Source organism: Cibotium barometz, chromosome 38 (assembly GCF_041138505.1).
Source record: "Cibotium barometz isolate CiBa-2024 chromosome 38, ASM4113850v1, whole genome shotgun sequence".
Taxonomy (NCBI): Eukaryota; Viridiplantae; Streptophyta; class Polypodiopsida; order Cyatheales; family Cibotiaceae; genus Cibotium; species Cibotium barometz.
The window spans coordinates 24,631,827-24,703,915 of record NC_141083.1 but is presented as its reverse complement, the minus strand read 5'-3'; the positions used below and the strand labels follow the sequence as shown (position 1 = coordinate 24,703,915).

At 40.5% G+C, this 72,089-nt stretch overlaps 1 protein-coding gene and 1 long non-coding RNA gene across 3 annotated transcripts; both read right to left on the bottom strand.

Moving 5' to 3' along the window:
- Nucleotides 1-25,023: 25,023 nt before the first annotated feature.
- On the bottom strand, nt 25,024-55,911 carry LOC147616511 (uncharacterized). 2 transcript variants are annotated; one of them, XR_015262432.1, is made up of 3 exons: nt 55,601-55,911; nt 54,865-54,899; nt 25,024-25,436 (listed from the first exon to the last, which is right to left on the bottom strand). It is a non-coding gene; the product is annotated as an uncharacterized LOC147616511 (long non-coding RNA). The 2 variants fall into 2 exon arrangements; XR_015262433.1 differs by lacking the exon at nt 25,024-25,436 and adding an exon at nt 28,199-28,396.
- A 3,438-nt stretch (nt 55,912-59,349) lies between these two features.
- LOC147616510 (protein EXORDIUM-like 2) lies at nt 59,350-60,691 on the bottom strand. Its single transcript, XM_086777097.1, has one exon. The coding sequence runs from the start codon at nt 60,564-60,566 to the stop codon at nt 59,559-59,561; it is 1,008 nt and encodes a 335-aa protein (XP_086633223.1). The 5' UTR covers nt 60,567-60,691; the 3' UTR covers nt 59,350-59,558.
- Between the last annotated feature and the right edge of the window lie 11,398 nt (nt 60,692-72,089).

The window sequence follows — 72,089 nt, the reverse complement described above, 5'->3', positions numbered from 1 at the left end:
AAGCAAGCTTGAACTCCTCCCAATTTCTGCCACCATGTGCTGCCTGTAATCCTCTTATGCGCTCTCTTATTTTGGGAACACATACCAGCTCAAAGCTTCAAACCATATCCTCCTCAGTCACCCTGTTTAGCTCCATTTCCTTTGTGTAATTGCGCAGGTACTTTGTGATGTCTTTACCATCAAATTGATCCACCTTTTTCACGATTGACTGCAGTGCTTTAGTCGTGGAAATTTGCTCCCTCTCAGTCGCTTGCTGCTGTTGCATATACATAGTAAACATCTGAAACATTTGCATAACCCCAGGGTCAAAACAAACCCCCTGTCCCTCAGGATTCTCAGCCATAGCTTGCACTGTGTATTTCACCACTAACTCTCACCCCAGCAGTTTCACATCGGGTTCACCAATGTTGTCGTGACGTGGGCGGTATTGCTGGGCAAGTGCGAGACTTCTGGCTATGAGAGTCGTTGCAAGGAAACAGAATATATATCTCTTCAAGGGGCACCACCTGCAGAAGCTGGAACCATAATATTTACATACCAAATCTCAGCAAGACATATGAGTTGTACCAAAAACCATCTTAAGCATCATGGTTCAAACCAAAATCCAAGGTTGATAACATTATAACTTCTTCGCCTGTCTGCAGAACCCGGGGCTTCACTCTCTCTCGCCTCTGCAGACTCATGAGCCTCTTCTCCAGTCACAGCCTCAAGCCTGTTCTTTAACGAGGCCGCCACCTTTTGAAACCATTGCGTGTGTGCAGACCAGAGGCCCCCCCTTTTCAAAGCGGCCACCTCTTCTTCGCTTGTTACACCTGAACCAGAGCCATCTTCTAGGCCTGCAAAACAGCAGCTGCACGAGAGCGGCTCCTTGCACGTGTTGGCGTCTGTCTCTGCAGACTCACCTAGACGACGACTTCCTCTTGCTCAACTCTCCCGCCCGACCGCTTCACCAAGCTTCAGCACCTGCAGCTTCTTCTTACCCAAGGCTCCCACCCTTCTTCACGGCGATGCGTGTCCGCTCACTGTAGCTCCCGGCTGCGCCTCTTCACACAGCCTCTTCTAAGGCTCTCTCCTGTCTCTTTCACTACACACGCCCAGCTACTCTCTGCAAGGCCGCTACTTGCACAGACAGCTGCTCTGCTAACCCCCAGGGCGACTCACCCGTCTCTTTTTTTTCTGCCTCCCACTGTCGAGGCAACCTTTTTTCCCCACCAGGCGGCTCTCACTTCGCCGTTTTTTCTTCAGCATGACCAGACCCCCGACTTCACACCGCGAACCTCTTTTCACCCGCCGGCCCACCGACTGGACTTCTTCGCCAACCTTCTCTTCATGTGCTTCTTCATGTGCTGGCGAAGCAGCGCTGGCATCCAAACAAGTAGCCATGTGGCTATTGTTTTATTGGCACATTAATCATTATTTTTTATTTAAAAAGCCTAAGAGACCGCTACCCTTATTCCTTCTATTTCACACCATGTTTTTGGCAACACTGGCCCTTTCTTTCCTAATTGCCCATACCTCCATACACCTTCAAATACAGCTTCGAGTGCCCATGGATACTTGGACACGCACACATTTCCAGAGCTGCCAAACAGCTGATGCCACCTGTAGCTGACCTTACTCCGAACAGGCCTGTACAAAACCTACAGCCAAACCATTCTCTCTGTACATCTGCCAAGGCGTTCCCGAGCAAAACTCTCACACAAGCCATGCATCCCATATGTACACAAGCACAGCGACTTCTGCTAGCCCTCAGAATATCATGTACACTGTGGCACTTAATCCCATGCATCTGGATTTACATTTAATGGCCTCACATGCATGGTTTCACACCATAGACGTGCCATGGCACGACAACGCTTGGGGCATTTTTTTCCCTATTTTTCAACATATTACTTTTTACGTCCTGAAAAGAAATAACACTGCTATTTTGCTAACGTTCGTTTTTATATCAAGGCTTCTTTGCCTCATATATTCTTCACATCTCGAAAAGCATTAACATTGATATTTTGTTGATGTTTGGTCTATTCAATTAGTGCTTCTCATGGAGAAATTTTCTATTCACACAAATCAAACTCTAGGCTTGTGAAGCTAGAGGTTTAAGAAAATGGTTTTTATACTTATATGCTTATAAAATATGGTAATATTATGACATAAATCCATAAATTGAATTTAAGAGTAAAAGATAGTTATACTATCATAATCACATTACTATGTCTTATTCTTTTCATACAAATTAAAAATTGCTAGTAATAGCAAAACGGAGCTATGGTAAAATTTTTAAGAAAATTCATTCTTCTATATAACGTAAAAAAAGAGGACTTCCGAACATATTCTAGGATTGAGTATCCTAGGAAAAAAGAATGATTTTTGTCACATTCAATGGAACACTAATTTTTAAGTTTATGTGTAATTAAATAATAAAGAAAAGAGAAAATTATGGTAATTATATTTAAGAGAGAAAAGAGGAATTCCTATGATATTTGGAATTCAATCATTTAGATGGGAAAAGAGAAATTCCTAGCATATTAGAAATTCCTAACCGATCTTCAGCTCTTTTAGGGTTTCTTGTGTAAACTTATGCCCAATTTTCTTCGGATCTCTGAGATTCGGTTGCATAGAGGTTTCATCTATCTTCTCCTTGCTTTCTGGTGGCAGGGGCAAGGCAACTGGTTTCACCTTCTTTGCAACCATTTTATACTTTGTATCAACATGAGCATCCATCTCACAATACATGTTTTTACATTCCATTCCCTCAAATTCCCGGATTATATCATACATCCCCACAGATGACACTTTTACCATCTCATTCCCACCCTGTAAGCATGCGCTTTCCATGGCAAAAAGCTCACCCATAGTATCCACAAATGACACCTCGTCAAGCACACCTAAAATAAACTCATTTTTCTCCAAAAGACCACACTGCTCAAGACTTTTTTGTACATTTTGTACATATCGACGTATACCACGCTTCAAATCCTTGCTTTTTACAACAAAGACTATTGACCCATAGCTAGAGAATCTCTGAAAGTTTGCTGAAAAGTTATTTACATTGATTGAGTCCTACGAGAACTCATTGCCCCTTGTACCATTGCGATCCCGCTTTGCAATGGCACCTGGCCAAAATCCCTCATCTCCCTGTAGTTCATGAATTCTCTGTTTATCTTTGGGAGTGACTGTTCTCGAAGATACAAAGTGTCGCATCGAAAAGGATGGCACCACTATTGCGGTTGCTCCTCGACATGGTAATCTCTTTGAACTTTCATTGAATGAGGATGTTGCAAATGTCGAGGAGCAACCACTATTGCAGTTGCTCCTCGACATGGTAATCTCTTTGAACTTGCATTGAATGAGGATGTTGCAAATGTTGTTATAGCTCTAGGAGATCTGGATTGTAAGCTATGGTTTCATCGGTTTGCTCACTCAAATCTCTCAAAGCTTCTTGATATTCATCGTCATGATCTTGTGAGAGGTATGGACCTCAAATCTCACCCGCATATGGGGATATGCGAATATTGTGCTCTAGGAAAACATCATCGTAAGCCATTTCCAATGTCTACAAATATTCATTCAGATAATCTTTTGGATCTCATTCATACTGATATTTGTGGACCCTTTCCTCCATCCAAGTCTTGCTACTATTACTTCATTACTTTTATTGATGACTATTCATGGTATACAAATGTCTTTTTGCTATGACATAAATTAGAAGCATTGGACACATTTAAGAGGTACCAAATATCTGTGGAGAATCACATTGGTCGAAGAGTCAAAATTCTTCAAAGTGATAATGATGGTGAATATATTTCTAACTTATTTCATGATCATTGCATCAACCACTCGGCAAACACTCCTTGTCCTGCAAGCTCTACTAGGAGAACTTCTGTAAATAATGAGGTTGAATCATTAACTCTAAATCAACCCTATGCTAATCTTGTTGGTTGTCTTCAATTTGTGGGCATGAGTACTCATCCTGATATTCTGTTTGTTGTAGCAAATCTGTTAAGACAATACTTGTCCTCTCCATCTACAAGACATTGGTCTCAAGCTAAACGTGTTTTTAAGTACATGAAGGGCACTACAGATTTCTGCCTTGTATATCGCCGTCAAGAAGACATATCTTCATCAACTTCTCTTAATCTTTTGGGTTATTCAGATGCTGATTGGGCAAGATCTAACTTGTCCATGTGATCCACCAGTGGTAATTGCTTCTTTATCAATGCCTGTTTGGTATTGTGACATGAAAATTTGATATCTTTCATTTTCAATTTTGTGCATATTTTGATGGTTTCTCAATGGTAATAAGGTGGAAGCTTGTCTAAGAAGATTGCGGCGCCCACAATGGAATAACGGCATGGTGATGCTGCGGCTTGGCCACTACCCTGATAACAGCATTCTATCTTCAAATATAATGGTTTTACTTGATTTAGGATGCAAACATTGTAAATGCCACAAGTATGCTTGATAAATACTTTGGTATGGTAGATAGGCTAATGATGTGGAAAATAAAAGTGGGCCTTCATGCTCACATGGATTTTAATTGTATTATTAATATGGTATTCACCATGAGGCTACAAGTTGGGGAGTGTAGAAGGCATGTGGAGGAGTGTGTGTAGGTGCATAATTGGGAAAGATTCTACTAGAATGCCTACATGGAAGATGAGAATTCTGCCATGTGTAAGTGGGATCTCCACCTACATGCCACTTAGACTTGGTTATTATCTCATCACACTTTCAAACTCAAAAAGTCTTCAATTTAATAATCAATAGAAGACTTAGCCTAAGAGGACAATTGATTTGACATCTACCCTTATGTCACAGAAGGGTTAAAGATTTTTATGTTGTAATTTGTAACAATGGAAGAGAGGGTGATTCTCCACCTATAAAAGGAGCCCTCCTTGCCCTTTCAAATCAAGGAATGAGCCTCCTCAATTTAGCATTTTGTGTCATTGCCATTCTCTTATCTATGTTGTAATTTGTAACAATGGAAGAGAGGGTGATTCTCCACCTATAAAAGGAGCCCTCCTTGCCCTTTCAAATCAAGGAATGAGCCTCCTCAATTTAGCATTTTGTGTCATTGCCATTCTCTTATCTTCAAACCCTTATTCAAACACTCTCTTTACATGTGAATGTCTCATTTAGCATTAGCTCCTCATGCTCAACCCAATTTTGGACCTCTTTGATGATTCATGATAAGTGGGATAAGGAGTTATTATCTTGGTGGGCTTGTGGCTTCTCTCAAGGTAGCTCTTGCCTTATTGCTGTCCTCCTTTGGAGGTACCAATGGTTTTAGCGACGGTAATGAGCATGTGGAAAGACTTTTGGAACCATAGATAAATCTTTACAATTGTCCGCTGAGCAATGTTAACCCTTACCCTCTAGCTTGAATCATGAAGGAGATGAGAGGCAAGAGGCTATGTGAAAATTGAGATTTCATGCAAAATATAAACATATTCTAGAAGATATTTTCCAACCCATAGAAAATATACATGTAGGTCTATTATGGAGCCATGATCCCCAACTTTTACGTGCATATCTCAGAAAACTAAATTGGCATAAAATCATTAAACTTGAAAGAGGCATTTACTCATGTGAAAGTTATGTTCATAAAACAATATAGTACCATTGTTGCAATTAAACAATTCCATGGATGAAGATAACATTGAAGTCACAAAAAACTTTTAAGATAGCATGGGCATTTAATAGAAGGGATTTTATTTTACTGAAAAATTACAAAATAATTTGAATGGTTTTTCAATTTAAAAGGGAAAAAATCCATATGTGAAGGGTAATTTCACCATCTTAAAATTTAGAAAAGGAGTGTATCTATATTATAGAAATCATAGATAGAGTTTTTCTAATTACCTTTTGAATTTATAAGGTGTAAGGGGTAGTTTCACAAGATTTCTATTTACAAAAGGAGCATATCTACATTATAAGGGATACATTCACTATCCTCAAATTCACAAAAAGGAGCATATCTACACTATAAAAATTATAACTAGAATGTTTCTAATTACCTTTTGAATTGACGTGATAGTTGGTTTTAAACATAGAGACCCCTCCTACGTTCTTTTGTGTGTGTGTGTGTGTGTGTGCGCATGCGCGTACACATGCCCACGTGAGTGCACATATGTGTGTGTGTGTGTGTGCAAGTGTTTGTGTGTGCACATGCCCACATGAGTGCACATATGTGTGTGTGTGTGTGTGTGTGTGTGTGCACATTGCCACGTGAGTGCACACATGTGTGCGTTGATGTTTTATGCATATGGGTGTGCATGCCAATATGTGTGAATATGGGCATACATGTTTGCATGTGTATGCATAGATGTACATGTTCACATAAGTGTGCATGTTTGGTGTGCTATAGGTATGCCCATGGGTATAGATGTATGCTTGCATGCATGAACTCACATGATCTTCATGTGTGGTTTTCTTTTCTTTTGTCTTATAAATTTGAGTGGTGTTTTTTGGAGGGGAGGGGGTCCCTTTGACTGAGTGGTGTTTTTTGGAGGGGAGGGGGTCCCTTTGACTGAGTGGGACATGCCAAGGGTTGGAGGAATCTGAAACATGTCTTGCTATCTAGCTCTGTGCATGTGTGTACACACATGTGCCTGGAGGTCTTGCACATGGCTGGCTTGCACATGTATGTAAACATACACACATGCCTGCAAGGCTTGCATGTGTAATTGTTTGTGTGTGCATGCACATGAGCACATATGCCTGTGTGTGTGTGTGAGAGAGTCTTACAAATGTGTGATTGAGGTGATGTGATTGGTGATGAGGGAGACAATTCAAGGGCGTGAAAAGGGAGGCAGCCCAATAGAGATCATGTAGCCAGTAGGCCGATTCTTGCATGACGACCCACATGAGGACGGGGCCACGTGGAGATGGTGGAGGGAGTACGCATGCAAAAGTCCACCAACTTCTTATCAAACCCACCAATCATTCTTATGCTCTCGTCTTTCCTCTTCAGGCAGATTGCTTCTCTTCCATTATCAAAAGCTGTTGGCTTTAACTAAAGCTGCCTTGTTTTGCAAATACTAGTATTATTTTATGGAATCTAGGCTTATATAGCCTCTAAGATCACAGGCAATAAAACTTCCCAGGGGAATCGTTTAGGAAGCTTTTTTGACTCCGTGCACGTTCAATATAATGGCACCCATTGAGCCGCATTTATCATGCTTTTACCCGATTTGGTGTGCATGCTTGATGATATATCTATATATACTAACTATTTTGTGTAGGAAAACAGCACTCTTGTGTTGATTATGGCATAATTTACTTCAATAGCTTGTGCCAGAAGCAGAAGAGGGAGAGCACAGCCTTCCTTGCATTCACTTTAAATACTCTTGAATTAAAGCTTCCAGAGCACCGGGGTGCTAGAAAGGCTGTGGTTTCTCTCTTCTGGTTCTGTCGCTGGCTTACATGCAATTTTCTCTTGTGCTAGATGTTAGAATAGCAGAGGTACCGGAGTACACTGGTTAGGGTGCAACCGTGGTGTCCATGGCGCACAGATATGAAACAGAATCCCTTCAACACTAGAGACGTGCTGTAATCCCTTCAAAATGAGAAGGTTTACTCCCTTATGATAATAATCTTCCAACCTTTTTTTTGCGTGTGCGCCCATGCTTCCGTGAGCATTAACGGCCCTGCGCGGCCGCTTGGGCTGTTTTGCAGGGCTTTCGAAGTTGTGAGCCTTCCTGCATGAGATCAAATTGTCATTAGCTCTCATTTTCACGTAGAGTAACGATGGAATGCCATCCCTATATTATCCATGGATTGTCTTTCTTTTCTTCATTAAGAGAATAAGACACGGTTGGCTGGGAAAATCACACGGTTTCGGCCCGCTGGGAACATCGGTTTGGTCCCTGCTGGGAACATCGGGTCCGTCCCTGCTGGAGTTTCTGTTTCGGTTCCGGTCCGTCCCTGCGGCGGGTCCAGCGAGCAGAGCGAGCGGGCAAGGAGAGTTATGTTTAGTACGTGCACTTCTCGTGGTCACGAGCATTGACAAAAGTTACATTACTCTTTTAATTAAGTACTTTCCTCTTCGATTACATATTAACCATGGACAACCAAGGAAAAAAAAAAGACAACCAAGAAAGAAAAAAAAAGGAGAGAAAAAAGAAATCCTAGATTTCTAAAAAATAAGATGAAAAATCCTTTCGATTAACCTTTTGCATTTCGCTTACTTTCATTCTTGCATTTCGCATCTTAATGTATTTCACTTACTTTCATTCCCGCATTTCGTTTCTTAATGTCTTTTACATACCACAGCAACGTGCGGGTTGAGTACTAGTAAGAAACTAGTGTGATATCTCGTGTAAATGCACGAGCGTTCGTAGATAATACTCGTTAATAAATTATTTAGAATGACATTCATAATAGAATATTTAAAATTTATATAAATAATTGATCCATTGCTATTTGAAATGCCATGATTCAAAAAAACCTTATATATATATATATATATATGTATGTATGTATGTATGTATATATATGAGTGTGTGTAATCATAGTATGTTTGTTTATAAATTCACCCTAATTTTTATCTTGATATTCAATCTCTTTACCATTATAATCTCTCTCTCTCACACACAATTTTTCATCTTAATATACAATCTCTACACCATCATAATCCCTCTCTCTCTCTCTCTCTCTCTCTCTCTCTCTCTCTCTCTTACAAAGAGAGAGAATAGAGATTGTATATCTAGATTAAAAAATGAGTAAGTTTATAGATAAACATAAATAAATATATATAATCTCAAATTTTTAACTTGACATACAATCTCTATACTATTATAATCTCTCTCTTTCGTTCTCTCTCTCTCTCTAAACATATACACATACACATATCCACACATACATATATATGAATATATACATGTGTGTGTGTGTGTGTGTGTTTATGTATGTATGTGTGCATATAATATAATATATATATATGTATGTGTGTGTATAATATATATGTGTGTGTGTGTGTGTATGTACGTACATGTGTGTGCATGTGTATGTATATTTATATGTATATGTGTTTATATACGACGTATGTACACGCTCACATGCATATACACATGCACCCGTCTAACATATGTGATTATTCTTCAACCACCCTAAATATATTAAATGTGTTTTCTCATAGGTAGTACAAATGCATGGCCTTTCACTTTTATCATTTACCATTTTATATTGTATAGGTACAAACATATAGCATTTCAAGTAGATTAAGTTACTTACATTTATGGATTCTACTCTTTCTATTTAGATATAGTTCAAGAGAACAACTTGAGACGATTTCATAACTTAACCCTAACTTAACTTGACACGATCACATTTTCTCCTTAAGGTAGATACACTTTGCAAGCCTTCAAGTCATCTGTTATACATGAAGAGATTCAATGTCATAACATGCCTCATTAATCTTTGTGTATTTTAACATGCCAATTTGGGATGAGATTTTCTCACATGTTAAAATGTGTCTTACAAGATTTCAAAACCTTTTACGCATCTTCCTCAAAAATAGAAAATATAGCATCCACTAACTTTTGCAAACTACTCACTTCTAAATTAAAATTTATGGTTTCAAATTATAGAATGCCATTATTCTTCATTTTAAGACAAAAAAGTGACCTAAAGATGAAATTAATTTTTTAGAAGAACTTCATCATAAAGAGTAACAAACTACTTTGTAATATGTGACTATCATACACATTTACGTATAGCTATCACTATAAGGAAAAGCAACCGTAGGCATATTTATAGACTCAATTTGACAACATGGTTTAAAATTTTACGAGCGTGTTTATAAGAGCGTCTAAAAACACATCTACTACTGAGATAGGCGTCTATATAGACGCGTCTATAAGCGTATCTATAAGCGCATCTCATTATAGACGTGTTTATAGACGCACTTATAGACGTGTTTATAGACACGTACATAGATGCGCCTATAGATGCGCATATAGACCCACCTATAGATGCACCTATAGATGTGCTTTGGAATTTAAAAAAAAATCCAAAGAGCTGCATGTGCAGATATACAACTGCATTTTTTGTATATGCAGCTGCATTTTCTGTACATGCAGCTACATTTTCTGCACATGTAGCTCTCTGATTCTGTGACTTATGTGGCCACGAATTAAAGCTAACGGTAAGCTGCTACTACCTAGAGCTCCTCTAGTATTCCTGAAAGAAGAGAAAGCTCGACAAGTTAATTTTAGAGTTTCGTACTCCATGCACTGCCTAAAGGGGGCATTTACAAAGCATGTTGAGTTGTCTGGCTTGAAATCACAGGGTTGGTACGCAAGTTTGCAATTTGTCTTGCTTGTGGCCATAAAGGGTTGCCTAACCTTGACACCATGAGGGATACAATATACAAGATTGGCACCGTGGTCCACTGGATTTAATTAAAGGAGATAAGAGAAGACACTTTGGAAGTAGCCCTCTTGAATTCCATATAAGCAGTTATATTGGTGGAGAAGTTTCTTGCAACCAGCATATTAACCATACAGATGCATCTCCTAGTTCATGTTGTGGATGAGGCAATAGTGGTAGGGGTCATACGTTCACATTGGATGTTCTTTTTGGAGAGGTTCATGAAGATGCTAAAAGGGATTGTCCCATCAAAGAGCTTTCCTAGAGGGAAGTATGGCAATGGGATGACTTGTACAAGAATCCCTAGTATACATCACAAAGTTTCTTAGTACCTGAGATCCTGAAATGCCTAAACTAAGGGTAGTTGGAGAAGAGCCATAGGAAAAGGGATTAAGAGAACAATGGATGTGGCCTTACGAGATAAGATCAATAAATTTTACATCTTAACTCAGGGAGTATGCAAAAGTGGATGGAGCAGTATGGAGAGGCCAAGAAAGAAAGGAATCAAGATCATCAAGCTTTTCAAAGGAGTTGGACTATGACTCACCAACCATACCCTCCATCTCTTTCTATACCTCTGGACTTTCTATCAAGTAGATGGCTGCAACAAAACCATACAAGAAGCAAAATGTCATCGTTATGTTATTATAATGAGGAAGAGGAGCTTGCATACGGTTGTGACTATCGTGTAGGTGATTTTGTTCATTAAAAGCCTCGATATGTCCAAATGTTCTCTAGATGTTGTTTACAAATTCTCCATAAAATAATGGACAATGTCCTATTTTATTTTAGTACCAAACATTTGTAGCATCCTGGTCACATGGATGCCATTTTTGAGTGGAATGGATTGATAAGAAGAGAACAATGTTCTATTTTGGTGTTAAAGCAAATTTTATGCAAGAAAGTAAGGCTAGTGCAAGTGATCTAAATACAGATGTGAATATGGTTGATTACTTTGGAACCATCCAAGATATCATCAAGGTTGACTTTAGAAAGTTTAATATGTTTACCTTTGATGCTAAGGGGTTCAAGGTAGTTACAATAGGAGAGCATGTAGCCATACAAAGAGAAACATCTAGATTAGTTCAAGTGGACTCCACAAAGATATGGACATATTAAAATGACACATTTGTACTACACTGGTGCATTGTGAGCACAAGTGATCTTTAAGAAGGACCCAAGAGATCATTGATGGCTTCAGGAAACACTACCTCTATAACTCCATCTGAAGCATACCACCATTAGAGGAGTCTTTCACTAGCACTAAACCCAAGCAAAAACAACACCAGAGCAGACACTAGAGCACCCAACCTCTATCCTTTGGTCCTTAGCTTCCCCAAAGGGATACTTCACTACCCTCCCAGCAATCCTATAATGACTTTATCTGCTAAACTGAATTTTCCTCTATGGTCAGCATTAACCTCGAATGTCTGTGACCTATCACCTAACACCCTCTCTTGACTACAACTGACTGTTAGCTGACCATACACACCCTAGCGGACACATAAATGCTTAGATCCTGCCTCCAAAGCCTTCTCTTTATATCATGTCCGTAATTTGTTCTTCAGAATCCCAAGGTATCCTCCCCCGTCTTATAGCCTCAAAAACATATCCTAAAACCTTTTAAATGTAGGCAGCTGATCTCTGTCTCACAATATACTCTCTTGGCTTCCCTAGACCAGTTAGAACACTTATTGTTTCTTGTCTCTGAATTTGGATGGCTCTCCTAGTCTATATTTGATTCTCCAATGTCCTCTATCACTCTCAAGTGTCCGTTGACTTAATATCCACATTCCCAAGGCCTTTGTCATGGTCTTGGGGGTGACCGTCTTCTGACCTTTCTCCTTGAGCTTCTGCTTTCGAGTTCTACTACAAAGCTATTCTGCCTCTGAAGTCAACAACAATTCTAACACTTCCCAAAGTTTCCTCTGACAGCTATAACCTCTCAAATACTTGCCAACTAGGCAAGATATCACCTCCCAGGTTCTCAGCTGACTGCTACCAGCTCACAACTACCTCCAAATGGGTAGAATCTAACCAATTAACCAAGTTGACCTAGCTGACATAGATTCTAACTCCCTTGAGTCAATTGACTCCATAGGGACCTCAAAGCACTTAAAAAAAAACATCTTTGAGCCTCAAAATCAATCAGTTGACCCGCTATGTCAAACTGCTTCCTTAAAAACATTGTATAGAATCACTTCCCCTCAAATAATAGTAGTTAGAACCTAGTGATCATTTTGATGCCTGGATGACTTAGAATCAACCCTGACTTAGGCTAACTGTCCCAAGCCCCTGTCCCAAGCCCACCAACTCAACAAAAGTTAGATCTCACACCTGGAGCCTTATCACCAAAAGAACTCCTTCTATACAACATAGAATTGAACTAAAACACAAAAGAAAACCTTGATATCACACAATTTGATCCTTAGAATGTTCAAAGAAGACTGTGTAACACATAATAAGCCTCAATCCTCAGTAGATGAAGGAAACAAATAGTAGATCAAAATAAACTCTCTCAAATGACCACAAGGAAATCCAAACATGGACTCTCAAATATTCACAAGATCATCATCAATCCTTGAATTGGAGAAACTGTTTGTAGGCTTCATTGGCTGTTGGTACAACAAGGATAGCTTGAGCAATCCTCAAGACTAGTCCAAGTTCTAACAGTAGTGCTCCCTCTAAGGTTCTAGGACACCATCCACCACAAAGAACCCTCTCCCACTCCTGTAACTCCCTGCTCTAGACACACCTTAGTCTTCTCTCACAAGCCCACGTCGCTTTTAACACACAAGAATCCCTCAGATAACCAACTTCAAAACAAACTCACAAGACCAGAGTAAGCTCTCTTAGCATAATACCAAGGCCCTCACATAGCTCTCTCATACCAAAGCTCTCACTAAAAAATCTCCCTCCACTTTTTTTCTTCGTGCACAACAATACTCCTATCTTCATGCATGCTTTCACCTACTTTATCTAATTCTATTGGGTAGACACCATGCAAAAAATATAATAGTAGCTGATTACATCTAGTTGTGAATATGCAACTGCCCGTGCAATATGCTAAGCTTCCTTAGGTTTTTAATCATACCCAATACATTATTTTATTTATCTTAGGGTTTGGATGAGCATCCTCATGTGGCATATCCCCTTGGCCATAAAAAAATCCATCATCTTCTGCCAAATCCCCCCATGGTTGAAGCATTTATGCCACTTGATATGGATTCTTTGAAATAATCGTTAGTAAACAATACCTTCAGCTCCCAACAATCTTCTTCATTCTCTTGCAAAACAGCTTCCTCATTAAGCAAGTCTTCATCCTCTGTCTCTGTATCCTTCTCGATTGCCATGACTCTGCACTAGTATGGCTGCAATATGTAGCCATTTACTCTCCTTGAATGAAGTTGATCATCCAGGTCTGCAAGCTAGTAGCTTCCATTTTCATACCTGTGTACAACTTTAAAAGGGCCTTCCCATTTAAATTGGAAAATTTTCTAGAAAGTGTTATCCAACTTGCTGTTATACCTAAGCACAAGATCCCTTCCTTATTAATGCCTTTATCCTTCACTATCTGATTGAACAACTCTTCTCTTTTGTTGCTCAGCTAGATATTGTAATGATCCAAAGCTTCTTCCCTTGCTATATATAACTCCTTAAGATCCAATAACGTCTCTTGATAGTGATCTATATTTCCCTTTATGCTTTAATAGAAACTATAAACTGGGGATTTCCACTTCAATGGGAATTAGGGCTTCCTTCCCAAAAACCAGATGGTATGGTGAAAACTCTGTAGCTATTCTCATAGTTTTCCTATAGGCCCACAGACCTAAAGCCATATGTAAGTCCCATTTCTTGGGACATATGTAAGTCCCATTTCTTGGGATGTTCTTCTAGACTTTTGGTTAACATGGTACATAACTCCCCATTGAACCTCTAAACCAACCTATTACATTGTGGATAATAGGGGGTTGAAAACCTGTGAGTAATGTGTAATTTTTGCATAAGCTCCTCAATAGTTTGGCCTCTGAAAACCAGGTCCTTGATCTGTCAATAGCTCCAAGGGCATACCAAATTCTGGCACAAATATCCTCAGAGACAAACTTAGCTACTTCCTTACCAGTAATGCTTCTTACACATCTAGCCTCAGCCCACCTGGTAAGATAATCCACTCCAGTTAAGATGTAGGTCCTATCCCTGGTAGTTGTGCATCGAGGGCCAATGACATCTAAACCCCCTTTTCTCAAAATATCCTTATAAAATAATGGTTTTCCTCAACTCATGGTGCAATACTCTCCTTCCTTGCTTCTGACATGGAATCCTAAGCATGTCTAAAGCCCAAGTGCATGAGATGACCATAGCACACAATATGGCATCCACACTAAAAGCATTAAAGGAGGCATCATACCACCAAGCATTAAAGTGGCAACAAGAAGAATGACATCCACACCAAAGAAGCTGTTAAAGAACCAAGAGTCAAGCTAAAGAGCAAAGACTAAGAGCCAAGAAGCAATCAACAATGTGAAGAAGGACATGACATCGACATGAAGAACAAAGGAAGCAACAAGGGATCTTCATCAAGCAAAAGCAAGGAGATCTCAAGATAGCAACAATAGTACTAAGCAACATCAAGCTACCATCATAGCTTCTACATCAATGGTAGACATCCTTTCTCAGACTAGGCCACACATAATCTGTAGTAAGAATTTTCCTCAAAGTCAACTTTAGGGAAAAGTTCCCTCCACAAACCCTCTCATGACATGTAACCATTATGGCAAATATGTCTTCTCTGGTTGGTACCCTTATCAGAACCATATCCTTGCCTTTCATGTACAAGTGATCATTAACAATACTGTACTGCAGAGCCCTTCTGATGAAACCATACTTCTATTTTCTGGAAAAACTTGAAGATACCATACCTGTATGAAAAACCTCTTCCACTTCATGTAAACTCTCCCTTCCACTATAATTAGGGTGGGTTATAGCAATATCATATGTATCCAAATCTTTGCCTACCCCCCCTTGCTAATGTCTCTACAGCTTGGTTCCGTTCCCTTTTCACATGTTGAACCTGAACTTCTTGAAACCTCTATAGAATCTTTCTTATTTTAAAGCAACACTCCTTCAATTTGGGATTCTTAGCCTTCCACACATTTTGAAGTTGTCTAATCACCCGGTAAACTGTCTCTAGTCTGCTAATCTCTCTCTTCAGACACTGTTGGAGTGCATATTCTAAGGTGGCATAATCAACTTCATTACTGGTCTACACCTGTAACTTGATAACTTCTTGATATATTATAATACCTTATGGATTCAAAAAAATAAGCCCACCACTGGCTACCCCTCAAATTCTCTTTAAATCTCATTAAAAAAAAGCGTAAATCATTGGATAGATTTGTTTTAGGTTATTGCCACTGGGTACCTTCTTCTTCTTCATGGTTTCTTTCCTCAACACACCAAAGGGTGTTTTGTCTGTAACTCAAAATATCTACCAAAGTAGCCCTTGTACTAGCCTCCACTATGCAAGTGAATTGGAACTCTTGCAGCTCAACTAGCCATTTATGCACTCTCTTTGAAGGAAGATCACATTGAATCAAATGAATGTGTGAATATGGTGAAAGGCTTAGGAAGTAAGTAAGACCTAAACTTTTTTAGGGAAAACACCACAACTACCATTATAAGCTCTACCTCAGAATAAGTCCTTTCTCCACCTGTCTTTATCCTATTTTAAAAAAAATATTGGCCTCATGTAAGAATTCTCTCTTGCTTGTTGCGTTGCACTCCACTTACCTATATGTTCTTGTTGTGAATCATGGGTCTATTGTTGCTGACCATAATTCTAATTACCTATTCTGCCACCACCTTGGCCATGTCCACGACCTCTACCTCGTCCTCTAATTGAACTTGTGTAAAAGGCCTGCTACTCTGAACTATTTTTGTTTTGTGAAGAGTGTTGGTCTTCACCCAAGTTCTTCTCTTCAATGATTAACATTGATACCAAATCTATGAAGTTAGTAATGTTCTTCCGAGTTTGAATACACATCTTAAATGCCTTGTATTGTGGCTCGAGACCATGCAGACACACTTCCACCTTATCATCATCATCAAACAGAAACACCAATTGATGCAAGGGATTCCACAATGCCCATAATCTTCAAAACATAATCATTCATAAACATATTCTTCTTTTCCACATCTTCTTTTCCACAGTATGAAGCTCATTCTTCAACTGAATCTTTCGTGCCTTGGTGTTGGTTTCATACATCTTCACCAAGGTGTCCCATGCCTCCTTAGGTGACTTGGCATCCTATATATGCCCAATCATAGTGTCATGTATGATAATAGAAAGCCAATACATGATTTTCCTTGCTTCTTGATTCCAATCTTTGAACTCTTTTATATCTGCAACTGTTGGATTAATCTCTGGTATCTCCAATGCCTCCTCATGTTCACCTTTAATGTAGTCCCAATAACCTTTTCCCATCAAGAAATTTGTCAATCTAAACCTCCAAGCATAGAAGTCCTTCTTGTCAATCTTCTCTCCAACAATCTACTTTATTCCATCATTTGATATCTTTTCTGCAACACAAATTTACCCAGCAACAACAACACTCTTGCTTGACTTGCATAAACTACTGTATTCTGTGCAGTGGTACTATACTGCACCCAAATTGTCACAACCAGTGACCTTACTTTGCATACATACACCCAATGGCAACTTTGAGACCTTTTTGTAGCACACACAGTGTCTGCACAACCAATCGCCCTTCCTGCAGTTCCAAAAATAGAGTTCCGAAGAGAATCAAAACTTACCCGCACAGCAGTGCTTTTTGTGAATGCTTGTGAACTGAAAAACAGAGTTTCAGACGCATTCGAAACGCATTTCTGACCTGAAAAATGTTGTCCAATAGAACAAGTCAGTTTTCCTATAGCTTTCCTCCCACAAAGAAAGCTCCTCAATCGGAGTTCGTTTTCCGGTGTCTCTCGAAGAGCTCCCGACAAGGGTGTAGTAGCCAACAACACAAGGGGAAAGAGTAGATGAAGCTCTTACCCTTGTACCGCTTCCTATGATTCTCTTGATTGCTGCTCAGCCCTTAGCATGAACCACACTCTGATACCATGAAAAGATGCAGGGGGGAGAAGAGAGCTTGAGCTCTTGCAAGCACACACACACTCACACAAACCCTAGAAGAGAACACACAAGGTGAGAGGCTAAAAATTCTTCTTCTTTTTCACACAAAAAAAGAGGTCTACAAAGAAGATAAAGTTACTAACACACATAATACAGTATATACAAGTGATCCATAATGTGAACACACTAAGAGGAGTGGGTAGATATGGACTAGTCAGTGTAGTCCACCTGTAGAATCTCTGGTGAGGATATGTCGGTGTGCTAGCTACCAAACCCGCCAGTGATATTAATGTCGAACAGTCATGCAAGCACCTCGTGAGTGTGAGCTCTCATGTTGATCTTGACATCTCAACACATGTCTCTACAGTTGTGTATAGAAGAAGGGGAGAAGGGAGAAGCTGAGGTTGAAGAGAAGTCATCCAAAGAGGAAGTTTTACAGAAGATGCTTGCTAAAGATCTGACAGTGGTTAAGAAGAAACAATACCTGGCAATGCTATAGCAGTTTCTAGATCTCTTTATCTCTTCTTATACTCAAGTTAGGGGGGTGTCAACTATACAACATGAAATACAATTGAAACCTAAAGAAAAGCTAATGGTTCAAAGACTAATAAGATTGAGGGTAGTGCACCAGCAAATATTAAGAGAAGAGGTGAGTAGTTTGTTGAAGGCATGCTTCATTTTTCTAGTTAATAACTTAGAGTGGGCTTCTCTACTTCCAAGAAGAATGGGAAGTGGAGAGTCTATGCCCTTGAATGATGTGACCAAGATTACCTTTTCAAGATGAAATCTTAGATAGTGTAGGTAGGCATGTAAGGTAGAATATTTGTGATGGATATTCTAGTTATTTTTAAATCTCTATAACCCTAGACGATCTGAAGAAAACTACTTTTATTACACCATGGGGGTGCTTTGCATACATGACCTAATGCCCTTTGGGCTCACTAATGCACCTTCTACTTTCCAAAGATGTATGAACCTTGTGTTTGAGCCTTATTTAGGATCCTTCATTGGAGTATTCATTGATGATTTCTGTATATACATAGTGGCTGACCCATGAGAAGTTGAAGATGGCATTAAAGAGGCTACATAAACTGGGTGGACAATTAAACCCTCATAAGTGTCACTTAGCACAGGCCAAGGTCACCTTACTGGGAAATGTAGTTCTTCTGAGAATGGAATTGAGGCAGAGCCTACAAAGGTAGAAGCTTTGCTTTTGCTAGAGGCACCTTAGAATCTGAAACAACTGATGACATTCACACATAAGGTCAGATATCTAGCTAGATTTATTCATAAGGTAAGATATCTGGCTAGATTCACACATAAGGTCAGATATCTGGCTAGATTCACACATAAGGTCAGATATCTGGCTAGATTTATTTATCTTCTTTCTCAAGATTTGTACCCCTTACAAACAACAAGCATCCCAAAAGGATCCTTTTGTGTAGCAAGCCAATGAAGAGGAATCCTTTCTATAGGTTAAAGAAATTTTGAGCACTCTGCCAGTTGTAATGCCCCCAGATTATTGGAGTGAGGAATTCTTTGTAAACCCTAGTGTGGGAGAAGATGCAGTTTAGAGTTAGGGGGAGTCAACGAGGTCGTGGTAATTGGCAAAGGTAGAATAATGATACATGAGGCTATTTTTACTGTGTGGTAAGCCTGGGCATGTGCAGGCAGATTGCTATAAGAAGCAGAGTGACATACGAAATGGAAAAGTGCAACAAAACAACAATGCATCCTCTAGCAAAAATAATGAGGATAATGAGAGGTTGTTTGTTATGTAACAAGTGGTTAATGTTGTCTAGAAATGATGTAGCAGTATGTAAAGATGATGTATGGTATGTTGATTCAGGTGCTTCAAACCACATGAAAAGTCATGGTGAGTGGTTCAAGGAAATGAAGAGTCTTGAGAGACCAAGTTTTGTTGAAACAGGGGATGACACTGCTCATCCGATTGCCCATGTTGGAGATGTGCCATTATCTATGCAGGATGGTAAAGTGAAGTACCTTGCAGATGTACTTCATGTTCCGAACATTACAAAGAATCTGGTTTTTGTTGGCACATGATTGAGCAGGGTTTGTAGGTTCGGTTTAACCTTGATGGGCAGTTATGTGTATAAGACTTCAAAGATAAGTGTAGGTTGGTTGCAAAAGGCAACAGAGTGGGTAGAATGTTTACATTGAATGTGAATATGCTTGAAGTGAGTGCTGCAATGTTTGCAAATGGTTCAGGAGTTATTGCAAATATACAAACATTTGGCATAAGAGAGTTGGGCATATAAATGTGCAAAGAATGAAGTCTATGCAAACTAAAGAAATTGTGACAGGGTTGCCTAAGTTTAAAGTTGAAGGTATACATAATGTTTGTGAAGCATGTCAATTTGGAAAGCAAACAGAACATGTATTTCCACATGACATAACTGTGCTAGATGTTGTGCATTCAGATGTATGGGGTCCTACGAAGACTATGTCTATAGGTGGCTACAGGTACTACGTAACATTCATTGACCAAACGAGGGAAGTGTGGGTGTACTTCATGAAGAAGAAGAGTGAAGTGTTCACTCATTTTCAGAATTTCAGAGTTATGGCTGAAAAACAGAAAGGAAAGCATGTGAAGTACCTAAGGTTAGAGGGAGGGGGAGAATACTTCTCCAATGAGTTCTCTGAATTCTTGCAAAAGAATGGGATTGAGAGACAATTTACATGTAGATACACTCCACAATAAAATGGAGTTGCTGTGAGTGGAAAAACAGGAACACTGTAGAGATAGCACGAGCATTGATGGCTAAGAAGAGTATGCCATATATCTATCAGGCTGAAGTGGTGTCTAGAGGAGTTTATATTATAAACAGGACTCCCACTACAGCCATACATGATGTAACACCAGAGGAGAAGTTTACTGGCAAGAAACCTGATTCGTCTCTCTTGAAAGTTTTTGGATGTATTGCATATGTGCATGTGCTAGATGAGTTTTGTACTAAGATGGATTCAAAAGCAAAAAAAATGTGTGTTTATTGGGTACTCGCTTGAGCAAAAGGGATATAGATGTTATAATTCTACTACATGTGAATTGAGGGTAGGCAGGGATGTTGTATTTGATGAGATGACTAGCTGGTATGCTACTGAAAAGGATGCTCTTGGGGTTGATGTAAGTGGAAATGTGGTTTCATAGAATGCATGTTAGCAATCAGAGTCTCATTGAGTGGACCAGGAGAGTCCTCATCTAGTGGTTCTGTTGATAGACCATGGAGTGGCAGGCTCTACCATAATACCAGTCCTAAAAATGTAATTGGTACATCACATAAAGGCAAAGAGAAAGTGGTTGAGCCCCTTGGTATGCCTGACATTTTTGTAGGGCATTCTCTTGTTAATGGAGATTCTAGTGGCTTAGAGATGAGCCCTAATGAGGAGCTTGGGATTCCAGCAATGAGGACACCTGGTGTGAAGAAGGCTATGGAAGCCATGATGCAAAGTTACAAAGATTTGGAATACAAAGATTTGGAAGAGTCAAAAATCCTATGCAAAGGTTGACTTATGATGGCTATCTGGCACATCACTATGCATATATAGCAAAAGTTGTGTAGGTTGTAGAACCCACATGTTTTGATGAGGCTATTGGAAATGTGTGTTGGGAGAAAGCTATGGATGAGGAGATGGATGCATTGTATGGAAATGAGACTTGGGATTTCGTGCCATTGCCTAAAGGCAAGAAATCTATTAGTTGTTGTAAGTTCGTGTATAAGGTGAAACATAATAGTGATGGTAGCATAAGTAGGTACAAGGCTAGATTGGTAGCCAACTGATATGTGCAGACACATGGGATTGATTATGAGGAGACATTTGCCCTAGTTACAAAAATGGCAATCGTGAGAGTTGTTATTGTGGTGGCTACAACTAAGGGCTGGTTTTTACATCAGATGGATGTAAAAAATGCTTTCTTGCGTGGTGACTTGCAAGAAGAGGTGTATATGGATTAGCCACCAGGTTTTGAGGATACAGGTCACCCAGAGTATGTGTGGTGTAAACTTCATAAGGCCTTGTATGGGCTGAAGCAAGCTCCATGAGCATGGCACAACAGGATTGCTGAGTATCTTGCCACTATTGGTTTTCATATGGTAGATGTAGATCACTCTTTATATGTACACAAGAGTGATAAGGGTATTGTGATCATCACCATATCTGTAGATGATCTTATTGTTGGGGGTGACAACTTGAAAAATATTGAGCATGTGAAAAGTCTTCTCAAAAGGAAGTTTGAGGTGAAGGATTTGGGAGATCTGCGCTACTTTTTGGGAATTGAGGTCATTCAACACCTAAGGGTATTTGGCTGTCATAGAGACAGTATGCATTATTGGACATGTTGTCCAAATATGGGATGGCTGATTGTAAGCCAATCTCAGTGCCATTAGATCAAAATGGCAAGCTTAGTGCTGATGCAGGTTATGTGTTGGAAGATCCCACTATGTACAGGAAGATTGTGGGGAGTCTGATCTATGTCACGATCATGCCAGATTTGAGCTACATTGTTGGCTTAGAGATCCAATTTATGCAGGTTCCACCCAAACCAAATCTTGACAGTGTGCGATGCACACTTCGATACTTGAGGGCCATTATTGATTATACATTGTTTTATGCAGTAGATGTACCATTGGAGCTATATGGGTACACAGATGAAAATTGGGTAGGTAGCATTTCAGACATGAGATCTACGAGTGGATTTATGTTTTCATTAGGGAGTGCTATTATGACATGGAGCAACAAGAAGTAGCCCACACTTACCTTGTCAAGTACAGAGGTAGAGTACAGAGGAAGGTTGCATGTGGAGAGAAAGGTTGTCATATATTGTGACAATTTTACAGTATATAGTTGGCCAGGAACCCAGTTTTCCATGTGTGGATGAAACACATTGAGGTGCATTACCACTTCATCAGGGAGAGAGTCTTCGCAGGCAACATTGACTTGGCCTACATCAGGGAGAGAGTCTTCGCAGGCAACATTGACTTGGCCTACATCAGCACATAGGGTCAGGTTGCTGATATCTTCATGAAGGCCTTGGGAGCTGAGAAGCTCCACAGATTTCGAGATATTCTTAGATTTCATGAGCTAGATTTGAGATTGAGGGGGAGTGTTGAGATGTCAAGCTTAACATCAGCTGACACTCACGAGGCACCTGCATGACTGTTCGACATTTATATCACTGGCGAGTTTGGTAGCTGGCACCCCCACGGACATATCTTCACCAAAGATTCTACAAGTGGGGACTACACTGACTAGTCCACATCTGCCCACTCCTCTTAGTGTGTTCACATTATGGACCGCTTGTATATACTCTATTATGTGTGTTCACATTATGGACCACTTGTATATACTCTATTATGTGTGTTAGTCACTTTATCTTCTTTGTAGACCTCTTTTGTTATGTGAAGAAGAAGAAGAATTTTCAGCCTCTCACCTTGTGTGTTCTCTTCTAGGGTTTGTGTGAGTGTGTGTGTTCTTGCAAGAGCTTAAGCTCTCTTCTCCCGTGCATCTTTTGAACATGCACATGAGATATATTTCTAGTTCTAGCAATGGAACTTCCCCCTCATCATCCTCTGAACTTTTCTCTTATATGTCTGAGAATCCTTTGTTTCAGAAACATCTATGGAATTAAGACCGTATTAGGTAAAGTGGGAAAAATCCCATTCCCACATTGAAAAATTGTATGCATTTAATCTAGAATCTACCTTCTTCAACCTAGTATAAAAAATTTAAAAATGGTTTGCTTTATGAAGTGATGCTAGATCGAACCTAACTTGATCTTAGAAATAGAAAGGTTTCAAGATTTTTCAGATCCACCACTTGAAGGTATCCTTATATACACAACCACTACAAATTAACATTATTAAGGATAGAAAGAGTCTCCTTGGAGTAGGATGCACTTTGTGAAAATTACGATTATAAATTTTCATTTTGATGAAGCTAATTCTACTAAAGAAATAATAAAACTTTTGCATTAACAACCAAAAGATAGCTGGATAAAAGGAGTCCCCTTAAAGTAGGATGCACATTGTGGATGCATAAGAGGAGTCTCCTTAGACTAGGATGCACTCCATCTACGACTCCATTATAATAAAACATTGTAAATGAAACTGAATTTATTTTTGTGTGTTAAAATATGTTTAATGCCTTGCAAAAGGCACACAATTGAACAGCACGCTCGCGAAGATGGCCAGATTACAAAGACCCTTTATATTTTATTATAATAGAGACCATTTACAAAGACCATTTACATTCAATTACAAAAGGGAGTAACAAAATGTACTAGTGTCATGGGGGTGTATTGGTTGAATGAGGTATTGAGCTTCTTTTTAAGCATGTTCATTTTGTGTACTCACAAGATTACACTTAGATTATTCTCTCAATTATTATCTTGATTGTTGAACACATTGTAGTATCTATCATCGAGTTTCAATGTATTCTTGTTGTTGTACAAAACATGGAGACCCCAAAAGAAATGAACTTTTTTGAAGAAAACTCGTGTAGTTATTTATCTGAAATGGACAATGTAGCGAGATATTTGCCTTGTTGCTCATATTGAGGTGTCTAGCTAGCATGGGCTAGCAGTCCAATGTCAATCACTTTATCTCTTCACTTTAGATCTAGCACTTGTCTGTTGTAGAGCTGAAAAGGATTTCTTGATCCATGACTTATCCGTTCTAGATCTTGTTCCACCACTTGGACATTATAGAGCTAGACTTCAATGGATGCAAGCTCCACCAAACGGTAGATCTAGACTCAAAATTCTAGTCATATTTTATGACTTCCAAAGGTTTAGGTCTACTACACATGGATACTAGCTCCACCATGTGGTAAGGCCAAAATTCCATGAAGAGACCATGGCTGCTACCTCCACCACATGGTGGAGCTAGAGCTCAATAAGATACCACATGGTGGAGCTAGCTAGCTCTATGAAATTATACAGCTAGACTTCATTGGATGGTAGCTCCACCACATGGTAGATATAGACATAGAATGCTAGCTCTACCACGTGGAGCAAGAACGCATTGAAAGAACCAAGATCTACCATTTGTTCAATCTAGACCCCCAAGTAAAAACATTGATACAAGAGATTGTATATTGAGAGTCCCCTTAGAGTAGGATGCACTCTCCAATTTTAAGACTGCATTGTAATGAACAAAGACTAAATAATTTGAAACAAGAATTTATAATTTGACATGGTGAAAGTTTCCTTATATACACAACTACTACAAATTAACATTACTAAAGATAGAAAGAGTCTCCTTGCAGTAGGATGACCTTTGTCAAAATGATAGTTAAAAGTCTTCACCTACTCTTACTAAAAAAATTATAATTTGCAAAGTTTGACCAAAAGATAAAAGGATAAAAGGAGTCCCCTTAGAGAAGGATGCACTCCATTTATGACTCAATTATAATAAGACATTGTAAATGAACATGAATTTATTACTTGTGCTAGAGTTTGTTCAATGCTTTGCAAAGGCAAACATTTGAATAGTATGCTCCATAAGAGGCCTGATTACAATATCATATTTCAATATATGGCTTTTTATTACATTAAAAAAAGGCCAAAATACTTGCATCCTCTACATTTGATTATATTAGGGACAAACAAAATGAGCTTCATGGTGGTGTATTACTTTCATGATGCCTCCTCTTGTTGCTTTGCTTGATTTTCACTCTCTGCTTGCCTCTCTGCCTCAGCTTCAGCCTCCTCTCTTTGCTTTCTTTGAATTTCAAGTTGTTCCTGCCTCTCTGCCTCAGCATCAGCCTCCTGCTGTTGCTTCCACACCTCTGCCTTTTTCCTATTCTCTACTTCCAATTTCTCTTCTTCAAGCCATTTCTTCATCACATCATCTGAGAATTGGTTAGGTTTTTCTTCAAAGGCATTATCCCATGTATACTCTTGTCGATCTTCATTCTGTAGCCATAAAAACAACCAATTTCTTAAATCTTTTGTCAAAAAACTATACCTTTCCTTGGAAGGTTGATGGTATAATTCTCGGACTATTAACCAGGTTCCTCATTCATTCTTAAACACCTTATAGTAGCTATCATCAATTATCAATGTATTTTTCTTGTTGTACAAAGGATGGAGACCCCAAAAGGTCTCAAGCTTTTTAAAGAAAACTTGTCTAATTCTACACAACCCATGTGGATTTTGAACAATGCTCTTGTGAGAGAACACCTGCAAACTTGGGCTTTTGTTGTGGAAATACTGTGTCAATTATTCCAAAGAGCTTAGTTCTCCTACATGAGCTCCAAATAAAAACATAAAAGAATTGAATACACCAATCTAAGAACTCATGTGCATCCTTATGACATAGGACATAACGATATTGGTTAATTGGATATTTTACCAACTCGTTGCTATAAGGAGGATCCTTTTCATCATATTGGGTTTCGACAACATGGCACAACAAACCATTAAGGTTTAGAATAATAGCCCTCCTATCATCCTCTTTGCATAGGGGTATGCATATTGGGTCTGACGAATACCATGTTAGTATGATAACCCCCTCAGAGGGATGCACAAAGCGCAACCTTGCATCAATTTCCCATAGACGGTCAAGACGGCGCTGAACCAACTGTCTTCGTACACTCTGGATTTTCTTGGACATGTGACGTACTAATGCTCTGTGACGAAGAAGTCGCCTCTGCCAATTAGAATCAATCACATGACTTGAAAAAAATGAGCATGCTTAATGATAAAGGTGGGCATGTGGGGGAAGGCATGTTACAACTACTTTTATGCAAAGATGGATTTTAAACAATTACAAAACAAATGTGACTATGCACGCTAACATTAAACTATATACTGTTCTAAAATATTAACTTTAGTTGCATTACAAAATGACCCAAGATGCAAAGACTCTTTCCATTTGATTCTAAAAAGACGCGACAAAATGTGCTAGCAGGTATCAGAATGTGGTGAAATTAGAATGCATTGATCTAGATCAACCACGTGGTAGAGCTAGAATGCACTGTTCTAGCTCAACCATGTGGTAGGGCTAGAATATTTTTAAATCTAGTTCTACCATGTGATAGAGCTATATCAAAGTATTCTAGCTCGATCCCATGGCAAAATTAGAAATAATATTTGAAGTCCAGCTCTAGCACGTGGTAGAGCTGTATCAAAATATTTTAGATAGACCCCATGGTAGAATTAGAATGGTTTGAAGTCCAACTCAACCATGTGTGGTGACGTGGAAGAGCTAGAATGCATTGATCTAGCTCTACCATATGGTAGAGCTAGAACGCTTTCAAGTCTAGCTCTACCATGTCATGGAGGTAGAATGCTTTGAAGTCTAGCTCTACCATGAGGTGGAGCTAGAAGGCATTGATCTAGCTCTACCATAGTCCATATATGTAGGAATTAAAATCATAAGACAAAGATCAAGCTTCCATACATTTTCAAATTAGGAGGCCCCTTATAGTAGAGTGCACTCCAACATTTATAAAATTATTTGAAGAGTAATACATTTGCCACTACTTTAAAAACAAGACAAAATTTCTTGTCAATTCATGATTACAAAAAGATAAAATTCCTCCCAAAAAAATACAGTCCTTGGTGACAAATGGCTTCTTTAAGTGAATACTCCTTGGAACAATATCCTTGAAATAAATCTGCAAGAAACCATCATAAATTAAGTTTCTTCATTGTGAATACACAATTGTTGTATAAAATAATGTATTTAGTTATAATTATCATTTATGTTGGGTAGTACCGTAGTTATTTCTATCCCGTTGGAGAAGATTGTACTCATTTAACACCTTGTTTATGAAAGCCCTTGCATTGGCTGCCTTTAACTGCGTTGTGGTAGAACCCAATTTTCTAGCTAGAGAAATCACTTGTGGTCCCCTCATGCTAGCAATACTGACTCGTTCTTTTGCCATAATTTCTATTATCTCTTCTCTTTTGTTTTCATATTGTCTCACTAATACCTCTTGATTGTCGACATACTTTTGTATAATCTCTGATATAGTGGTAGCCTATCAGTGTAGATTGTCTTCTGTGACCAATTTAAATTGCGCTTTCTCCAAAAATCTACCACACCTCTATATTCATTTTCATTGGATACTGGAGGTTGTCCGTAGCGATTAGAGCCAATGATCTCACGCACATCTTCACTCTCATCAAGCTGCAATAAGTAAGGGAGCAGATCATCAATGAGAATATTGTCGAATCTTTTCTTCATCAAACTTTGCAGGATATATACAATTATTATCAGGAGAAGCACATCCCTTGTATGGAGAGTCATCAATAAGAACCGTTCTACGAGCATCACAATCAAAACATGAAGCAATTTTTGACAATGGCTTGAACATTGCCTGAACTGTTGGATTATCAGGTCTAGCTATTTTACCACTTTTATCCTTCTTTCAAGCCTCTTGAGCCCAAACTACAAAAAAAGGCAATATCTCTCCTGCTCTGTCTTGTAATATTCTCAATATTTGAAGAACATTACTCTCTGTCAGATCCCAACATTAATATTTTTTAATAAAATCTTCAAGAATTGGATACATCATGGCCTTAGTACAATATATCGTTTTGAATCCATTTGAATAGTTTCATGTATTGAAGATGGTTGTTGTTGACAGTGTTTCAGTAGTAGATCATTCAGGTCCAACACAATTGTCAACACTGATTTCTTGGAGATAGCAGTGTCGGTACTTCTTGGTACTTCTTCTTCGGGCTAGAAACTCTCACCCATTGCTTCATTTGTTGGAGATTTAGGTACCCCAATCTCATTGTCAGCATTTGTCTTTAAACCTTCTAGATGGACATCACTGAATGTGTGGGAGAAGCTCTCACATCCACAGTTTGATTGTGGCATTCCGTAGCTACTTCACTTGGTGCTACTATCTCAATTTCGGGATCTAAAAGAAAAAAAAGTAACAGACTCAACAATCTTTCAAACTAAAAGAATTTACAATTGTAACACTCACTCTTAACACATGTTTATTGGTGTAATCTAAAAGGAAATCATGTTTGGATACCAATTATCAATTCTAGTTGCTCACTCTAGAATTGGAGGGTTTAAAATGGATTTCCAAATACACCCATTATTCTAGCTCTACCGTTTGGTAGAGCCAGTTTGCAAGGGAGCTCTTGTTGGAAGTAGGCCTTGAGATCCACTCTTGAGCTCCAAGAGTAGGTGGAGGTGAGAAACACAAAACCACTCAACTATATGGTAAATCTAAAATTTTAGATGTTTTAGATTTTCCATATGGTATAGCTGAAATTTATAAGTCTTGCTTTACCATGTGGTTGAGTTGGGGATCAAGATAGCTTCTTTATGGGTGGAGCCAGTAGACTTCCATAGGTTCTAGGTCTAGACTTCAATGGGTTCTAGCTCATCGCACGTGACAAGAACCAAGGAGCTAGAATTGCATTTGAACTAGCTCTACCATGTGGTGGAGCTAGAAATGCATTGGCCTAGCTCAACCATATAGTAGAGCTAGACTTAAATGGATGCTCTGCAAAAACTGTCTTTGGGGGGGTGCATTGGCCTAGCTCCACCATATAGTAGAGCTAGACTTAAATGGATGCTCTGCAAAAACTATCTTTGGGGGGGTGCATTGGCCTAGCTCCACCACTTTGAAGAGGTAGCTAGACTTTAATGGATTCTTGGTCCACCACTTTGAAGAGGTAGCTAGCTCCACCAAATTGTAGACCTATTGAAATCTAGATCTACCACAGGGTAGGATTGAAGTAAATGAGAGGATCTCTAGCTCTATCATCTTAGATTTATAAGCAAGATTTTTAGATTCACCAACTGGCCATTGTGCGACCACTAAGTAGGCTTTCCAAATTCACCAATTGGTTATGTAAAAAGTGAATTTGTCAATGAACATGTTAGGATCCATAACTTGGTGATTCTAGATTCCAAAGCCCAATTTGGAGAGAGCTACAAAAATACTACTAAAAAATGAACCAAGGATATAACAAGTCAAAACATCACCAAATCAAAGTATTGAAGATACAAGGAAAGCCCATTAAGAAGTTACATACTGTCTTCAAAATCCAAAAAATTTCGAGCTGAACGAACTTCACCATGGCTCGATCTTTCCGTGGTATTCCTTGGATTGTTAGAAATAGGCGGTACTGGTTGCTCATTTCTTGACTTTGCAAAGTCAAGAAGCCTTGTTCCCATCTTTCTTTGATCTTCAATACTCTCCACTAGGCAAATCACTTCCTTATTTAGTGCTAGCCCTAGCTCGATGATGTAGCCATTACTGAAAAGATCAACAAGCTTGCAGCCTTCTCTGCAATACTTTCGAATACATTGCTTGATCAAAAGATTCTTCTTGATTCTTAGAAACTCAATGTCTGGGATAGTTTTAACATCTTCATTATCTATATCAAGAAGTCCAGTATCCAATATTGTCGCTTGTGTACCTGGATCAGGAACATCTGCTAGTCCTTGAAAGGCATCTCCCTTGCTGAAAAACACTAAGGATGTGAAGAACTCTATTGCACCAATGCATTGGTTGTCACGTCGAAAATGCAATGCCCCATTATACTGTTCCTTTGCTATGCCACTCAAATTTTTTAAAGCATTTTGCAAGTGAATAAAAGCATTTTGCAAGTGAATAAAATCTGTAATATTTAGAAAGGTAAGCAACACATATTGGGATGGCAAAGATCTACCAGCTGGCTGTAATGATCATAATGCCGTTCAAAAGATTGCAAAATGATTCCACATCCCAATGCATATTTCTTCCCAAATCTTCAGTGTTATCCAAAACACATAACCCAATGGAAATTGGATTGTTGAGGTGGCGCTTCAAGTAGTAACTCCTCCCGTCGAATGGAAGACTCTCACAGCATAAATACACCAAGGAAGATCCAAGGACAAGGTTGAACTTTCTTTGCTAAGGCTAATATTCCACTCCACATATTGCCTTGCTTCTAGTGGAAAATCTATCTTCTTTGATCCAACCTGTAGCTTTGACTCTTTATACACATCACATAACTTCAAAAGAACTGAGTATACAACCTCATTGATGCTAAAGGTGATAGTCAATTCTCACCAATCTTGACATTGTTTGTCCTTGTTCAGAGTGTTGAACTCTACAAGCAATGCATCTTGAATAATTTTATCTTGCTTGAGCTGCTTGATACGCTCTGGCATGTCAATCACATCTACATCCTTAGTACCCTTTGAAAGAACAATTTTTCCAGACCCGATTTCTGATTGTATTTGTTTGACTTCTTGTTCATCTAGCCCAGCAAGACATCTGAAAACTGTGGCAGTTGGTTTCTTGTTTTGATTCTCCATGATTTCAAGCCAGCCTTTAAAAACTTCATCAGAGTAAATGACCATGTGAGACTGCTTTGAAATGAAGGATGCTCCCACCGTAATTCTAGCCATTCGTAAAAAATTTTGCAAAGAAATAAAAGAAAAAAAGATCAAAATCAAGTATTTTTTTCAAAACATATAATTATAAGAGAGCAAGGGATATGGACATACATCCCAGTCTACACGAGATGACGAGCCCTCTGTTACTCCAGATGCTGGCCTTGACGGAGAATTATTGAAGATCCACTGACTCCTCAAGTGCTGCAAGACATCATAGTATGGTTGTTTGACATATAATGATTGGGCCTCTTCATTAGCTATAGCAGATATGGCCGTCGCAACTTGTGGCTCTAGATCTACAACAATTCAAGCCTTCCTTTTTTCATACACTTGTATCAGATCTTGAGCATGACCATCTTTTTACATTTCTTGATACCGTAAGAATTTTGCAGCATAGATGGAATGTTGGCCATCAATAATCCAATATGAATACTCAGTGAGTTTCTCCTCTGTTACCTCACTTAGTTTCATTGGAATTCCTTTCTTCTTGCCAGCATTCTTTACAGGCATCAAGTATGCACACGCTCCTGGCTTGTTTGCACTTGCACCAAAAAATAACACACATTCATCCACACGGTGAGGTTCTATTTGACGGGAGTTATAGTGATCAAGAGCTAGCCAGCATTGATCTACAGGGATCTCATACTCTTTGTACTTGAATGGAAAATACTTAGAGTATTTTTCCATACCCCCTGTATCACTCTTTTGTGCCTTTTGCACCTCATTTTCCAAAACTTTGGGATCCACAAATCTTATTTTTGTTGAATTTTCCAAGCTTGTTTTCTCTAGTATAGATTTAAGAACTGCTTCATCTACATCCATAATACCTGTACTGCTTTTTGCCTTTTTTTGAATTAGATTTTTAGAGGGCATTTTCTCTCTTTTTTGTTTGCCTTTCACACAATAAGCAATGGAAGCTTGCAACTCTTCAAGAGTTATTTCTTGACTTGCACAATCTAACTTCCACCCTCGAGAGAACATAGTATCTTGTTTATCTCTTACTATTTGTTCAATAATGAATGCCTTGGGATCTAGTTGATACTCATGGATCCCAGGTACCCCAATATTTATGCATTCAATATCGGGATGAGAATCAACTACAGAAATATAAGATAGAGTCATTGGTCCTAGATCCTCAAAAGTATCCACGCCCACATCACTAGCAACAAATAGATGAATTTTGTTAAATTGTGAACCCTAAAGACCCCAAATATCTAAGTACCACTGTCGTCATTGATCAGCAGAGGCAAAGTTAACACTGTCCGAAACTTCCACCACTTTTCTTTTCTGAGACATCTTTCACCTACAACAAAAACCACAATTGTTAATTATAGTTATTGTATTCTTACACTTTAAAAAAAACTTACAGTATCATATTCAAAAATCACAATATATATCCATGAAAACACTGTGGAGGAGATGAAGAGTATTTCCATCTTGGAGATCTCAATACATTTGTTAATCTTGCTCTACCACATGGTAGAGCTAGATAAATGCATTCTAGCGGGACTTCAAAGTATTCTAGTGCTCGTTTTTCAATGGATATTATCTCTACCGCGGGTGGCAGAGCAAGATTAATAAATGTATTGACCAGAATTCTTTGAAATGTAGCTCTACCATGTGGTGGAGCTAGAATGCATTCTTCTAGCTCTACCATGTGGTAGAGCTAGACTTCAATGAATGTAACCGGCTGAGCTTGAATGTAACTGTGGTAGAGCTGCATTCTACCTAAACCTTACTGTAGAGATAGAATGCTTTGAGGTATAGCTCTACCATGTAGTGGAGCTAGAATTGCATTTGAGGTCTAGCTCTACCATGTGGTGGAGCTAGAATCGTAGAGGTAGAAAGCTTTGAGGGCTAGATCTACCATGTGGTAGAGAAAGAATGCATCCATCTAGCTGTGTTCCATACACATCAACAAAACCAATCACTCCAAGAAGAGACCTACTTCTCATGACAAGAATCAAGGAGCTAGACATGCATTTGATCTAGCTCTACCACGTGGTAGAGCTGTATTCTGCCTAGACCACATCGTAGAGCTAGAATGCTTGAGGTCGAGCTCCACCATGTGGTGGAGCCAAAATGCATTCTTCTAGCTCTACCATGTGGTAGAGCTAGACTTCAATGAATGTACCGGCTGAGGTTGAATGTAATTGTGGTAGAGCTGTATTCTACTTAAACCACATTATAGAGATAGAATGCTTTGAGGTCTAGCTCTACCATGTGGTGAAGCTATTATTGCATTTGAGGTCTAGCTCTACCATGTCTAGCTCTACCATGTGGTGGAGCTAGAATCGTAGAGGTAGAAAGCTTTGAGGTCTAGCTCTACCTTGTGGTAGAGCAAGAATGCATCGATCTAGCTGTGTTCTATACACATCAACAAAGCCAATTACTCCAAGAAGAGACCTACTTCACATGACAAGAACCAAGGAGCTATAATTGTATTTGAGGTCTAGCTCTACCGAGCTGTATCCAACCTAGACCACATCGTAGAGCTAGACTGCTTTGAGGTCTAGCTCTACCATGTGGTGGAGCTAGAATTGCATTTGAGGTCTAGCTCTACCATGTGGTAGAGCTGTATTCTATCTAGACTACATCGTAGAGCTAGAATGCTTTGAGGTCTAGCTCTATCATGTGGTGGAGCTAGAATGCATTCTTCTAGCTCTACCATGTGGTAGATCTAGACTTCAATGAATGTAACCGGATGAGGTTGAATGTAACTGTAGTAGAGCTAGACCTCAAAGCTTTCTACCTCTACAATTCTAGCTCCACCACATGGTAGAGCTAGACCTCAAATGAAATTCTAGCTCCACCACATGGTAGAGCTGGACCTCAAGGAATTCTATCTTAATTACTCCATCTTGGAGCTCTCAATTGTACATTTATTAGTCTTGCTCTACCACATGGTGGAGCTAGATAAATGCATTCTAGCTGGACTTTAAAGTATTCTAGTGCTGGTTTTTCAATGGATATTATCTCTACCAGCAGGTGGCAGAGCAAGATTAATAAATGTATTGACCAGAATGTTTTGAGGTCCAGCTCTACCATGTGGTGGAGCTAGAATTGCATTCTTCTAGCTCTACCATCATGTGGTAGAGCTAAGCTTCAACGAATGTAACCGACTGAGGTTGAATGTAACTGTGGTAGAGCTGTATTCTACCTTAACCACATTGTAGAGATAGAATGCTTTGAGGTCTAGCTATACCATGTGGTGGAGCTAGAATTGCATTTCAGGTCTAGCTCTACCATGTGGTGGAGCTAGAGTCGTAGAGGTAGAAAGCTTTGAGGTCTAGCTCTACCATGTGGTAGAGCAAGAATGCATCGATGTAGCTGTGTTCCATACACATCAACAAAACCAATTACTCCAAGAAGAGACCTACTTCACATGACGATAACCAAGGAGCTAGAATTGCATTTGATCTAGCTCTACCCACGGGTGGTAGAGCTGTATTCTACCTAGACCACATCGTAGGACTAGAATGCTTTGAGGTCCAGCTCTACCATGTGGTGGAGCTAGAATTGCATTCTTCTAGCTCTACCATGTGGTAGAGCTAAGCTTCAACGAATGTAACCGGCTGAGGTTGAATGTAACTGTGTGGTAGAGCTGTATTCTACCTAAACCACATTGTAGAGAAAGAATGCTTTGAGGTCTAGCTATACCATGTGGTGGAGCTAGAATTGCATTTGAGGTCTAGCTCTACCATGTGGTGGAGCTAGAGTCGTAGAGGTAGAAAGCTTTGAGGTCTAGCTCTACCACGTGGTAGAGCAGAATGCATCAATCTACCTGTGTTCCATACACATCAACAAAACCAATTACTCCAAGAAGAGACCTACTTCACATGACAAGATCCAAGTAGCTAGAATTGCATTTGATCTGGCTCTACCATGAGGTAGAGCTGTATTCTACCTAGACCACATCGTAGAGATAGAATGCTTTAAGGTCCAACTCTACCATGTGGTGGAGCTAGAATTGCATTTGAGGTCTAGCTCTACCATGTGGTAGAGCTAGACTTCAACGAATGTAACCGGCTGAGGTTGAATGTAACTCTGGTAGAGCTGTATTCTACCTAAACCACATTGTAGAGATAGAATGCTTTGAGGTCTACCTCTACAATGTGGTGGAGTTAGAATTGTATTTGAGGTCTAGCTCTACCCATGTGGTGGAGCTAGAATCGTAGAGGTAGAAAGCTTTCAGGTCTAGCTCTACCATGTGGTAGAGCAAAAATGCATCGATCTAGCTGTGTTCCATACACATTAACAAAACCAATTACTCCAAGAAGAGATCTACTTCACACAACAAGAACCAAGGAGCTAGAATTGCATTTGATCTAGCTCTACCACGTGGTAGAAATGTATTCTACCTAGACCACATCGTAGAGCTAGAACGCTTTGAGGTCAAGCTCCACCATGTGGTGGAGCTAGAATGCATTCTTCTAGCTCTACCATGTGGTAGAGCTAGACTTCAACGAATGTAACCGGCTGAGGTTGAATGTAACTGTGATACAGCTGTATTCTACCTAAACCACATTGTAGAGATAGAATGCTTTGAGGTCCAGCTCTACCATGTGGTGGTTCTAGAATTGCATTTGAGGTCTAGCTCTACCATGTGGTATAACTGTATTCTATCTAGACTACATCGTAGAGCTAGAATGCTTTGAGGTCCAGCTCTACCATGTGGTGGAGCTAGAATGAATTCTTCTAGCTCTACCATGTGGTAGAGCTAGATTTCAAAGAATGTAACCGGCTGAGGTTGAATGTAACTGTGGTAGAGCTAGACCTCAAAGCTTTCTACCTCTATGATTCTAGCTCCACCACATGGTAGAGCTAGACCTCAAGTGCAATTCTAGCCCAACACATGGTAAAGCTAGAACTCAAAGCATTCTATCTCAATTACTCCATCTTGGAGCTCTCAATACATTTATTAATATTACTCTACCACATGGTAGAGCTAGATAAATGCATTCTAGCTGGACTTCAAAGTATTCTAGTGCTGGTTTTTCAATGGATATTATCTCTACCAGGTGGGAGAGCAAGATTAATGAATGTATTGACCAGAATGCTATGAAATCTAGCTCTACCATGTGGTAGAGATAAAATACATTCTTCTAGCTCTACCATGTGGTAGAGCTAGACTTCAATGAATGTAACCGAGTGAGGCTGAATGTAACTGTGGTAGAGCTGTATTCTACCTAAACCACATTGTAGAGATAGAATGCTTTGAGGTCTAGCTCTACCATGTGGTGGAGCTAGAATTGCTTGTAACCGGCTGAGGTTGAATGTAACTGTGGGGGTAGAGCTGTATTCTACCTAAACCACATTGTAGAGATAGAATGCTTTGAGGTCTAGCTCTACCATGTGGTAGAGCAAGAATGCATCGATCTAGCTGTGTTCCATACACATCAGCAAAACCAATTACTCCAAGAAGAGACCTACTTCATATGACAAGAACCAAGGAGCTAGAATTATTGCATTTGATCTAGGTCTACCATGTGGTAGAGCTGTATTCTACCTAGACCACATCGTAGAGCTAGAATGCTTTGAGGTCGAGCTCTACCCTGTGGTGGAGCTAGAATTGCATTCTTCTAGCTCTACCATGTGGTAGAGCTAGACTTCAACGAATGTAACCGGCTGAGGTTGAATGTAACCGGCTGAGGTTGAATGTAAGTGGCTGAGGTTGAATGTAACTGTGGTAGAGCTGTATTCTACCTAAACCACATTGTATAGAGATAGAATGCTTTGAGGTATAGTTCTACCATGTGGTGGAGCTAGAATTGCATTTGAGGTCTAGCTCTACCATGTGGTGGAGCTAGAGTCATAGAGGTAGAAAGCTTTGAGGTCTAGCTCTACCATGTGGTATAGCAAGAATGCATCGATGTAGCTGTGTTCCATACACATCAACAAAACTAATTACTCCAAGAAGAGACTTACTGCACATGACAAGATCCAAGGAGCTAGAATTGTATTTGATCTAGCTCTACCATGAGGTAGGACTGTATTCTACCTAGGCCACATCGTAGAGCTAGAATGCTTTGAGGTCTAGCTCTACCATGTGGTGGATCTAGAATTGCATTTGAGGTCTAGCTCTACCATGTGGTAGAGCTAGAATGCATTGATCTAGCTGTGTACCATGCAAATTAACAAAACTAATTACTCCAAGAAGAGACCATGACAAGAACCAAGGAGCTAGAATTACATTTGATCTAGCTCTACTACGCGGTAGAGCTGTATTCAACCTAGACCAAATTTTAGAGCAAGAATGCTTTAAGGTCTAGCTCTACCATGTGGTGGAGCTAGAATTAATTTGAGGTCTAGCTCTATCATGTGGTGAAGCTAGAATGCATCGATCTGGTTGTGTACCATGCGGATCAACAAAATCAATTACTCCAAGAAGAGATCTACTTCACATGACAAGAACCAAGAAGCTAGAATTCCCAAACGGCACTAAAGAGGCATGAAAATGGAGTCATGCATGAACAAATGTGTGGCAAGCAACTCGGATCTTTCTTGTTGTGTTCAGATGCGATTGGGACTCATTTCGGATCCGAAACTCTGTTATGGCGATTTTGCACTATCTTCACCGGGACCCAAGTTTGACGCGCTGGGAGAAGTGATTGCGATGCACAAATCCATGCACGGAGTGATGTGGACATAGAGTAACTTCCCTAGCACAAGTCCGTGTGGTCCGCTCTCTGATGGGGTCCCTGATCCTCAACTTTCAACTGTCCGAATCCAGGTTCTCGAAAAAGATGCATGAGCGTGCCAAATGGCAGAAATTTCCAACCGTGGCCCAAACGCCGCCGAAGAGGCATGAGAATGGAATCATGCATGGAAAAATGTGTGGCAAGAAACCCGGATCTAGCTGTGTACCATGCAGATCAACAAAACCAATTACTCTAAGAAGAGACCTACTTCACATGACGAGCGTCGAGAACCAAGGAGCTACAATTGCATCAGATCTAGCTCTACCATGTGGTGGAGCTAGAATGCATCGATCTAGCTGTGTACCATGGAGATCAAATAAATCAATTACTCCAAGATGAGATCTACTTCACATGACAAGAACTAAGAAGCTAGAATTGCATTTGATCTAGCTCTTCCACGTGGTAGAGCTGTATCCAACCTAGACCACATCGTAGAGCTAGATTGCTTTGAGGTCTAGCTCTACCATGTGGTGGAGCTAGAATTGCTTTTGAGGTGTAGCTCTTCCATGTGGTAGAGCTAGAATGCATTGATCTAGCTGTGTACCATGCAAATCAACAAAACCAATTACTCCAAGAAGAGACCATGACGAGAACCAAGGAGATAAACAAGTGTGTTGAATGGCGTTGGGACCCAATTTTGACGCGCTGGGAGAAGTGATTGTGATGCCCAAATTCGTGCACGGAGTGATGTGGACATAGAGCAACTTCCCTAGCACAAGTCCGTGTGGTCCGTTCTCTCATGGGGTCCCGAATCCTTAACTTCTAACTGTCCGAATCCGGGTTCTCAAAAAAGATGCACGAGCGTGCCAAATGGCAGAAATTTCCAACAGGGGCCCAAACGGCACCGAAGAGGAATGAAAATTGAATCATGCATAGACAAATGTGTGGCAACCAACCCGGATCATTCTTGTTGTGTTCAGATGCGATTCGGACTCTTTTCGGATCCGAAACTCTGTTATGGCGATTTTGCACTATCTTCGTCGGGACCCAACTTTGACGCACTGGGAGAAGTGATTGCGATCTCCAAATGCATGCACGGAGTAATGTGGACATAGAGCAACGTTTCTAGCACAAGTCCGTGTGGTTCGTTCTCTGATGGGGTCCCGAATCCTCAACCTCTAACTGTCCGAATCCGGGTTCTCGAAAAAGATGCACGAGCGTGCCTAATGGCGGAAATTTCCAACCGTGGTCCAAACAGCGCTAAAGAGGCATGAAAATGGAATCATGCATGGACAAATGTGTGGAAGCAATCCGGATCTTTCTTGTTGTGTTCAGATGCGATTGGGACTCATTTCGGATCCGAAACTCTGTTATGGCGATTTTGCACTATCTTCGTCAGGACCCAAATTTGACGCGCTAGGAAAAGTGATTGCGATCTCCAAATGCATGCACGGAGTGATGTGGACATAGAGTAACTTTCCTAGCACAAGTCCGTGTGGTCCGTTCTCTGATGGGGTCCCGGATCCTCAACTTCTAACTGTCCGAATCCGGGTTCTCGAAAAGGATGCACGAGCGTGCCAAATGGCGGAAATTTTCAACCGTGGCCCAAACGGCGCTAAAGAGGCATGAAAATGGAATCATGCATGGACAAATGTGTGGCAAGCAACTCGGATCTTTCTTGTTGTGTTCAGATGCGATTGGGACTCATTTTGGATCCGAAACTTTGTTATGGCGATTTTGCACTATCTTCGTCGGGACCCAACTTTGACGCGCTAGGAGAAGTGATTGCGATCTCCAAATGCATGCACGGAGTAATGTGGACATAGAGCAACTTCCCTAGCACATGTCTGTGTAGTCCGTTCTCTGATGGGGTCCCGGATCCTCAACTTCTAACTGTTCGAATCCGGGTTCTCGAAAAAGATGAACGAGCGTGCCAAAGGGCGGGAATTTCCAACCGTGGTCCAAACGGCACCGAAGAGGCATGAAATTCGAATCATGCATGGAAAAATGAGTTGTAATCAACCCGGACCTTTCTTGTTGTGTTCAGATGCGATTCGGACTCATTTCGGATCCGAAACTCTGTTATGGCGATTTTGCACTATCTTCGTCGGGACCCAACTTTGACGCGCTGGGAGAAGTGATTGCGATGCACAAATCCATCCACGGAGTGATGTGGACATAAGGCAACTTCCCTAGCACACGTCTGTGTGGTCCGTTCTCTGATGGGGTCCCAGATCCATTTTGCATCTTTCTATGCAAAGAAATCAATTTTAATAATTAATATCAGTGGTATCCATGCATATTCATAGGTGAATATGTACATGGAGCAAATTAAAATTTTTCTATAGAATGCATAAACAGGGGGAATTACTCTTTTGGAATAACATAAAAACATACTCTTTTCCACAAAAATATGAAAAATTTTGCCATAACCTCCTTTGTATGGCTGACCATTTCTCATTTTATCATTCTAATTCTAAGTTAAATTAACCCCAATTAGATGTATAGTACTCTAATCTACACAATTCTTAATTTCCAAGAGAATAAACAAAAAGAAAAGTTTAATTAATTTTTTTGTTAATCATTCTAGGATAAAGAAAGGCTGGAATGTAAAGAAGAGAAGGAGGTGGCCTATTCATCAAGGCATAGTAATATAATTTACTTTAATCAACTATAAAACAAGAAAATCAAGAAAACCATAGATTTAAAATTTTAAAAAAAAGAAAAATTTAGCTTACATGGAGTTGTAAGCTTTCCTTTGTCTTGAGGGATTGAGGGTTCTACTCTTGTTTTCAGCAAAAGGGGCCACCAATTACTTTGGACATAGAGCAACTTCCCTAGCACAACTTCTGACTGTGTGAATCCAGTTTCTCGATAAAGATGCACGAGCGTGCCAAATGGCAAAAATTTCCAACCGTGGCCCAAACGGTGCCAAAGAGGCATGAAAATGGAATCATGCATGGAAAAATGTGTGGCAAGAAACCCGGATCTAGCTGTGTACCATGGAGATCAACAAAACCAATTACTCTAAGAAGAGACCTACTTCACATGACGAGAACCAAGGAGCTACAATTGCATCAGATTTAGCTCTACCATGTGGTGGAGCTAGAATGATCGATCTAGCTGTGTACCATGGAGATCAACAAAATCAATTACTCCAAGATGAGATCTACTTCACATGACAAGAACCAAGAAGCTAGAATTGCATTTGATCTAGCTCTACCACGTGGTAGAGTTGTATCCAACCTAGACCACATCGTAGAGCTAGACTGCTTTGAGGTCTAGCTCTACCATGTGGTGGAGCTAGAATTGCTTTTGAGGTCTAGCTCTTCCATGTGGTAGATCTAGAATGCATTGATCTAGCTGTGTACCATGCAAATCAACAAAACCAATTACTCCAAGAAGAGACCATGACGAGAACCAAGGAGATAAACAAGTGTGTTGAATGGCACTGGGACCCAAATTCGACGCGCTAGGAGAAGTGATTGCGATGCACAAATCCGTGCACGGAGTGATGTGGACATAGAGCAACTTCCCTAGCACAAGTCCGTGTGGTCCGTTCTCTGATGGGGTCCCGGATCCTCAACTTCTAACTGTCCGAATCCGGGTTCTCGAAAAAGATGCACGAGCGTGCCAAATGGCAGAAATTTCCAACAGGGACCCAAACGGCGCCGAAGAGGAATGAAAATCGAATCATGCATGGACAAATGTGTGGCAACCAACCCGGATCATTCTTGTTGTGTACAGATGCGATTCAAGCTCTATTCGGATCCGAAACTCTGTTATGGCGATTTTGCACTATCTTCGCCCCGGGACCCAACTTTGACGCGCTGGGAGAAGTGATTCCGATCTCCAAATGCATGCATGGAGTAATGTGGACATAGAGCAACTTTCCTAGCACAAGTCCGTGTGGTCCGTTCTCTGATGGGGTCCCGAATCCTCAACTTCTAACTGTCCGAATCCGGGTTCTCGAAAAAGATGCACGAGCATGCCTAATGGCGGAAATTTCCAACTGTGGCCCAAATGGCGCTAAAGAGGCATGAAAATGGAATCATGCATGGACAAATGTGTGGCCAGCAACCCGGATCTTTCTTGTTGTGTTCAGATGCGATTGGGACTCATTTCGGATCCGAAACTCTGTTATGGCGATTTTGCACTATCTTCGACGACGGGACCCAACTTTGATGCGCTGGGAGAAGTGATTAAGATCTCCAAATGCATGCATGGAGTGATGTGGACATAGAGCAACTTCCCTAGCACAAGTCCGTGTGGTCCGTTCTCTGATGGGGTCCCGGATCCTCAACTTCTAACTGTCTGAATTCGGGTTCTCGAAAAAGATGCATGAGCGTGCCAAATGACGGAAATTTCCAACCGTGGCCCAAACGGCGCCGAAGAGGCATGAAATTCGAATCATGCATGGAAGAATGTGTGGCAACCAACCCGGATCTTTCTTGTTGTGTTCAGATGGGATTCGGACTCATTTTGGATCCGAAACTCTGTTATGGCGATTTTGCACTATCTTCGCCGGGACCCAACTTTGACGCGCTGGGAGAAGTGATTGCGATGCACAAATCCATGCACGGAGTGATGTGGACATAGAACAACTTTCCTAGCACAAGTCCGTGTGGTCCGTTCTCTGATGGGGTCCCGGATCCTCAACTTCTATTTGTTCGAATCCGGGTTCTCGAAAAAGATGAACGAGCGTGCCAAATGGCAGAAATTTCCAACCCTGGCCCAAACGACGTCGAAGAGGCATGAAATTCGAATCATGCATGGAAAATGTGTGGCAACCAACCCGGATCTTTCTTGTTGTGTTCAGATGCGATTCGGACTCATTTCGGATCCGAAACTCTGTTATGGCGATTTTGCACTTTCTTCGCCGGGACCCAACTGTGACGCGCTGGGAGAAGTGATTGTGATGCACAAATCCATGCACGGAGTGATGTAGACATAGAGCAACTTCCCTAGCACAAGTCCGTGTGGTCCGTTCTGATGGGGTCCCTGATCCTCAACTTCTAACTGTCCGAATCCGGGTTCTCGAAAAAGATGCATGAGCGTGCCAAATGGCGGAAATTTCTAACCGTGGCCCAAACGGCGTCGAAGAGGCATGAGAATGGAATCATGCATAGAAAACTGTGTGGCAAGAAACCCGGATCTAGCTGTGTACCATGCAGATCAACAAAACCAATTACTCTAAGAAGAGACCTACTTCACATGACGAGAACCAAGAAGCTACAATTGCATCAGATCTAGCTCTACCATGTGGTGGAGCTAGAATGCATCGATCTAGCTGTGTACCATGGAGATCAACAAAATCAATTACTCCAAGATGAGATCTACTTCACATGACAAGAACCAAGAAGCTAGAATTGCATTTGATCTAGCTCTACCACGTGGTAGAGTTGTATCCAACCTAGACCACATCGTAGAGCTAGACTGCTTTGAGGTCTAGCTCTACCATGTGGTGGAGCTAGAATTGCTTTTGAGGTCTAGCTCTTCCATGTGGTAGATCTAGAGTGCATTGATCTAGCTGTGTACCATGCAAATCAACAAAACCAATTACTCCAAGTATAGACCATGACGAGAACCAAGGAGATAAACAAGTGTGTTGAATGGCACTGGGACCCAAATTTGACGCGCTAGGAGAAGTGATTGCGATGCACAAATCTGTGCACGGAGTGATGTAAACATAGAGCAACTTCCGTAGCACAAGTCCGTGTGGTCGGTTCTCTGATGGGGTCCCGGATCCTCAACTTCTAACTGTCCGAATCCGGGTTCTCGAAAAAGATGCACGAGCGTGCCAAATGGCAGAAATTTCCAACAGGGACCCAAACGGCGCCGAAGAGGAATGAAAATCGAATCATGCATGGAAAAATGTGTGGCAACCAACCTGGATCATTCTTGTTGTGTACAGATGCGATTCAAGCTCTATTCGGATCCGAAACTCTGTTATGGCGATTTTGCACTATCTTCGCCCCGGGACCCAACTTTGACGCGCTGGGAGAAGTGATTCCGATCTCCAAATGCATGCATGGAGTAATGTGGACATAGAGCAACTTTCCTAGCACAAGTCCGTGTGGTCCGTTCTCTGATGGGGTCGCGAATCCTAATGGCGGAAATTTGCAACCGTGGCCCAAATGGCACTAAAGAGGCATGAAAATGGAATCATGCATGGACAAATGTGTGGCCAGCAACCCGGATCTTTCTTGTTGTGTTCAGATGCGATTGGGACTCATTTCGGATCCGAAACTCTGTTATGGCGATTTTGCACTATCTTCGACGACGGGACCCAACTTTGATGCGCTGGGAGAAGTGATTAAGATCTTCAAATGCATGCATGGAGTGATGTGGACATAGAGCAACTTCCCTTGCACAAGTCCGTGTGGTCCGTTCTCTGATGGGGTCCCGGATCCTCAACTTCTAACTGTCTGAATCTGGGTTCTCGAAAAAGATGCACGAGCGTGCCAAATGACGAAAATTTCCAACCGTGGCCCAAACGGCGCCGAAGAGGCATGAAATTCGAATCATGCATGGAAGAATGTGTGGCAACCAACCCGGATCTTTCTTGTTGTGTTCAGATGGGATTCGGACTCATTTTGGATCCGAAACTGTGTTATGGCGATTTTGCACTATCTTCGCTGGGACCCAACTTTGACGCGCTGGGAGAAGTGATTGCGATGCACAAATCCATGCACGGAGTGATGTGGACATAGAGCAACTTCCCTAGCACAAGTCCGTGTGGTCCGTTCTCTGATGGGGTCCCGGATCCTCAACTTCTATTTGTTCGAATCCGGGTTCTCGAAAAAGATGAACGAGCGTGCCAAATGGCAGAAATTTCCAACCCTGGCCCAAACGACGTCGAAGAGGCATGAAATTCGAATCATGCATGGAAAATGTGTGGCAACCAACCCGGATCTTTCTTGTTGTGTTCAGATGCGATTCGGACTCATTTCGGATCCAAAACTCTGTTATGGCGATTTTGCACTTTCTTTGCCGGGACCCAACTTTGACGCGCTGGGAGAAGTGATTGCGATGCACAAATCCATGCACGGAGTGATGTGGACATAGAGCAACTTCCCTAGCACAAGTCCGTGTGGTCCGTTCTGATGGGGTCCCTAATCCTCAACTTCTAACTGTCCGAATCCGGGTTCTCGAAAAAGATGCATGAGCGTGCCAAATGGCAGAAATTTCCAACCGTGGCCTAAACGGCGCCGAAGAGGCATGAGAATGGAATCATGCATAGCAAACTGTGTGGCAAGAAACCCGGATCTAGCTGTGTACCATGCAGATCAACAAAACCAATTACTCTAAGAAGAGACCTACTTCACATGACGAGAACCAAGGAGCTACAATTGCATCAGATCTAGCTCTACCATGTGGTGGAGCTAGAATGCATCGATCTAGCTGTGTACCATGGAGATCAACAAAATCAATTACTCCAAGATGAGATCTACTTCACATGACAAGAACCAAGAAGCTAGAATTGCATTTGATCCAGCTCTACCACGTGGTAGAGCTGTATCCAACCTAGACCACATCGTAGAGCTAGATTGCTTTGAGGTCTAGCTCTACCATGTGGTGGAGCTAGAATTGCTTTTGAGGTCTAGCTCTTCCATGTGGTAGAGCTAGAATGCATTGATCTAGCTGTGTACCATGCAAATCAACAAAACCAATTACTCCAAGAAGAGACCATGACGAGAACCAAGGAGATAAACAAGTCTGTTGAATGGCGCTGGGACCCAACTTTGACGCGCTAGGAGAAGTGATTGCGATGCCCAAATTCGTGCACGGAGTGATGTGGACATAGAGAAACTTCCCTAGCACAAGTTCGTGTGGTCCGTTCTCTGATGGGGTCCCGGATCCTCAACTTCTAACTGTCCGAATCCGGGTTCTCGAAAAAGATGCACGAGCGTGCCAAATGGTGAAAATTTCCATTAGGGACCCAAACGGCGCCGAAGAGGAATGAAAATCAAATCATGCATGGACAAATGTGTGGCAACCAACCCGGATCATTCTTGTTGTGTTCAGATGCGATTCGGACTCTTTTCGGATCCGAAACTCTGTTATGGCAATTCTGCACTATCTTCGCCGGGACCCAACTTTGACGCGTTGGGAGAAGTGATTGCGATCTCCAAATGCATGCACGGAGTAATGTGGACATAGAGCAACTTTTCTAGCACAAGTTCGTGTGGTCCGTTCTCTGATGGGGTCCCGGATTCTCAACTTCTAACTGTCCGAATTCGGGTTCTCGAAAAAGATGCACGAGCGTGCCAAATGGCAGAAATTTCCAACCGTGGCCCAAACGGCGCCAAAGAGGCATGAAATTCGAATCATGCATGGAAAAATGTGTGGCAACCAACCTAGATCTTTCTTGTTGTGTTCAGATGCGATTCGGACTCATTTCGGATCCGAAACTCTATTATGGCGATTTTGCGCTATCCTCGTCGGGACCCAACTTTGACGCGCTGGGAGAAGTGATTGCGATGCACAAATCCATGCACGGAGTGATGTGGGCATAGAGCAACTTCCCTAGCACAAGTCTGTGTGGTCCGTTCTCTGATGGGGTCCCGGATCCTCAACTTCTAACTATTCGAATCCGGGTTCTCGAAAAAGATGCAGGAGCGTGCCAAATGGCGGAAATTTCCAACCGTGACCCAAACGGCGCTAAAGAGGCATGAAAATGGAATCATGCATGGACAAATGTGTGGCAAGCAACTCGGATCTTTCTTGTTGTGTTCAGATGCGATTGGGACTCATTTCGGATCCGAAACTTTGTTATGGCGATTTTGCACTATCTTCGTCGGGACCCAACTTTGACGCGCTGGGAGAAGTGATTGCGATCTCCAAATGCATGCACGGAGTGATGTCGACATAGAGCAACTTCCCTAGCACATGTCCGTGTGGTCCGTTCTCTGATGGGGTCCCGAATCCTCAACTTCTAACAATTCGAATCCGGGTTCTCGAAAAAGATGAACGAGCGTGTCAAAGGGCAAAAATTTCCAACCGTGGCCCAAACGGCACCGAAGAGGCATGAAATTCGAATCATGCATGGAAAAATGTGTGGCAATCAACCCGGATCTTTCTTGTTGTGTTCAGATGCGATTCGGACTCATTTCGGATCCGAAACTCTGTTATGGCGATTTTGCACTATCTTCGTCGGGACCCAACTTTGACGTGCTGGGAGAAGTGATTGCGATGCACAAATCCATCCACGAAGTGATGTGGACATAGAGCAACTTCCCTAGCATAAGTCCGCGTGGTCCGTTCTCTGATGGGGTCCCAGATCCCACCAAGAAGCCTCCTAAAAGGAAAGCAGCTACCGACCCGAGAAAGGGCAATGTAACATCGCGATGGATCCCTAAAAAATTATTAGTAGCCCAAGGGTACTACGAGGGGAATGACCAGATTTGGGTCCCTAAACATAAGCTGAATCCCTCTACATCACCTGTAAAACCTTGCAAACCAATTGTTGCCACCCCAATGACAATTCAAGACCGTGGTAAGGGAAAGGTAACAGAGTGCTCCGCACCATTTCTTCCAAAGTTAGTTTGGATTCCCAAACGATATCGATCATTACCACCTAGCTCAGGAAGGGGGGAGCCACATGAAGCTTCTAGCTCCTCATGCCAGGCACACACTCATATAGAAGTTTCTACATGCTCTACACCTACTCTTGTCAACACCCAACAAAAAATCGATGAGTCTACGTCTCCCCTTGTAATAGTATCGTCGGAAACCATTTCCTCCATTCGTCAATGGGAGCGTACACTACCATCTCTACAATTGGATGTGGCCACAAGGGTCATAAAAAGCTATCTGCCCACATCACAACCTATGACCCGCTGGACAAATTGGTTCCAAGAGGCTGCAACATCATTGCAAATAATATGATCTACCCAAGGAAAGGGGGAGCATGTACTCACGCTCCACATTCTAATGCTTCCTCCTTAACCTTCTCCCCTGACCATGTAATTGCCAAATTCAAGGGGATGTATATATATAGCTTCATACATTTAAAAAAAAAACAAAGAAAAGAAAAACAAAAAATAGAAAAAAATGCAAGAGCACAGAAAGAGGATAAATATCCGAATCCAATCAAGAACTAGATTGACCTGTCATAAACCTACTGATGCTATATCTGTGTTTGCAGATATGGCAGATGCACGATCATCATACACTTCATCCACTCCCACCTTTGATGAGAGGTATCATCTGTACCTTTCTCAGATATTTCACATGTGCTATCCTATAATTGAAACTGAATGGGATCATATAGATGTACTAGCCAGAGAAAAAAAATGTTGAGGAATTAGAATGGCTAATTCGCCTATTGACCATGACTGACCCCTACTCCGTAGAGGACATATCCCCGATAGCCCAATGCTTTCCTTTTCCACAAGATGACTATCCTCGCATGGTTACATTCTTGATGAGTTTATGTGGATGGGAAAATGAAAAGGAAATATCTGACAATGATGAATGGACGGATGAAACTCATGGCACTACTGAGGTTGACTTTATTTGTTTGGATGATGCGGATAGAGGCTTACCCTTAGGGCTAGAGCCAGGACTCTACAACATCCTCTTACCGTATCCTCAGTAGTAGTGTGGTGACTGGTAGGTAGGTTAGTGTTTTCTAGTTTTTTCTAGTTTAGATTCCTTAAACGAGTCTTGAAATTTTCACACTGATGTGCCTCTCGAGGTATAGTGCTTGTTAGTTGATTGTACAGGTTAAAAAGTTTGAGGTGGGTTCGCTTCCAAGTCCCGAGACTGCCGCAACGTTCATCAAAATATATCTACATCAAATTGCAAGCTGTCTCGTCAAATCAAGGAGATCTCCAATTTTAGGTGTAATTCTTCCATGCCCACTCTCTTTAATTTTTTACTGTTCAATTAATTGCATGAACTATAATGCATGACCACATGGAAATTGTCAATGTACTACTTAGTTTTTTAAGTTGCCTGATGTGCTAGTGTGAATCATTAATGAGTTTAACCTTATTGGATATATTCTTGAAAATGCATGCAGTCTTTAGTTAACCTTGGAATACGATTGTCTTAGGTCTAGGATCAAACCATCTTAATGTTTGACACCTAGCTGTGTGTGTGTTGACCTCTAGGACATAGCTTTTACCCCTTGTCGAAAGGATGTAAGAACACATTTAAGTTCAGGAGCGAAGATCAAAAGAAATTTAAATTTTAAAAAAAAAAGAACCTACAATAAATGGCAATGCAAGTCTATGATGTGCTTTCATGTTGGCCTATCGCCTTATTGATACTTGGTAGGCGAGGAGTATTCTGCTCCAGACCGATGCCTTGGTTGGTAGAGGATAGCCTTGCTTAAAGTGAGCTAATAGATTCCTGGATAATGCCTTGTGTTAAACATGGTACCAGGATCGATGTTAGTTTTGCTTTAGGAAGGTCGCCATTGTGTGTAAAAATTGTCACATGCATAAAAAAAATAAAGGCAAAAGGCTCCTGTAACTCTGATGTTTCTTGTGTCCCTAGGCTCGTGGTATTAACTTGTTCTTAGAGTAGACACAGTGTGGTCATCTGTTTATTTATTAAGCTTGGTTATTTTCCTTGACTTAGGCCAGTTATAAACCTTGATTAACCTTTGACACCGTGCTAACTCTTGATTTACTTTCAATAATTTTAAACTCCTGTTAATTTGCTACACTAGCTCACTCATGTGACCCTTAAACTAAGTTCTCATAGCAACATCCATTGTGGTCTAACATGCTTGAATTTATACACTTTATATCTTTTGAATTCCAGCATACCTTCACTCTACTTCCCTGTTTTGCAGACGGTCTACCACAACAACCCTCTCAAGCTTACCATACCATAGCTTCCGAGGACGGAATCTACATCAGGAAGGGGGGCATGTTAACCTATGAGACGGACATTGAGACGTACTATGTTTTACATCATTAATTTAAATATTTTGAGTCATGGGCCGGGCTTGTCGGCACCATATGTTAAGGATGAAGGGATTGGGTGATCGTCGATGAGAGACGCACCTTGAATATCAGCAGGATAAGGGTTAGGATCGACCGGCCATGTATAGGCGCCCAAGTGTGAACGGCCAAGTCACCTATAAGAGTCAAATGTAACCCTAAAATCCTCATTCTCATGTGTTGTGAATACAAGAGTGCTCTTGCCTTATCTCTTTGGTTTCCTTCTCCTGCGTGTGTGAGAGAGAGAGAGAGAGTGAGAGAGCGATCGAGCACTGTGTAGCGGCACGGATGCAGCGGAGAGGCGGTAGAGCGGCGACGGCGGCTCCTTCTTCACTGCGACGCGGGAATCCTTCAAGGTGACGGTTGAGCGGTGAGTGACACACCCTTTGCAGTCTGTTTGAGCTTCCTTCCTTGGTTGTATGCTTGCAGCCATTCGTGGCTCGCATACGGTGTCCGGCAAGTCCCCAGCTACGACCTGTGCGGTAAAAGCGCACAGTTTCTGGAAGGAAACTACCCTTAAATACATGTAAACTTTAATCCTCTAGACTACCCTTAAATACATGTAAACTTTAATCCTCTAAACAACTCAGCAAGTAGGTGCCATGAGACCTTCCAACTAGGAAGAAATTGAAAAATTCATGAACTAGTCAGAAGTGTCAAAGAAAGAGAGACAAGGCCAAGGAAGCTCTCAAGTAGGGACATCAGGACAAGGAAGAAGCCCCTCCCCCATATCCAGAGCAATACATGGAAGCAGTGGTCTCTTATGACTTACGGATTTGGGTCAAGAGGCAAAAACTCATTCAAAGAGTGACCCAAGTAAAGCCTCTTGTCAAAACGGGGTCAACAAGAAGAAAGGGAAAGGGAAGTGTTGAAGCCTGATCCTATAGGCACACCACAATATGGGTGGAAATGGAGTTAGGGTGGGAGAATAAGGAAAAAGGAACTGTAGCAGAAAGTATTTGAAGAAGACATCATCATCCCATAGTAAAGAGAGCACCATGCCTTTGTTAGTGCATGGCCGTGAAAGCATGAAGAGGGCAAGGGTAAGGCATCTAGAGGCGTGGCCCATTGATGTGCAGTTATGAAGGGCAGACGCAACAAGAGAATAGGAATAGGGCATGCCTGGGGAAGAAACAGGAAGAGGGCTTATGCACCAATGTATGCCCACGATTTCCCCATCAAGTTCATCTCAACCGAGCATTGCAATAGAAGAGGTGCCAGATGAAGGTGTATGGCATAGGCCAAAGGGAGTTTAGACATGGCGGGGATCCAGACTCAGAGGAAATCTCGACATAATTTTTTTCTAAACAACAACAACTATGGGCTTCACTGCTAGCGCATTGTCCACCATGATCGTCGCCAGGTGTTGGTGACCAATCAGCCCATTTGGCCGCCAGCCAGATCGCTTGACTGACTGTTGGTGTAACAAACCGAGCCTTCTTGTTTTGTGACAAACTTGTTAGAGCTTCTTGATGAATGGGTAGTACCCTTGGGTGTAAAAGAAAAAGGGAAATTAGTCAGATAAGGGGATAGAGCCAGAGCTAGAGTAGACTTCATGTCTAGATACAAAGACTCATGTCGGGTCTACTTGGGCCCTGTAAGGGAGAGGAATAGTACAGAATATGGGAACAAACGAGTTGAGTGAGCATTTCATGAGTAGAGTTGTTGTTTGCTGAGACATTGAATTGTAGTACACAAGAATAGATTGGCATTTGTCTTACTGTTGTTTTATCTCTATTCATCTCTGTCTATTCAGTGTTCAATCCTGTGTTAAGTTTGATCCTTTCTAGAGTGCAATACTATCTAGATTCAAGAAAGCCTTAAGAACTAACTCGCTTTGCATTCCTAAAATGAATCTCCCTACACTTAGTGCAATGTCCTAGCATTGGCTTATTGCATTGGGCATAGCTGCATTAGTCGTTGCTCCTCTAGAGCTGACTAAGTGGTCTGAAACCACGTAAGTGCTAGGTCTTTATAGGACACTAACACCAATTGTTGGTGGTATACAATACAAGTTTCTCCTTGATCCAAGCATATATTTCAACATCTAGATATTGAAGAAGAAATACATAACAAATTAATGGAATATGCAACAAACAATGAGAACAAAGAGGTAGAACAAAATCCCTCATAGCTTCAAGAATGCACTACAAATGAAGATCTTCTACTTTTTATTTCATCAAATGAAATCAATGAGCCAATATCCAATAATGATGATGATAAAGCATCTATCTCTTCTTGAAGTAATGGAATAGGACTAGCCTTCACATTGATATAGGGGACATAGAAATAACAAACTTAGAGGTAGACCAATCGACATGTATGGATTTATTACAAGATAGCACTTATCATGGTACTATGTAAGGATATAGATAACTATATACATTTTTATATATTGATTAGGTTGTAACATTTTATTATTATTTCAATTAAAAATTATGCTCAACAAATTTATTTGATACATTTGTCCTAGATGTTTTTGTGGATATTATTTCGAGTATTTTATTTTTTTCCTAGTGCCACCTAGGCGACACTTATATCAATGTTTGTAAACACCACTCACAATGGTGGTGATTATAAGAGTTAGTCCTAAATCAACACTAAAATGTCAGTAATAAGTGCCCCTAACCCCTCATCTTGTTATCATTGAGACAAGTAGAAGTAATATGTACTGTAGTAATAATTATAGCCATCTACCCTGGGGGATTCACTCTTAGAAAACTTATGATATCACATCAGTGTACAAGAGGGTTTTTTTTTAAAATTAGGCATAAGCTTATAAGTTGGGGGGCCATGTAAAGCTAGGTGAATACTAAATATTAAATTTAAGTTAGGGGGAGGGGTCCTTGGGGGGGTGGGGAGGGGTATAGCAACATTGGTTGTGGTGATTTACAATGATAATTTGCTAGTACTTAACATCTATTTCTTGGTAGCATGCACAAAGCACTTATGTTTACTCAATAAGGTTCAAAGTAACATATTTTAATCTAAGGATAGGGGGTGTGTAAATGCTAGAGAAAAAACATAGATATGAGGAAGGGGGGTGACATAGTAATTTTTAAAGGTATTCTTATAAGCTTAACTTGGGGGCTGTTATCATCTTATGAGCATCATATATAGGGGGTTTTCTTGAGGTTCATGCAGACAAGTGACACCCCCCTTTATTATGAGTGAATCCCGTGGGGGCCATCTACTAGCACTACAAGGAAATGATGCGTTACTGGCATTGTAAATGCCCTCAGCACTGGTATACATGTCAATATCTATGTTGGTATATAAATGCAGATATAAGCATCAGGATATGTGTTGATATAAGCATCGGTATATGTGCTGGTATATAAATGCTGATTTAAGCGTCAGTATATATGTTAGTATAAGCATCAGTAAGATACCAGTACCTATGCGTAATTCAATGCAAAATCTGGCACTCATACCACGGTGCCCTGTGTAAATTTGTTTTTGGTAGAGTGGTGCAGTGAGCTACACATTCTGCCATCTAGCTAGAGTACTCAGCTGACTGTACTCAAATTTGACAAAAAATGAAAGTTTATATTATGTACAACATTAATAGTTACAAATTTGCATATTTACATCGAGGTGTGAAACACCATATATATGCCAAAAAGACAAGCCCATATTCCAAAATGGCAAGCCTACAAGTGGTCAGAGTAGTCATCCAGCCCCACGCATAGTTGCACTCCCACTAGCAAGCCTTCTTAACACCAATATCGGGCATATCTACGTTTGTTGGCTGCTCGCCAGTTGATGGGTGTGTCCTCTGACTCGAATTGCTCGAGGTACTTATAGCCATACTTCTCCTTGCCTAGAAATGGGGCACAACCTACCATGCTCTCATGCATGGACAAGTCTCCAAAGTGCCAAATGCATGCAACTAATACACACCATAGATAATAAAATGTAAGAGAGTAGTAAAAAACTTATAAAGTACTCAATGCAAGGTATCGTAGCTACCACTACCAAGATGTGAGAGGCCACACTCTCCATCCAAGATTGTGCAACTACCTTTTACTGGTTGTATTTGTCAGGCGTGTCCCTCTTCTCTAGTTGGATCAATTTGCCACTCTTCATCATCTAGCCAAGTCGGTTTTATCTTCCCCTCCTTCGAGACATCCTTTGCCGCCTCGGATCTCCATGATGCCATGGTTTTTACCATGACATTGTTGATCCAATGATTAAGGACAAGGTATCCCAACTATTCATCACTTATGGAAAAATTAAATTATGAGGAGTTGGCCAATACGCCCTTTCATCTCCTTCCCTACATTGTCGATAACCATGGCACCATTACACACATGATAAACTTTCTTGCTTGTTGGTGTGCGAGGACTGTAAGGTGAGGGGGAGGGGGTGCATGCCAATGTCAGTGATGATGATGAGGGAATGGGGACCAATGTGGCTGCAGTGGTGGTAGAGGGACCTGAGGGCATGCCCCACCAAGGTACTGCGGAGCCATGGCTCTCTGCTCAAGAATTTTCTGTGATATGAATTGGTAGAATTCTTCAAGGCTTGTAGCTTGTGGGGTTTGGGCTTGAATGAAAAATGTGGAAACCCCCTATGGGGGTAAATCTGCACATGTCTAAAGGGCTATAACCTTAGAGTGTCACCCATGTTGCTACTACAGACATAAATAGAAGTTAAAACACCATATTAGTGAATTTGGGAATTTCTCAATTCCCATTTTTGAATACTTAAAAAAAGGGACATGGAGAACATGTTTGTAAGTTTCTCAAAACCCTATCATATGACCTATCGTTGGAAAGCGCTTGAAAAATGGAATCTAAAGAGCTATAAAGCGCTCATTTTGGATTAGTGGTGTTCAAGTTATGGTTAATCCAAACTTTTGACCACGTGTCCCAAACTTGTGGGAAATTCCCATATTCCCCAATATGGTGTTTTAAGCTTGATTTACACATATGCATCACAAAGCCTATGCATAGCCAAGTGATGGCCTTTTGGTGTAGGATATCCATGGCCATGTAAATGCTTGACTATGCATAGGCATGCCATGGCGGTTGCAAAAGGACCACTAACATGGTATGCCTATGCATAGGTAAGCCTACACACAACCATGGCTATGCATAGGAAAGCCTGTACCAAAGCAAAGCTATGCCTATGGCTATGAATAGCCATGGCCATGTAAATGCTTAGCTATGCATAGGTATGACATAGCGGTTTTCCTTGAAATTGCCATTACATGCCTATGCATACTCATGGCCATTGTTATGCATAGCCAAGGCTATGCCAAAGCAAAGCATAAATAAAAAGCTTGGCTTAGCTTAGCTACCCACCTCCCCATCTTGGGGAATTTTTTATGCAAAATAAAATAATAATAACAAACAATTTAGAGAGAGGGTCCATACCTCAAAGGAAAGGAGCTTGTATTGAAGTTGCCCTCCTACAAATACATACAAAAGAAACAATGCTAAATCAGTGTGGTTAAAAAGCAGAACACAAAATTTAAAGAAAGGAAATAATATATGAGCCTCCCAAAGTAAAGCTATGACACTTTGTATGCCTATGCATAGCCAAGCCTACACTAAATCAAAGCTATGGCTATGGCTATGCATAGCCATGTCCATGTAAATGCTTGGCTATGCATAGGCATGCTATGGTTACATAAGCAGAGGCTTGTCTATGCATAGCCATGGCCATGTAAATGCTTGGCTATGCATAGGGAAGCATATACTTGGCCATCACAATGTTTAGCCAAGCCTATGCCAAAGCAAAGCTTAAGCAAAAGTTGGCTTCATTTGTACTTGTAGTTCCTACCCAAATCAGTATCTTGGGCACTTTGTATGCAAGAATTTTAAAAAAATAACGAACAATTTAGAGATAGGGTCCATATAACACTTTGTGCATAGCCAAGCCCATACCTTTTCATGGCTATGTATAGCTAAGCCTATGCCAAAGCAGGGTGTAGGCTATGGCTATGCAACCACCATGGCATGCCTATGCATAGCCAAGCCTAGCCAAAGCAAAGCTATGGCTATGGATATGCATAGCCATGGCCATGTATGCAAGAAAGTGAAGACCATGATAAACCTCAAAGAAATGAGGGAAAGGCAAGCGGGGGGGGGAGGGGGTGGAGAGTCTTACCTCTGACCTTGTATCTGGGCAAATAGAGGTAAATGAAGAAGTAGCAGTCCGGTGCTGCAATATATAATTTCTACAAGCGCCAGATAGTTTATAGTAGTGCCTATACTGGCGCCCAATATTTTTCATTTAAACTTTTGCGACGCCCGATAGTTTTTACCAATGCACACACGGACACCCGTAACTAACACTCTTTGCCATGCTTTACCACTGTATATACTAGTGCCTGTCGTTTGTGCTCGTCTCGGTAACGCAACGATATGTAGTAGTGTAGCACCTTCTATGGAATTGCAAAACATTGGACTTTAGTAGTGCTTAATACAGCAACCATTGCCTTCTAAAAATATGTTACAAGTTGTTATCTCTATGCCTTCTAAAAATCTCATACAAATGACTACTTCTCTGTAGTAGAAGTCTTTTCACTATTTAGAGGTTTCATATTCTATAATATAAGAAGCATTTGGATGTTTTCTTTACGCAAGCAACTACTCACTACTGCAATCTATATATTACAAATCTCTATGGTACTATGTAGCTTACAAGAACGAAAGTCTTCCAAGGAATGACATATTCTTTAGGTCTAATAGATTTTTTGGAAAGGATATTTGCAAACTCTCCACCTGCATGAAAGTGTATTATATCTTATATAAAATTAGGTATTTGAATACATGTGCACACATGTATTAACTGTGTTTATGAAAAATTGCATACATGCACTTTCAATACCCATTTAAAAAATCTGTAAATTACAAAGCTTTGAAATCAATTTGCTCAAACAAAACAAGACTTGCACATTACAAAAATAAAATTAGTACACACTATAAACGGACTACATATTCTTATCAATACACCCGTATGTCGCCTGCTGTTGTAGGATTGCCCACACCTATGCATAGTCTACCCCTCTATACACTACTGCCACATGGCAACAGAAAGAAGGAAGAGAGGAGATACTAGAGAAAGTGACAACGTGGCAGAGAGAAAACATATCCGTAATATTTTTTTGGTTTTTTAAGAAAGAATGAAATACTAAGAAAAACGTGTAATCATTATGATAATACAAAACTGAATTGCGTCCACCACTTCAGTATGCCTTCCGAATCCAGAGAGGCTAAATTATATTCACGAGTTGAGCCAACAACTTTTCACAGAGGTAGTTTGCAGACCTCATTGACCTAGAGATCAGACAGTTGTGCAGCTCCGAGTATTAGGGCTCCACAATGAGGGAAGTAGGAACTCTCTCTGGTGAACGCCGTAGGCATTGTAGCTCGCCTTGGTCTTCTTGTCCACTTGCAATTGTCCGGGGTAACCAGGGTAGGAGCCCAGACCAAAGGAGCCAGCGCAAGTAGTGGCCGCTTCCAAAGGGGCGGAGTCGTCGCCTTGGAAGTAGCCCGTGCTGAAAGGGTTGGTGGCGGCGCCTGCCAGGACGGTGGCAATGTTGATGATCATGCCGTCCATGCCGACGTCGCGGTTGGGAGGGAGGAGAGGAGGGTTTCTGGGACCAAATTGAGGGACGGCGAAGGGCCATGCGCATTGGCCGGGGCATTGGGAGGCAGAGTTTCCCACCCAGGCAAAGGGCAGTATGCGGTATTTGGGGCTGTAGTGGTGAAAGCCGCAGGAGTCCGTCGGCGGCAGTGAGCAGCAGGTAGATACTACTACTCCTGGCGCCCATCGACGGCAGGAATTTAGATTTACCCCCTTAAAGTGTCACTCATGTTGCTACTACAGACATAAACTAGAAGTTAAGTTAAGCTTGATTTACACATATGCATCACAAAGCCTATGCATAGCCAAGTGATGGCCTTTTGGTGTAGGATATCCATGGCCATGTAAACGCTTGACTATGCATAGGCATGCCATGGCGGTTACTGACATGGCATGCCTATGCATAACTAAGCCTACACACAACCATGGCTATGCATAGAAAAGCATGTGCTAAAGCAAAGCTATGCCTATGGCTATGAATAGCCATGGCCATGTAAATGCTTTGCTATGCATAGGTATGACATAGCGGTTTTCCTTGAAATTGCCATTGCATGCCTATGCATAGCCAAGCCTACTCATGGCCATTGTTATGCATAGCCAAGGCTATGCCAAAGCAAAGCATAAATAAAAAGCTTGGCTTAGCTTAGCTACCCACCTCCCCATCTTGGGGAATTTTTTATGCAAAATAAAATAATAATAACAAACAATTTAGAGATAGGGTCCATACCTCAAAGAAAAGGAGCTTGTATTGAAGTTGCCCTCCTACAAATACATACAAAAGAAACAATGCTAAATCAGTGTGGTTAAAAAGTAGAACACAAAATTTAAAGAAAGGAAAAAATATATGAGCCTGCCAAAGTAAGGCTATGACACTTTGTATGCCTATGCATAGCCAAGCCTACGCTAAAGCAAAGCTATGGCTATGGCTATGCATAGCCATGTCCATGTAAATGCTTGGCTATGCATAGGCATGCTATGGTTACACATAAGCAGAGGCTTGTCTATGCATAGCCATGGCCATGTAAATGCTTGGCTATGCATAGGCATGCCATGGTGGTTGCCCTTGCAACTGCCATGGCATGCCTATGCATAGGGAAGCACACACCTAGCCATCACTATGCATAGCCAAGCCTATGCCAAAACAAAGCTTAAACAAAAGTTGGCTTCATTTGTACTTGTAGTTCCTACCCAGATCAGTATCTTGGGCACTTTGTATGCAAGAATTTTAAAAAAATAACGAACAATTTAGAGATAGGGTCCATACAACACTTTGTGCATAGCCAAGCCCATAACTTTTTAATGGCTATGTATAGCTAAGCCTATGGCAAAGCAGGGTGTAGGCTATGGCTATGCAACCGCCATGGCATGCCTATGCATAGCCAAGCCTAGCCAAAGCAAAGCTATGGCTATGGATATGCATAGCCATGGCCTTGTATGCAAGAAAGTGAAGACCATGATAAACCTCAAAGAAATGAGGGAAAGGCAAGCCGGGGGGGGGGAGTCTTACCTCTGACCTTGTATCTGGGCAAATAGAGGTAAATGAAGAGTCCAATATTTTTCATTTAAACTTTTGAGTTTGAACCTTTTTTGCCACGCCCGATAGTTTTTACCAATGCACACACCGACACCCGTAAGTAACACTCTTTGCTATGCTTTACCACTGTATATACTAGTGCCTGTTGTTTGTGCTCGTCGGTAACGCAACGATATGTAGTAGTGTAGCACCTTCTATGGAACTGCAGAACATTGGACTTTAGTAGTGCTTAATACAACAACCATTGCCTTCTAAAAATATGTTACAAGTTGTTATCTCTATGCCTTCTAAAAATCTCATACAAATGACTACTTCTCTGTAGTAGAAGTCTTTTCATTGTTTAGAGGTTTCATATTCTATAATATAAGAAGCATTTGGATGTTTTCTTATAGAAACTGTATTTATGACCTGTTTTTTAATGAAAGTTTTATGTCAAGAATGCTGGGGAAGCATTTTGACCGTCTTGTGAAATCAATTTGCTCAAACAAAATAAGACTTGCACATTACAAAAATAAAATTAGTACACACTATAAATGGACTACATATTCTTATCAATACACCCGTATGCCGCCTGCTGTTGTAGGATTGCCCACACCTATGCATAGTCTACCCCTCTATACACTACTGCCACATGGCAACAGAAAGAAGGGAGAGAGGAGATACTAGAGAAAGTGACAACGTGGCAGAGAGAAAATCTATCCGTAATATTTTTTTGGTTTCTTAAGAAAGAATGAAATACTAAGAAAAACGTGTAATCATTATGATAATACAAAACTGAATTGCGTCCACCACTTCAATGAGCTCTTTACATGTGAATCCATGGTTAATTTGAGTACTTGGAATAAAATTTCGGACCGAGAGGCTAAATTATATTCACGAGTTGAGCCAACAACTTTTCACAGGATGTACCCAGGTAGTTTGAAGACCTCATTGACCTAGAGATCAGACAGTTGTGCACCTCCGAGTATTAGGGCTCCACAATGCGGGAAGTAGGAACTCTCTCTGGTGAACGCCGTAGGCATTGTAGCTCGCCTTGGTCTTCTTGTCCACTTGCAATTGTCCGGGGTAACCAGGGTAGGAGCCCAGACCAAAGGAGCCAGCGCAAGTGGTGGCCGCTTCCAAAGGGGCGGAGGCGTCGCCTTGGAAGTAGCCCGTGCTGAAAGGGTTGGTGGCGGCGCCTGCCAGGACGGTGGCGATGTTGATGATCATGCCGTCCATGCCGACGTCGCGGTTGGGAGGGAGGAGAGGAGGGTTTCTGGGACCAAATTGAGGGACGGCGAAGGGCCATGCGCATTGGCCGGGGCATTGGGAGGCAGAGTTTCCCACCCAGGCAAAGGGCAGCATGCGGTATTTGGGGCTGTAGTCGTGAAAGCCGCAGGCGTCCATGCAGAAGCGCTCCACGTAAACGTCGGCGGCAGTGAGCAGCAGGTAGATACTACTACTCCTGGCGCCCATCGACGGCAGGAATTTAGACTTGAGGGCGTTGATGATGAGGGATTGTACATCGCTGCGCTTCAAGCTCTTCCCTATGGAGTAGCCTGCGTCCATGTACTCCTTGCCCATCTGCACCGCACTGGATACACTGGCATTGTACTTGTCCACGTAGCTCGCTGCAGTCTTCCACCAGCTCCCTACAGAGTGCGGCGCGTTGCTTTCCTGCTGCAAAGAGCCCAGGAAATCAGTGACGATGGAGCGCTGCGAAGGGATGAACGACCCGTACCATAGCAGGTGCACCACCAGGGGTGACCGATGGTTGCCGGTGAGAAGGGGGCCGTTACGATAGCCCAGCACGGGAGGAGCCGACGGCAGTAAGGCAGTCAGGAGGCGGCCGATCATTGGGCGCACATTAACATGGCGAGCTAGTATAGCACTAGAGTGAGGAGAGGCAAGCAGAAAGAAGAGGAACAAGAAGCCGAGCCACGGGAAACAATATTGATTACACAAAATCATATTAACTGCGTTGTAAAGAGAGAGAGGGAGGCCGAGGCTAAGAGGTTAAACCTCCTATACAAGAACTTGCCAATGGGTGGGTGGCAGGAAAGGATGTAGGTATGGCTATATAGATGGCATGTATCTTTCTGCCACCGCCGTTGACACCCAAACGCCTCATTCCTGCAAATAACAAAAGCCCGTATAATCACTCGTGGGCCGTGACAGCTGCCGGTCCCCAACCCAGACCCTCTTTGACTCAGCTAACATCTCATTATCAATTGATCATTCCAATTGTCCGTGGCGAGATTGCATCTCAATTTTGGGTGTCTTAACCCGTGACATTGTCTTCTCGCTGGCTCTAACCCGTGACATTTTCTTCCCCCGGCCCCTCAATAGCACATGCCTTGTCTGCTTTGACTTTTACACGATAGATACAAACACAACGTTTTATTAGAGATACCCCGAATCCCCTGCGGAAATAGCACAATCTAAAATCTTCGTAAATGATAAGAACTCTTCGCCGTGCAACTACAAATTTTTCAAAGCAAAAGGTAACGCTGTCATCTCAAAAAAAGCAGGGGGGACGCTAGCCCACCAACGGTAGAGATCTCGGCTCTGTCCACGGGATGCGAGTTCGAATCTTGACTCAACAACCCCCCCCCACCCCCCCCCTTTACCAAGGGTGGAACAAAATCTTGACTCAACACCCCGCCCCCTCCTCCCCCTACCACCAAGGGTTGAATAATATGTCATTTCAAACTCATGGCTCAGCATATCCATTGTCTTTTGGATAATCTCTTCATTGTCACCTGAAATGTTTAAGTTATCTCCTGTTGGGTAAGATCAGTGCAATATTTAAAAAAACATTTCAATAAAGTCTTCCTCGTAAATGGTCTATGTTTATGTGTCATGCATGCCATCTCTCTCTCACACTCTATTATATCCATTGTCTTTTGGATAATCTCTTCATTGTCACCTGAAATGTTTAAGTTATCTCCTGTTGGGTAAGATCAGTGCAATATTTAAAAAAACATTTCAATAAAGTCTTCCTCGTAAATGGTCTATGTTTATGTGTCATGCATGCCATCTCTCTCTCACACTCTATTATATCCTCCCTCTCTCTCCCCTATACATATTATGTACTTCAATCACAAGTTACAGTTTTCTAGATCTATTACCCTCTCCCCCTTCCTCTCTCTCTCTCTTCTCCCAATCTCTTACCATGATCCCTCTAGAATTCTCTTTGTGTGGGTCATTGCAAAGGGAAAGGGTGAAAGAGATTGGATCACGTATGGGTTTTACTTCTCTCCCTTTCCCCCATTTCTCCTCCCTATGTATGTGCTTCTCCTTGTCACATCACCATAAGATGAGATGGTGTCTCCCGAAGAAAATTTAAAATAAGATGTCATCAGGCACTCTCTAGATCTTTCAATCTCATTGTAAGCTGAATACTAACTTGTAGTATCATGTCAGTTGAATACTGACTTAAAGTATCATGTCAGTTGAATAATGACTTATAGTATCATGTCTATAGATTCTTTTTTTGTCATCATGGATTGGTTTTGGTACACAATTTATCTTCCTTTTCAAAAGGACTCCTCCCTATGTATGTGCTTCTCCTTGTTACATCACCATAAGATGAGATGGTGTCTCCCGAAGAAAATTTTAAATGAGATGTCATCACAGACTCTCTAGATCTTTCAATCTCATTTTGTAAGTTGAATACTGACTTGTAGTATCATGTCAGTTGAATACTGACTTGTAGTATCATGTCAGTTGAATATTGACTTATAGTATCATGTCAGTTGAATACTGACTTGTAGTATCATGTCTATAGATTCTTTTTTTGTCATCATGGATTGGTTTTGGTACACAATTTATCTTCCTTTTCAAAAGGAAACTAATAATCCTTCTATCCTTGGCTTTGGGGACTTTTTTGGGTTTAATATGATGTGATTCAATGTCAATTAAAGACCCAATCAACACCTCAACAATTTGGAGCATGGTATCTTGAGCATGTTGTTTGCTATGGCTCTTAACAAGATTTTGGTTCTCATCTTAAGGTGGTGGGTTGGGTCTTAGTGCTTTGATTTGACTTTTAATTACACTAGATAAGGTACTACACCCTTATTCGCCATCTGTTACTTCTTGGATCACGAGATGAGGTGCTAGACCCATATTATTCATCTTATATTTCTTTGATCACCAAAAGATTCACATTGTTCTTTCCCATTATGCAACGAGAACAATTTTATGTTGAGGACTTGTTATAGAGGCAGTGTCACCCCCATACATTGAAACCATGGAGTCAATGCTAGTGCATTGTATTGTCTTTACCCCCATTCATCTTAGAATTTCTTTAGTCATCTTTCCCTTGTCTTGAGGTTTAGTCCTAACCTATTTGGTTTGTGTAGCTTTGGCTCTCTTGGGTTTATGAGGTTGTGAATCTTTTTTAGTTTTGGTTTCATGACATTCTCTTCTACTCCTCATGTAGAATGTTTTTTATAAGATTTTTAGTGTTAGGTTGCACCTTGTCTTGGAAACATGTGAGCACATTTACTGGAACATGGACAAGTGCCCATGGTTCCACTAATTAATGAACAAGTGCCCATTATTTTGCACACTTAAGATATTGAGAGTTGGGAATTATGAGGCAACTTGTAATGAAGCATCTTTCCTTGGGTAGTCCGTGAACATGTGATCGATGATACATCGATCACACATGGGTTGTGTGGAATCACGACACCTCTCGTTCTTCGAGCAAAACTTTTTGAGTGAGAAAAAACTTGAGCAACACATTTCAAGAAAGAACAAGCACACAAGAAAGCTAAGGCCAGTAATGAAAACACAATAGGTGTGCAACAGAAATTCACATCTAGGAATGGATTACATGTGTTTTTTGTATAGAGAACTTTTCTTTCACACCCTAGTAAACCTTTATACTTCATCAGTAAATGGAAATTCGCATGCAAATAATTACGATTCAAAATCAATTACACTATTACAATGAGCACTTTGGAGTCTGAACCAACACCAAGACGTGTATCGAGATTAAAACATATGACAACAAAAGCATACAACACGTTTCAAACTTCTTAATCCAAAAATGAATCAACTCTAGGAGATTATAAAAACATAAGTTGGACAGGAAAGCATAGCCCACCTGAATAACTAGGTGCAATTGCAAGGATGAATATCAGTAGAGCCCCAAAATGTGGCACATAAATACTAAGGTGTGTTAACATGTGACATTGTCTTCTTGCTGGCTCTAACTCGTGACATTTTCTTCCCGGACCCTCAATAGCACATGCCTTGTCCGCATTGACTTTTACACGATAGATACAAACACAACGTCTTATTAGAGATACCCCGAATCCCCTGCATTGCTGCGAAAATAGCACAATCTAAAATCTTCGTAAATGATGAGAACTTCTTCGCCGTGCAACTACAAATTTTTCAAAGCAAAAGGTAACGCTGTCAACATCTCAAAAAAGGGACGGGGGACGCTAGCCCAACGGTAGAGATCTTAAAAAATGGGGTGGGGACGCTAGCCCAACGGTAGAGATCTCGGCTAATGTCCATGGGATGCGAGTTCGAATCTTGACCCTCCACCCACCCCCCACCTCCCTATCTCTCCCCTATACATATTTTGTACTTCAATCACAATAGTTTTCTAGATCTATTACCCCCTCCCCCTTCCCCTCTCTGTCTCTTCTCCCTATCTCTTACCATTATCCCTCTAAAATTCTCTTTGTGTGGGTCATTGCAAAGGGAAAGGGTGAAAGATATTGGATCACGTATGCGTTTAGGAGGAGGGCGCCTCACAAATTGGGATGGAAGGCTATCACATATGGGTTTAGGAGGAGGGGGCCTCACAAATTGGGATGGAGGGCTAGCCTTCCATCAATGGTGTTAATTGATCAGTTGGGCAAGATTAAATGATATACCAATCTATGGTGGTGGATGATCTTGCTCTAGATTTTCAGGAGATAAGGTGGGTTAGGGGATTCACTCTAGAATGGAAGCTTACACAACACTTTAAGAGGGACCAATTAGTAGTGAAAAGTAGCAATGAATCTAGAGTGAGTACCCAAGAGAGTTTACGGGTCATTGTTATTGTCATTGCTCAACAAATAATAGCGATAGGATCCTCTCTACCTCACTTTTAAAAAAATCCCAGTCAACATTGTTTGATGGTGAGTATGCTCCTCTACTTTCTCTCCTCCTTCGCGTCTCTCCCTTTCCACCATTTCTCCTTCCTATGTATGTGCTTCTTCTTTTCTCACACTCTTATGATGAATGGTGAGTTTCTTTGTTTGTTCTTTCATTACGATTGAATCAAATGCTTGTCTCCTATTTTGTGTTAGTGTTTCTATTAGGGTTTAATATTGTTGCTCTCTCTTGTAGGGTTTAGAGTTTCTTGCAAGCCCTAATAGGGTTTAGAGTTTCTTGCAAGCCCTAATAGGGTTTCTTGCAAGCCTTAATCACAATAGGTTTTCTTCCAAGCCCTATTACTATTTAAATTATGGTTTGTTGTTTCAAACCTTACTGCCATTATAATTTCTTGCAAATCATATTGAGAATAGGGTTTACAACATAGCAAAAAGGGTTTATTTTCATAGAAACTTAACCTCATTGAATGCATAGATTTTAATCACTACCTCACTTTTAAAAATGCCCAGTCAACACTCTTTGATTTTGAGTACTCTCTTTCTCTGCTTTCTCTCCTGCATTACTTTTCTCCCTTTCCCCCATTTCTCCTCCCTATGTATGTGCTTCTCCTTGTTACATCACCATAAGATGAGATGGTGTCTCCAAAAGAAAATTTAAAATGAGATGTCATCACAGACTCTTTAGATCTTTCAATCTCATTGTAAGTTGAATACTAACTTGTAGTATCATGACAGTTGAGTACTGACTTATAGTATCATGTTAGTTGAATAATGAGTTGTAGTATCATGTCTATAGATTCTTTTTTTTCATCATGGAATTGTTTTGGTACACAATTTATCTTCCTTTTCAAAAGGACTCCTCCCTATGTATGTGCTTCTCCTTGTTACATCACCATAAGATGAGATGGTATCTCCCAAAGAAAATTTAAAATGAGATGTCATCACAGACTCTCTAGATCTTTTAATCTCATTGTAAGTTGAATATTGACTTGTAGTATCATGTCATTTGAATACTGACTTATAGTATCATGTCAGTTGAATACTCACTTGTAGTATCATGTCTATAGATTCTTTTTTTGTCATCATGGATTGGTTTTGGTACACAATTTATCTTCCTTTTAAAAAGGAAATTGATAATCCTTCTTTCCTTGGCTTTGGGGACTTTTTTGGGTTTAATATGGTGTGGTTCAATGTCAATTAAATACCCAATCAACATCTCAACAATTTGGAGCAAGGTTTGAGCATGTTGTTTGCTATGGCTCTTGACAAGAATTTGGTACTCATCTTAAGGTGGTGGGTGGGGTCTTAGTGCTTTGATTCTTAGATCACTAGTAGATTCCCATTATTTCCCCCCATCATGGGTGACAAGAACAATTTCTGTCATCTTGGGGTGGTGGGTTAGGTCTTAGTGCTTTGATTTGATTTTGAATTAGGATGGTGGGGTGGGTCTTAGTACTTTAATTTAACTTTTAATTACAATAGATCTTGGGGTGGTGGGTTGGGTCTTAGTGCTTTGATTTGATTTTCAATTACACTAGTTAAGGTACTACACCCTTATTTGCCTTCTCTTACTTCTTGGATCAGGAGATGAGGTGCTAGACCCATTGCTTTTTACTGATATTGGTCATTCTGCTTCCTCAAGCACTCCTCTCTTAGATGGGCAAGCTCTAACTTGTCCATGCGATCCACCAATGGTAATTGCTTCTTTATCAATGGTTATTTCGTATCTTGGGCTAGCAAAAAGGAACAATGCTATATTGCAAATTCTACTACAGAGTTTAAATATGTAGCTGCATCTTTAGTAGCTTGTGAATTGGTTTGGCTTTGAGAATTGCTTGCTGATATTGGTCATTCTCCTTCCTCAAGCACTCCTCTTAGATGTGACAACCAAAGTGCTATTAGTCTAGCCAAGGACTACGTACAACATAGCACATAGCAAGTGCAAGCATATTGCAGTTCATTATCACTATGTTCGACATGAAGTAAGGAAAGGAGCAATAATGGTAGAACATTGTCCAAATGATCAAATGATTTCAGACATTCTCACCAAAGGACTCCATGAAGCTCGGTTTACACTTTTGATCAAAAGTTGGAGTTGCAAAACGACCTCTCTTTTTGGAGTTGCAAACGACCTCTCTTTTTGGAGATTAGCACATCTCATGTCATGTCAATTTTGTCTAGACTTGTACATAGCCTATAGACTTTAGGACACTTCACACATTACTTCAAGATACCATGTTGAGAGAGGGAGAGAGACGAGACAAGAGACACCACATACGCTCCACAAGAATGAATCATATTAGTCACAAGTCACATATATATAGGCAAGACCTAGAGTGAGTTAGGGCTAGCTATATATAGCTCCAGTAAGTGACTTCAGGGTCTTAATACGTAAGATATAATCCTGTACGGTTTCCTTAGGTCTCCACTCTATCCTGTAGAGTTTTGTAGCACTCCACCTATGACCTTGTCTTACAAAATCATAAATAGACACAGGCTTCAGAGTGTTGAAATTTGCCTTATAGTCATAGGCATCAACATGATGAATCATGTACTAACCTTGCTCATTAAACATAGATTCATTGCATGTGCCTTGGTAGGCAATCCATATTTCCACATGCTTCACATTGCTCTGCTAAAAAATAGTTTTTTTGGGGGGGGTCTCTATGTATAAACCCTATATATCACATGCGTTCAAGGCCTATTTGTAAAACACCATGCTTGTAAATTTCTCATTAATAAAATGCACCCTTTTTCTTCACAAATCTGTAACTTTTTTTAAAAAATCTTAAAAAATGCTCCCTTCTTTAAGTGTATTTTGACAAATTTTATAAATTAAAATTTTCCTTTTGTTGAACTCACGTGAAAGGTTTATATATTATTTAGTGACCCCCCCTCCTCGAGAATATTTTCATGAATTCAACAAGATTAATAGAATCATCGTAGTTTTCCATGAGCTTGGAAATTTCTATGCACACGAGTTTAGATAACACCTTTTGGTCATGTGCAAGTCATTCTTTGGTTAAAGCACTTGTGCAAAGCCCCCTCCCTATATTGTTTAATAGTGTTAGAGTTTGGGCATGCACGGTTCGAGGTTTGTGGGTTATATAGAACCTTTGAGCATTTGCAAGAAAGTTAGACCAATTTTTGTATTTGGTATAGGACCAGTCACATCACTGTGGGAATTGGAATCTAAATGTTTTTTAAAAAAAGTTTTTGTAACCCATTTTTGAATATGCTATAGAAATAATTTGGAAACAAGTTCTATGAGAGAGTTAAGTATTTTTAGAGTACTATAGCTTTTCACCACTTACCCTATCCAGATTATTACTTTTGCTAGTCCTCCAGTAGTAATCTACAAGCTTGTTTTTGCCTCGATTTTGGGTTGACTTTAGTGACAGTTTGTTGGAGGCCAAATGATGGAAATCAGCTTGGTTCACTTAAGGAACGATTTAAATAGCTAGGAAAGATCTTGAAGATAAGCACTAGAACACGTTTAAGATTTGAGAGACAATATAGACCTGCGATGAACATGGTAACTTTTTATACTAAAAAAAAAACCATTGGTTTTTCACACATGAATATTTAGAAGATAATGGTGAATAATTAAAATCATATTGGTCCGTTCAAGGAAAGATTTAAAAATCCTAAAAAAACCTTAAAGAAGAGCACTAGGCCTTGCGGTTTGGGAGATATAAGCTTGCGAATAAGGCTAATTTTTTCCCATTTTTTAAACCCCCCCCCGATTTTTCACCCAGCATGAATATCTAGAAGATAGTCATGTGGCCATGAAAAGTTGTATGTTGTCCATGCTATTTTTTCTTTTCTCAATTTTTGGGTTCAAAATTATTACCAATAAATTCACGTGTGAATATTTAGGAGATAGTCACATATGTAAGAAACTTTCTTTTTCAATCAAAACTCTTTCATTTTTTGGGTTCAAAATCACTTTCAAAGGACTTTATGGATAGTCTTTATAATGTGATCACCATCACAACCTGGAAAATATTTTTTTTTCACTTTCTTTTCTCAAGGAATTCATGCATGAATATCTGGGAAATAGTCAGAGTCGTAAAAAAACTATGATTTTTCACGTTAAAATTTATCCAATTTTTGGGTTCAAAATTACTTCCAAAGGACTTTAATAGTTAGTCTTTATTATTTAGTCACCCTCCCAACCTCTAAGAATAAAATTATTTTGACGTGAGTGAAGAAATTCACACATGAATATTTAGGAGATAGTCATGGCCATGGATTTTCACATCAAATTTTTTTCAAGATTAGAGGAGATATTTTTTCTAATCTTGGTAAGGCAATATCTCTCCACTCAGTGAGTGATGTTTATAAATTTTTTCCAACCTAAATTTCTTTTTCATTCCAATGTTGGCATGATTTTTTTCAATATTATTTTTTGGTCATACTTTTTGGACCACTTGGCATGTGCGACCACCTAGGCAAGAATGGTTTTTCATTTTGATTTAGGTGTTTTTGTTTTCCCAAGGGTAGATCTTAAAAAGGTGTGGGTGAGAAAAGTCAACACTCCACTTACACACTTTAAAGTGTATGACACTTTCTTTTTTTGGTCTTTACCCCTTACAAATGAATTGAAGGCCTCTTAAACTCTCTTACACATGGCTCGAATGAATTCCAAAAGAGGGAAAATTCAAACTAGCTAATCTCGCTGCTTTAATTAACTCTATTGAGTTATGAAAAATTATACTTAAGGATTATTCAAGGATTAACTCTCTAATTAACTTGAGAGTTAATGAAGGATTTTTTAGAATCCTAATATGGGATTGATCTTAGTGTTTTGCAACATAGATTAAGCATAAACTGTGGTGGGTTAAACCACACAAATAAATCCATTGCTAGAGAGAGAGAGAGTGTAGCACACTCAACACAAGATCTATTGGATATGTTGTAAACCATACAATTAAATGCTTCTAATATAGATAGCCATTGATCCCATATCCTTTACAAATCATCATGCCATGTTAATCTCTATCCTACGTCATCTTGTGTGGCTCTCATACATCACATCCCACACAATATCTTATCTCACCCATAAGGTTTGTTCCCACACAAAAATATACTCACACATCAAAACCTGTTGGAAAATTTTTACATTACTGAAACAAAAAACTATGGACGATAGGCAGCGTGCCAAAGAGAAAATACAGACATGGGAGAGAAACGCTAGATTGGGTCCCACTTTGGCCCCCCAAGTTTGTGCCAAAAGTATCCTCTCTTGAGTAATTATAGATTTATTACTTCAAAAATAGGTTACATGGCTATTTTATCCCTTGCTTTCTCTATAAGCTTTTATTTTACATAAATTGGATAATATCTAAAAAATCCTTGGTTTCTCCCTTTTACAAAAATAAAATATCTAAAAAATCTCACTCACGTTCATAGTCCTCCTCTCGATTAAGGATACAACTATCCAACGTCTCACATGTGTCACAACTAGTTGGATTCACTCACAACAACTTGGGTCACCCTGTAAATAATTAATTAGATTCTTTTTTAATTCTTATACCACACTTAGGTCACCCTCTTAAGGATTAATTAGACTCACTCTTACAATTTATTCTTTAATCACACTTGGGTCACCCAAGATAGTCAAGAGTCAGGATAGAATATCGTTAGATAGAATCCGTGTCATAGATAAATATCACTAAGTATTCCTCACAGATATGTAAAAGAGACATTGTATCAAGGACTTCTATGCATAATAAATTCTAGGGTCCCATACCACCAGAATTATCCCACACAAATCTAGAGATAAGTATGCATCGAAATACTTCACACATGATTAATCTCGTGTCCCATACCACCACAAGACTAATACATAGTAAAAAAATTCATAAAGTATAGTTCAAGATGGAAGGGCCAGCTCCTCCAAGAAGTTCTAGTTTTGATGCATAAGAACTCTCCTTGAAATTCACAAAAAGTCTTAAATAAAACTTATTGTGAAGATAATCAACTAAAATGAATATGTTACTTCACAAACTTTAAATTCAAACAACACTAATAGTTTTTAAAAAATTTTAAACAAACAAGTCTAAATCTATATAATTAGCTTAATGTCAAATGAGATGATGATGAAAAGATTAATTTGCACTTGAAGTTAAAATAAACTTGAATAATAAATATGAAACTTAGCCATCATAAGGTTCATTCAAGAGTTAGAAGGTCACACCTTACATTGATTTGATTGCAATGATGTTCTATATTGAGAATACCTCATTGGGAATTAGAGAGAAAAATGAGAATGAGACTTGAACTGATTGAATAATAGTTATATTTAAAAAAACTGTTATAAAAATAAACAATTATTAAATAAAACTTGATGATGTAAAATATAATGAAAAAGTAAGAAGATCTTACCTTGATGTATTGTTGGCTATAAAAATGAAAAAGTTAAGAAAATATAGAATTTAAAACAATTCGTAAATAACTGAAAATTTTAATTATTCAATTGGAATGAGGACTTATCGTGCATAAGTCAAGCTAATAATTGTCAAAAACTCAACATGGCACGATGGTAGAGATCATGGGTATAACTTTCACATCATGCTTACACCACACATAACAACATGCTGCACAAACTTAAGTCTATAAACTAGTTAAGTGAAATAACCATATAACTTAGAATATCACTGGACCGAGTGAGGTGCATGCAATGAACTAGCATTGATCACTCAAGGAGGCATGGAGTGATAACATGGGTGTAGGAGAACCATCCATGAGCAAGAAGAGGGGAAAGATTTCCATGAAAGCTTGTTAGCTTGTAATTTGGATTAGTATGAGTAAATTGTGATTAGCAATTCACATTGGCCTATATACCATGGTCCCCTTTTCACACATACTTATTAATGTCTATCATACTTGGCCTTTGGCCCATAAGCCTATGTCCCTCACTTACACTTGGCCCCTTGGTCCAATACAACTTATGCTTGGCTCTTGGCCTCATGTACTTATTAATGTCCACCACTTCATTACAAACTATCCCCACCCAAATACGTTTCGTCCTCAAAACATGCACAAACTAAAACCATAGTATGGATGGTTTGCATAAGCATCAACATGAACCACTTCACACTTCTTTGCCAAAGATGTTAAAACGAACATGATTTGAGCCTTTGAGACCTCCAAAACTTCATGTAATGCTCCCCGACGCATTGTCAAGCATGGCTAAGAAATGTATATGTCAATTGCATCCGTTTGAACCTCTCTTTTCGTATGAAATACCATCTTGTGCTTATTCCCAATTTTCATTCTTATTTGGTGGTAGTCGTACCACAAATCAATCTTGGTGAAGAACTTGGCACCCTTCAATTCATCTAAGAGATCATCAAATAGCATA

What these genes read in the sequence shown, in the direction of transcription:
- LOC147616510 (XM_086777097.1), bottom strand. Translation starts at nt 60,566, where the DNA reads ATGATTTTGTGTAATCAATATTGTTTCCCGTGGCTCGGCTTCTTGTTC.